General features: G+C 40.4%; 1 protein-coding gene across 1 annotated transcript; it reads left to right on the top strand.

The window, feature by feature from the left end:
* Positions 1–1,552: 1,552 nt before the first annotated feature.
* On the top strand, positions 1,553–38,977 carry LOC148520006 (centrosomal protein of 192 kDa-like; the record flags this gene model as incomplete). Its single annotated transcript, XM_088475943.1, has 16 exons — positions 1,553–1,732; positions 6,841–7,101; positions 7,665–7,771; positions 8,068–8,177; positions 16,327–16,471; positions 21,166–21,335; positions 26,378–26,501; positions 26,579–26,684; positions 27,222–27,423; positions 31,551–31,630; positions 32,562–32,657; positions 32,767–32,886; positions 33,489–33,604; positions 34,376–34,499; positions 36,334–36,392; positions 37,844–38,977. Coding segments are annotated over 16 exons (2,133 nt in total), but the record flags the coding sequence as incomplete, so codon positions are not given.
* Positions 38,978–62,259: the final 23,282 nt, after the last annotated feature.

Here is a 62,259-nt window from a genome sequence, read left to right as displayed (position 1 = left end):
CTCTCGTCAGGGACACAGCGCTTGTTATCATAGATAAAAAGGGGGGGGGGTTGAGCTTTTCCTTTCTGTCTGATGGAAGGGAAATACAATATACGGTCCCGCGCATAATATATTGCATGGATGGGAGAAAAAGAGAGGAATAGAACTAATATAGTGGCAATAGGGGTACCCAACAGGAAACCAGAACAGAAAATCCAAACATCAAACACTCAGGAATAAGAAAAAGGCAACATGAGGGAAGGGTGTACACTGTCCCCATGGAAATTAAAATAAAGCTTTTAACTGTAAGTTATAAAAATCTTGATATAGTTTAGTTGTTTTTTGGGGGGAGAGGGGGGTTATTATTGTGTTGTAAATGTGTTGAACACTAATTGTGTGCCTTTTACTATCGCCAATATGCAGAGGTTTTTCTCCCCTCAGATTAGCTGTTTGATCTTGTTTCTCTACAAAGATCATGGCTGCTCTCTTAAGTGCCAGATATTAGTCTTCCCTTAAATGGATGAATGGTTAATCATGGCAGGATCTCCGTATATTCCCTGGGCCCATACCCATTTGACCACACTGAGCAGAGTATTTTCTGGCTTGAAGACCCAATTTCCTCATTAAACTTAGTGATAAGGTTGTCAAGGCATGCAAGTCCTAGGAAAGATGGTGACACACTTCATGGCGGTTCAGTTTGGCTAGTTCCTCGTTTGGCTAGTTCCTCTCATGGGAGTTTTATATAGATTCTAGCTCATGGGACAAATTACACCTTACAATTACACATCCAGTCAATTAATATGGTTGTGCCCAAAGATGCTTGTGTCTCTCTCCTTTTGGTGGCTTAGTATCAACAATTTCAACAGAGTTAATTTAAAACTAGACAATTATGACAGGTACTCCTTTCATTTTGCTATTTTCACAGTGATAATGGTTTCAAAGTTAATTCTTTTTTCATGATCTCCTAAATCATTTTCAATGAAGGCAAGGTTCACATACTCACAAGTACTCCTTTCAGCCTACTGTAGTGTCTATTGTCCATCTTAACCAGAACATAGATATTCCTAAACTACCACTGGAAAGATCAACAAGTATAGAAGATACCTTTTGTACTTTTACATTTGAATTTAAAAAAATGTATCTTCATAGGATGGCTAATTAACAGAAGACAACCATATAGGAGCATATTCGACCATTATGGTGAGCACCTTGATATGGTCCTCTGCAGAACAGCTGGATTGGGCTTCTACCTGATCTTCTGCTCTACATTCACAAACATCTACTAGTTTTAGTCTAAACATTTTGTGTACTGCAACTTCAGAGTTTTCACGTTCATAGGGGCTTCTTTGAAAACTCCTCTGGTCCCAGTGACCCCAGTGGATGTTCGAGAGAAAGGGATTTTTATATTTCTATTAAATACTTTTTTAAGTCAGTTGGGGACACTGCATGCACACCCAGTTTTAGTTCTAGTTTTATCCTTTATTATCTTAAATTGTCCGTTAGGGGACTATGGTATCTTTTTATCAATCTTTTATGAAAAAATATTACTACTACATTTTATTATTTCATACAGTTGCAAAGTACTTTTGGCCCTGAAGAACGTTTGACCAGCAATCGTGAGCTTACTATTCGTCCAACAGAAGATTCTGTTATTCATTTGATGTTTTCTCCTACACGCATAGGCTGCATGTTGGCCAAGCTGGAAATAAAGCAGTCAGGAATTAAATCTTCACAGCCTGGAACTAAATTCACTGTAAGTTTCAGAGGATATTAAGCACAGTTAAACATCAGTTTATTTTAAAATGTTTGTTTACAATCTAAATACAGAAGAGAAGAACCCCAGGCACTAATAAATATTATAAAGTGTGTTTGTGTATATATACTGTATTGTTATATATGTCTAAGTGTGCATATATATAATATAGTGTGATATTAAAAAAAGATATATATATATGTGTGTGTGTGTGTGTGTGATACAAATGCAAAAGTATGATCTAATAATCCATTGATTACTCTGTGTGTAAATAATCAGACTCACAGCAACCTGTTCCAAACTGGTATCTGTGCAAAAATCCCAAAGGAATAAAACCAAAAAGCAAAATAAAATCTGATTTAACTGCGTTTTGAAAAAAAAAAAAAATTAAAAATGCCACATCTGATAATAAAGATATTAGGAAGGGGGTTTTTTGTTTGAGTTTTACATATGATATAGATACATTCTATTCTTTTAAGTTTGCACACATGTTTATGATACACATGTGTGTTTTGCTTACTGTTTATTTGTATATAACTTTCATATTCTACATTATTAAATGTTTTTCTCATTTATTTTAAAAATATATATTTTATTGATCGAGACACGACATAGGTAACAAACATTCAGTGGCGTATAAAGGTAAACTAGATAATTATACAGAGAAGTAGATATCAGGAAGCATCAGATACATATCCACAACTCTTTGGCAATTAACAGGAGTGAAAATGTACTAGAAACTGCAATCGATACCCAAATTCAAATGAGAAATTTTAACATCACAAATATATTGAAGCCTTAATACAAAACATTTAAGAAATATGTGAAGATGATTATCAGAAAGGTGCGGTACCTTCTTATATAGCTAGATGTTAACTGGAATCTACATTAAGTGCTAGCTTCATGTCAGGGGACAGTGTATGAACATAGGGGAGCCAAATTGAGAAGATTTTCTCAGCCATTTTTTCTATCTCAATAGCCGTAGAGGACCAATCCATATCAAATAAATAAAGTTACCTAAGTAACAGTAAAGTTATTGCTGATGTGGTAGGTTCTATCCACTGAGAGAGGATAGTCTAATGGCTGCAACTACGATTTTAGTCAATAACTATTTTTGTGATCTTGTTAAAATTTGAGTCAGAGAGGGAGTACATTTATTCCAAAATGCCTATTCAGGCGTCATTACAAAATCTATGCCAAGGGAATTTCGAATGCGAGTCTACCTGATCCCAAAATCGTCTGACATTCAGACACGTTTAGAGACTGTGATAACTGTCTGCTTCTAGAGAGCCACATTTATAACAATTAGAGTTATCAGATTGTCCAATCAGAAACTTCAGTTTTGGGGTGTAATAGGCTCTGTGGAGGATTTTATAATTCATTTCTGGATAAGAGGCAGAAATTAAAACTTTATTCATCTGTTTAGTGGCTTGTACTATGTAAGGTAAATCTATACCTGGGGAAAAAAAAAAATATATATATATATATATATATATATATATATATATATGACACACCATCCAGTCTGCATTGTGTATCTGTGTCACTCAGCAACCACAAAGTCCTCTGCAAATAACTCGAAACTTGCAGATATGGAAATAGTGGAATTGATGAATTGGTAAACTTTTGCTGTAGCTGACCAAGCGTATATGGTTGTAGAGACTATCAGCTAATATAGGTATTTCAACCCATGAAGGGACCAGGTACCTCATGCAGAGCCGCTCGCTCTGAATGATGGCAGCCGCTTTTCTTTTGAAAGGCTGTCTCCTGGCTCCTCGCTAAGCTGTGTGTTACCACCCACATCTTTAGCGAGTGACTCGGCGATGGTCGAGACCATCGGGGCTTGTGATGAGACCCTTGGGGTTGGGTCTCGTCTACCGCAAGCCCCAGGCAGCTTCCTGCTCTAACAGCGCAGGAAGCTCCCTACTGACATCACTGGTGATGTCAGTAGGGCTGCCTACAAATGGCAGGCGTTCCTTCAGGAACGCCTCCGTTTGTTTGGCCACCCCCCCTACCACGCCTACAAAATGGGGTAAGCTGTCGATCAACATCGACAGCTGCCCCTTTTGTAGCGAGCCCCGAGCAAGAGAATTTCTCTCTCGCTCAGGGGCTTGCGCACGCACCGTGTGCGCAGTGCCCCACCATCGACCCGCTTGTGAGCGGGTCTGAATGAGGTCCCAGGTCCGCACATGAGCGGATTTTCGACCTCCAGGAAAGATGGGATGGGATTATCAATCAAAGGAAGAAAGAGGGAGTGGGTTTTAGATAATTTCAAAGTGAATCTAAACTGACGGCAAGCACTTCAAGTTGTAGCCAGGAGAAAATTATTTTTAATTTCCATTGGAAGAAAAGTGGAGTGCATGTGAAATAATGCAGCTAAGTGTTCACCAGGGTAAACGCCTGTTCAATCCTGTAATTAGTGTAATTAGTGGCCTCCCCAATCCAATCCATGGCAAACCGATAGTTGGCTGCTAATGTTTAGCTTTTGATGCAGGGCAAGTTACTGTAGCAATGTAAAAAAAGAGATTCTTTGGTGTTAGCCCAAGTAAACCTTTGCATCTCTATATTTTATATGCAAAGGTGTTTCTTCTTAAGTAATAGAGGTAACATTTGAATCGTATATAAAAAAATGAAACTGGGAAAACTGACCATTTTAATGACGCATCTCACAATATAAGATAACAGAAGAGTGCTCCATACTTTAAAATCTGTCACTGTTTGTGCGAGGAGACCACTAGAATTCATGTAATTGAGAGGAGAGAGCAGGTAGCTTAATATCTCGATATAGTAATGCGGAAGTCACCCCTTTAAAGGGAAAATTAGCACCCCTACATTCTTCCGGGAAAGAAGCTAGAACGTCAGTCAGCCATATTAGTTTGGAAACCAGCAATTGATGCAAAAACATGGGTATGGCCTGTTTGGGATTATGAAAATATAATAGGATGTCTGCAAAGGCCAAAACCCTAAGCTCTTTGGGCCTGATTCAGACCCACTCGCGAGCGGCTGTCCGCTCGCAAGTGGGTCGATGTTATGGACTGAGCATGCGCACGACGGAGGGAGCTCCGTCGTGCGCATGCGCCGGACGCGACGAGCGAAGGAAAGTCCTTCGCTCGTTGTGTCCGATCAAAGGGGGCGTGCTGTCAATGTTGATTGACAGCACGCCCCCTTTGGTGGGCGTGCCTCCCTGACGGGGGCGTTCCCACGGGAACGCCTCTCGTCAGAAGCCGGCCCACTGACATCACTAGTGATGTCAGTGGGAGTGATTTTGGCTCTGATAGAGCCAAAATCACTCCGGAGCTTGCGGTTGAAAACCTCAACCGCAGGCTCCGGCTCGCAATTTCGATGGTCGCGATGGTCTCGACCATCGCGGCCATCACAAAGCACGCTCGTATAGCCTGTGGGTGGTGACCCACAGCTATACGAGCGTCCAGGAGGACGCTCCATGAAAATGGAGCCCGGCCCTCATTCAGAGCGTGCGCTCTGCTCAGAGCGTACGGCTCTGAATGAGGGCCTTTGTCTGCTATTGTTGTTCCCTGCCTACCTGGCATGTGTGTGAATTGACTTTATAGGGGATCTATTGCCAGGTCAAACGGTAAAGGGGAAAAAGGGCAGCATTGCCTATTTCCCCTATGCAGAGTGAAATGTCTGGTGTTTAAGGCATTAATAGTTAAAGTTGTCGGAGTTATAAAGTGTTTTGGAAACATATATAAAGTCCGGACCAAAGCATTGAAAAAGAATTTGCCGCAGATGTGACCAATAAACCATGTGAAACTCTTTGTCAGCGTCCTAGCTGACTACCATATTGGGGTTTCTCGCGCTTGATGTGTGTGGGTCAGGCCTGCAATAAGAGTTTGAATATTATGAGTGTCTCCCTTTTTAATCCAGTCTGGGCTGGATGTATTATTTTAGAAAGAATAGGTGGCAAACGCTGGGCTTTCAGTTTATCAAATATTTTTAGGTTTTGATTAAGCAGTGAGATAGGTCGGTAGGAGGTGACTAAAGCCGGGTCGCGTTTAGGTTTAGGGAGAACTATAATTTGTGCCTCATTAAAATTTATGTGGGGCAAAATGTCCAGTCAATGCCGAATTATATAAATCTTTATTTTCTCATTTTTAAATATAGTGTGTCCTAATATCTTTAATATCTGTCATATCAGATATGGACCCCCCTTTATCAATTATCACTTTTGCAATGAGATCAGGGCATGCCAGTAACGCCCATGATCGCATTGCAAAATGCGACCGGACGGATGTATCATCCGGTACTGTACATGCAGGGACACGGGCTCTGAAAGGAGCCAGTCGCTGCGATATCTCCGGAGAGCAGCCGGCCAATGCAGGGTGTGCTGCACATGCACAGCTGCCATAGCCGGGGAGGGTTCCGGCAGATCCCTCCACAGGCTAATTGTGTGCAGTGTAGCCCATAGGCTACAGCGACTAACGTCATATTCAGATGGCATTAGCTAAGGGGGCCAATATCTGGAGTGTATTGCATTCCAGATATTGGTCAATTTGATCGCATCGCATCCCCCATAGAAACCTGTGGAAGAGGCGGCTGCCTGCGGTAATGGAGAGATCACAGCAGGTATCTGAGATACTGCTGCGGTCCCTCCTTAATACATACGGGGGGATAATTAAGATTTGTGGTAAACCCCTGAAAATGGGTGTTTTCGGAGATTATACCTCAAATACATATTGATAAATGGGACCCCTTAGTGTTTTGATTTGTAAAAGCACAATTTCTCATAGGATATTAAGTTTACAAGCTAGGCACATAAAAAAGCTGCTTTTAACCTTTTTAAAGACAAGGAATATGTGTAGCTTATAATAACTTTTTAAACTCAAACAGTAAAATATCATAACATCCTAGTAGTTTAAATAAGTTCAGCCCTCAGCGCTTATACTGAAAGATTGGCACTACTTAATATTAAAGTAAACATTTTTGAATAATAAAAGTAGCAATACAGAATATTTGTTTTCATTCATGTGCCATGACCATTTGTTTTACTTTACTATGTTTAGTTTGATCTGCTGGTTAGGTAGTCTTAGCTTTTATACCTAAACTTTCAACCATGTTTTTGCTAACCAACGTTTTGTTTTTCAATTTAGATACCGCTTTCTGGCTATGGTGGAACAAGTAACATAATACTTGAAGGTGTGAAAAAGCTATCGGATAGCTACATGGTGACACTAAATGGGGTATCGCCTGGTAGAGTGAACAAAATTAGCTTCTCTGTTAGGAATACAGGTTCCAGAGCAGCTTATGTTAAGGCAGTGTGTTTTGCAAACTTTCAAAAAAGTGTCATCATGGATCCAAATTCATGTTGTGTAACGCCTGAGAAGTTTGTACTGAAAGAAGGATCACAAGAGGTAGGTTTTGAACAGTTCTTTGAGAAGTTTAGCATTTGGACAATAACCAGTTCTGTTATTCACATTGAAAAATTCTCAGAGGATTTTATTTCCATTTTATAGTGTTCTGTAACCATAAGTTTGAAAGTAAGTTATCGGAAGACAGCCCCTCATGTTGTGTACATAGTTGCCAACATTTAATTGTTGAGAATATTTGTCTAGGTGGGTCACACACAGTGTAGTCTCAGCAGACTTTGGTGCACTAAACCTCTCTTTATTAAACTTGATAAAAACAATTTTATGCAGCCTATAAACCACTTCAACAAATCTTAACTCTTGAAGCACAGAGAAGAAGAATTTAGGAAGTTAAATTGAGTAATAACATTTGTATTATACAGTTGGTCATTAAAAAATTTAGTATTTACAAGGGTTATAAAACCCTGGAAATGTCCATGACCATAACAAAACAAAAACAAACCCACACAGCCATGAACTGACCCAGGAGATGACACTGATTCAGTAATTTTAAAATTACCTCGATTTCTTCTTTCTTTTTTTTTCTTTTTTTATTTTTTTTAATACAGCTGGTTACAATATTCTGCAATGCAACAAAAGTAGAAGATATTCCTAGCACATTATGTACAGTGTGTTTTTGCTGTGGAGATGAGGTATCCAGGCAGCAGTTTCGCAGGTGAGGTATAAAGTTAAAAGCACTCATAGTTTAAAAAAAATATATTTTAAGCTTGTGGTGAGAACTATAAAGAATTTGTGTTTGAACAAGATGTAAAGCTGTAGCAATCATAGAAACTGAAAATGGAGTAGGAGGCTTTTGGAGTCTTGATACAAATACCATGGTAGCCTACAGAAATTCTTCTACTTACTTTGTCTTTACCTGGGGTAATATCTTTGTTAGCATTAGACATTTGTGAATCTCTTGTAATAATTCTCTAGTTATTTAAAACATACAGTATGTTCCCATTATAACAGGGCATTACTTTACAAGCCTGAATTGGCCCAAAAAACCATTGCCGAAAACACAAATTTAAAAAATACAAGATTTGATGAAGAATTTCCTGGTGAACAGCTGGTGTCTGAAGGTAAGACAAGTGATAAACTTATATTCATGTAGGGTAATAACTATCCTGCTCTATCCATTCTTCCATTACCTCTCAACTACTGCAACTTCCTCATATCTGGAATCCCCTAACCCATCTATTACTGCTTTATTCAGTTCTAAATGCTGCAAAAAGGCTGACCCTCTAGTCTGCATGATGCACATGAAGGGTAGAAAGTAATTGCAGACATGTGCACCCAAATGGATGGAGATTGAAAGAGCGGGCTGTCCCGATTTGTTGACTGATCACACTTTCCATGAAATACACGTTTCCTGGTGGCACCTGTGCAGCGATCATGTAATCGAACAAAACATCTCTATCTCGTGGGCGTGGAGGCCTAATTCCCTCCTCGTTTGGCGTGTGCGGATGGAAATGGGATGCTTTTTTAAATTGACCTTTTGCAACCAGCATGGTGTTAGCTGTAAGTGTCCATACTAATCTTGAGGAGAAAATAGTGAGCGAGTGGGCCATCCACATGAATATAGACAGATAATAAGGATAGAAGCAGTGATCATCACGTTAGCCTTTGGTAGTAAGCAAACTACCACAACCATACAGAAACAAGGCCACAGATGTTTGAGTATGAAGTCCATTATCTACAACTTTCTTCTAACTACAGCATGTTCTGTGCCAGACAGGAGGGATATATCTCAATTAGATGAGCTCTCGCAGGACACAGATCTTCAACCAAGGGCACAAAAGCCCCCCAGATGTGCACAGAGTTCCAGAGATATGCGACAACCTCTCCAGGACTTCTGAGCAGTCAGCTTGTCACAGGCTGATCAGTACACAGGTGTCACCAGATACACACATCAACAGTAATATCACAAGTCTATGGCTCTGCAGTCTTGTAGTTGCACATAGGCGAGGCTGTTTATAACTCAGTGTAGTATGTAATGCTAGGTGCACACTGCATTATATGTCGTTCGTACAGCACACAAATTATATAAAATCTCTACCATCGGCTGGTGTGTACACCAACTATATCTGTGAAGGATGATGATCAAAAATATATCTCTGGGGAGGAAGTGCAGCACAGCAGATCTATATTGCAGATATGTTGTTCACCTTTTCCGATGTGTACTCACCACCAACTGACCAACCCATATGCTGGCCACAGGAAGCTGTTAAAATGACTTCAACACTGCTTCCTCTGGCCAGACATATCAGTCAGCTGATTGGGAAGTGTATACACACACATACATACCATATCTGTTGGTTTGCCGAACAGCTGATCCATCGGCCAAGCATGTACCCCACATTAGCTTACACATATCACTATGTAGCAGTGCTTGGTAGCTACAGTCAGGTGCATAAATATTGGGACATTGACAGAATTTTCATATTTTGGCCTCTATTCACCACCACAATGGCTTTGAAATTAAACAAACAAGATGTGCTTCAACTGCAGACTTTCAGATTTAATTTGAGGGTAATTACATCCAAATCAGGTGAACGGTGTAGGAATTATAACGGTTTCTATATGTGCCTCCCACTTTTTAAGGGGCCAAAAGTAATGGGACTATCAACTCAAAAGCTATTTCATGGACAGGTGTGGGCTATTCCCTCGTTATTTCATTATCAATTAAGCAGGTAAAAGGTCTGGAGTTGATTCTAGGTGTGACATTTGCATTTGGAATCAGTTGCTGTCGACTCTCAATATGAGATCCAAAGAGCTGTCACTATCAGTGAAGCAAGCCATCATTAGACTGAAAAATCAAAACAAACCCATCAGAGAGATAGCAAAAACATTAGGTGTGGCCAAATCAACTGTTTGGAACATTCTTAAAAAGAAAGAATGCATCGGAGAGCTCGGCAACACCAAAAGACTCGGAAGACCACGGAAAACAACTGTGGTGGATGACAGAATAATTATTTCCCTGGAGGAGAAAAACCCCTTAACAACAGTTGGCCAAATCAAGTACACTCTCCAGGAGGTAGATGTATATGTGTCAAAGTCAACAATCAAGAGAAGACTTCACAAGAGTGAATATAGAGGGTTCACCACAAGATGTAAACAATTGGTGAGCCTCAAAAACAGGAAGACCAGATTAGAGTTTGCCAAACAACATCTAAAAAAGCCATTACAGGTCTGGAACAACATCCTATGGACAGATAAGACAAAGATCAACTTGTACTAGAGTGATGGGAAGAGAAGAGTATGGAGAAGGAAAGGAACTGCTCATGATCCAAAACATACCACCTCATCAGTGAAGCATGGTGGAGGTAGTGTCATGGCGTGGGCATGTATGGCTGCCAATGGAACTGGTTCCCTTGTATTTATTGATGATGTGACTGCTGACAAAAGCAGCAGAATGAATTCTGAAGTGTTTCGGGCAATATTATATGCTCATATTCAGTCAAATGCTTCAGAACTCATTGGACGCCGCTTCACAGTGCAGATGGACAATGACCCGAAGCATACTGCAAAAGCAACCAAAGTGTTTTTTAAGGCTAAAAAGTGGAATGTTATGCAATGGCCAAGTCAATCCCCTGACCTGAAGCCGATTGAGCATGCATTTCATTTGATGAAGACAAAACTGAAGGGAAAATGCCCCAAGAACAAGCAGGAACTGAAGACATTTGCAGTAGAGGCCTGGCAGAGCATCACCAGGGATGAAACCCAGCGTCTGGTGATGTCTATGCGTTCCAGACTTCAGGCTGTAATTGCCTGCAAAGGATTTGCCACAAAGTATTAAAAAGTGAAAGTTAGATTTAGGATTGTTTAGTTTGTCCCATTACTTTTGGCCCCTTAAAAAGTGGGAGGCACATATAGAAACCGTTGTAATTCCTACACCGTTCACCTGATTTGGATGTAATTACCCTCAAATTAAATCTGAAAGTCTGCAGTTGAAGCACATCTTGTTTGTTTAATTTCAAAGCCATTGTGGTGGTGAATAGAGGCCAAAATATGAAAATTCTGTCAATGTCCCAATATTTATGCACCTGACTGTATATAAGAGATATTATTTTTGAGTAAAACTAACCAGCCACATAAACCTATAGTACTAGAAGTGATGGCACAGATAGATGAGTAATCAGCAAGAAACAACAAAAAGCATTACATTTTGTAATGCACAATTGCCCGCATTCTCACGCCAATCGGAACAGTCCCAACATAACCTGCACCTATTACCCTGATATTTTCCATTATATATCTGCACTGGTCTCTGATTTATGGGATAAGTGCACAGGATGCCGGCGCTTGGGACCCCGTGCACTGGGATATATAAATAAACAATATATAAATATTTATTATTTATATATTATTTGAGACATTAACTGATTGTGTCAGAGACATTTGTATTGATATATTACACCATTCAAAAGGGTGAGCACTGGGAACATTTCCTTTTTTTAAATATTGATAACCGAACAGGGTGGGTGGATCCCTCTTATTTTTTTCCCTAGCAGCTACCCTAGATCAAGGTTAAGCGCAGCCTTGCATACCCCTATATTTTATAACTATCACTGTGTTTCTCCTCATCTCTCTGATGCATGTGTGTGGGGTTTTTCTTTATACTTCACATTCATTTGTGAAGGTTGTCACATTACATTGCATTGTTACCTTTATAATTTATATGTAAAAAGGTAAAGGGAATCAGGAGGGGGAGGCTACTGTGTTGGTTTCATGTAAAGCCTGTCTAGCGGCCTTGTCCGCTCAGGATTTTATAAAGGATGGTTTGTGTGCTGTCTGTTATAAAGAATCACCTCACCAGTCCAGTATACCAGTTCCTGTACAAGAGCCATCTTGGGTGTCGTCCTTGTCTCCTTGTATGGGGTATCCACAGTGTGCTATATTTGCACCTCCTATGCATCCTTCCTGGATAAATGCTTATGTCCACTCAAGTTAGAGTATAGCTCAGTCAGCTGTTGCAAGCAGACCGGTAGTTACTAAGGCGCCTAAGTGAAAGTTATCTTTTTATCGGCCTGTTCAGCATATGGTTTCAGACACATCAGGGGACTCAGATGATGTGCAGTGTTCTTCTCCAGGGTCTAGCTCGGGAGAGGAGGCTCATCCATCCACAGTGGATGTTCCTTCTTTGGTGAGGGCGGTTAAAGCAATCCTAGATATTCAGGATGATGAACAGGTCCCTAGTAAGAAGGCTACAGTGTTTAAATACCGGAAGGTGGCTAAAACGGAGCTTTATGGAAGAGGCATGGGGTAACCCGGATAAACTGTTATATCCTTTCCCAGCTTCTGAATGTACTAAGTGGGAGGTACTATACCCTACTCTCTATGCTCACGTGACACACTTAGTCAGAAATGCTACATTGCTTATTCCATTAGCATCTTAAGGATTCTACAGATAGGAAAATTTAAACGTGTCTTAAGGCAATATTTTCATAATGGGGAGCTGTTATTCATCCAGCTATGGCTGGAGCCTGGGTAGCCAAAGCTGTTGCAGAATGGACGAGGTCATTGGAAGACTCTACCAGCTGCTACCAGAGAACAGATGGTGTATATCTCCCACATACGGGAAGCGGTTTCCTGTTTGGCAGGAGCTGCAGTAGATGCTGGAATTTTAGCTTCGAAAGCATCATCAGGGTTCTTCGGTTAAGATCCTGGGAAGCTGATACAGGATCAAAGGCGGCTCTGGAAGCCTTTGCTTTCTATGGAAATATACTTTTTGGACCAGAGTTAGATAAGATGATGGCTATTCTGGCGGCTTCAAAGTCTGCAGGTCTGCCATCTACAGGTACAATAAAATCTAGGCAGTTTTCTTTTCGGTCCCTTCATCCTCAGGGACGAGAAAAGTAACCATTTTCCTCCAGGCCGTCTAGTTTTCGCAGGACATCCAGGCGACAAACTAAGACGTCTGGACCGGCCAGACATCCAGCTTCTAAACCGGACGACAAACACTCGGCCTGATGGGGCAGGCTTCCTCTCTGGGGATCCCAGAGTGGGAGGGCGACTTCAGTTTGTGGATTACTGGCATCAAACAGATGCCTGGGTCCGAGAAGTTTTTTTGCACAGATCCTGCTTCAGGAGGCCATTCACTTCCTGCTGCAGGCAAGGGTAATAATCCCGGTTCCTGTGTTGCAACAAGGAAGAGGTTATTATTCCAATCTATTTTTGGTTGAGAAACCAAATGGGTTCATCGCACTATTCTAAATCTAAAAACCCTCAACAGGTTTATTAATTTACCGAAGTTCCGTATGGAAACTCTACAGTCAATTATTTTGGCATTGGAGCCTGGGGATTTGCTTTCCCTGGACATTCAGGATGCGTATCTGCATGTACCTATTACGCCATCCCACCAACAATTTCTACGGTTTGCTGTCCTACAACAACATTACCAAATTCAGGCACTGCCCTTTGGCCTATCAACAGCCCCCCGGGTATTTACCAAGATAATGGCAGTCATGACGGGCTATCTCATGAGTTAGGGAATCCGAATACTACCATATCTGGACGATCTTCTGATATTTGCACAAACTCCAGTTATTTTACAACACCATCTTCATCTGACCATAGCCTGCCTACAAAAGCATGGCTGGATCATCAATTGGAAGAAATCCTCTTTCTCCAACACAGCAGATGATACATCTGGGAGCACTTCTGGATTCTCATATACAAAGGGTGTTTCTACCAGAGGACAAGATTGCGGCCCTATTATTGCGATTACGCAAACTGCTACACAAACGAAGGGTATCCATTCTATCAGCTATACAGGTCCTGGGATCAATGGTATCCACATTCGACATGGTGGGGTATGCTCTGTTTCATTCCAGGCCTCTGCAAAGATTGATTCCTCTCCAGGTGGAACAGACAGTATCAGCTAATAAGGTCCCAGAGGGTCCTTCTCACTCCAGAGGTTCGTCTCTCCCTCCTATGGTGGCTGAAAAAGGATCATCTGGACAAAGGGCGCCCATTCCGAATTCCAAATTCACCACAGACAGCAGTCTTTGTGGACGGGGGGCAGTGACAGGTCATCACACCTTTCAGGGAAGATGGACAAATCGGAAAAGTCATCTGCCAATAAATATTCTGGAACTGCAGCGGTATACAAAGCACTTATCATGGCACAGGGCTTGCTCCAAGGCAAGCCGATCCAGATCCAGTCCGACAATGTGACTACAGTAACCTACCTCAATCATCAGGGAGGCACGCAAAGTCATGCAGCCATGAAAGAAGTGACAAAGGTCCTGATTTGGGCAGAACGTAATCTTCGGCCATCTCTGCAATATTCATTACTAAAGTCCTCAATTGGGAAGCAGACTTCCTAAGTCATCAGGACATACACGCCGAAGAGTGGTCTCTCCACCCGGGAGTGTTTCAGCTCTTGGTGAAGAAATGGGGTCTACCGGATATAGACCTCATAGCGTCACAACCACAAGGTCCCCAGGTACAGGTCCAGAGACCATCAGCAGCATTTGTGGATGCACTGGCAGTAAGATGGGACTTCAAACTGGGGTATCGTTCCTCCAATTTCCCTCCTCCCAAGAGTCCACAGGAGATTCAAGTAGGAAGGCGGAACAGTAATACTAGTGGCTCCAGCTTGGCGTCACTGGTTAACTGACATACAGAATCTATCCATAGACAGTCCATATCCTCTTCCTTTATGGCAGGATCTGTTAATGCAGGGTCCCTGCCTGCATACATATCTACCTCGTCTGGCTTTGAAGGCATGGCTCTTGAATCTGCCATCTTAAGAGCCCAAGGGTTTCTCCAGCTCTGTGATTCAACCGATACTTAGAGCACAGAAGCCGGGATCTATTACAGGGTTTGGCGTTCTTTTGGTCAGTGGTGTCCCCACAGGAAGTATGAACTGAAAGTGTTTTAGGGTTTCCTGGGTACTGGCTTTTCTCCAGGCTGGTTTAGATCTTGGTCTCTGCCTGGCCACTTTGAGAGTGCAGGTTTCTGCATTGTCAGTCTGGTTCAGGGAAAGATTGCTTAGAATTTGTTACAATTTTTTTCAGGGAGTTCAGCCTCCTTATGTCCCAATGGTAGCACTGTGGTATATGTCTTAAGGGGCTCTCTGATTTGGCAGCGCTTTCTTGTTGCTCCCCATTTTTTATTTTTCACCAGGATAGAGCTTTTCTTCGTACAAGGAAGGGTTACCTTCCTAAGGTAGTGTCCCATTTTCATGTAAATAAATAAATTGTAGTTCCAGCTTTTCAGGCTGCAGATTTTTCTTTAGGTGAAGCCTCCCTGGATGTAGTTCATGCTTTCCGTATCTATGTTGAGCGTACAAATTCTGTTAGAAAATCAGATTCTCTTTTTGTATTATATGGCTTTCACAAACGAGGATGGCCAGCTAACAAGCAGACCATGGCTAGATGGTTACATATGACTATCTCTTAGGTGTACACACAGGTTGATCTCCCTGTCCCAAACACTGAGACAGCACATTCTACTCGGTCTGTAGGGCCATCGTGGGCATTTAGTCGTGGTGCCTCTGCTGAACAACACACAAATCACTCACACACACTGCAGACGTCGGAGGGAAGACATCAGTATGCTGGAGAAACAGTGGAGGAGGACAGCGCTGCCTGAAGGTGAGTATTGGACTAAATAAGCTAATTGGAAACATCCAATGCTTAATTAGTCATTAGGAGGGGGGTTGCTACAGTTGTCCAGAAGCAAGACCCACCAGTTTTTCCTTTAAAATAAGGATTTCAGGAAAAATTAGAAACTCTGGAGGTGCTCAAACATTTGAGTGCTCAATATAAAATCAAAAACCTGCGCCCAATTGATAATCAAAAATCTTCAACCTGCAAGAAAAACCCAGCAGATGCAAGATTTTTTTTAGTAAACTTGCACCTAATAGGATATGATCCCTAGGGAAGATTTATTGGTCCCCCTACAATACAGAGCTGTTCACCATGCTAATTTTTATATAGAAATGACATGGAATAATTTATATTCCATTTTATAGCTAACTTTTTGTCTACTGAACGATTCTCTTATAGGCTTACAAGAAGTTTCTTTTGGTAAGCTCCCTAATATTACATTTTAGTGTAGTTTTTATTGAAGATATTAGTAATGTTTCATGGTTTTTTAATTGCCATTCATTAATTTTGGTTTAATGTTGTTGTTTGTTTTTTTTAAGCAATTTACTTTTATCGTTCTAATGGCCAAATGTTTTTTCAAAGGTTTGCTTTTATTTATTTTTTAAATTTGCAGTGTATGATTTGCCGCAAAGACCAAATGATGTCCAACTTTTCTTTGGAAATATGCAAAAAGTGATACTTTCTGTTGTTCGAAGGGATCCAGAAAGAAGCACAAGTGGTGGTTCTGCTCAGCCAAGTTTGAGCACTAATTTGGCAAAGTAAGTTTCATGTTGCCCCTGAAGGATTAAGGTCACTTGGTTTCCAGTATTGTGATAAGGATTAGGGGACGTTTACAGGAACTAAGTACATTAAGTTCATTCAGATAGTATTAGTATATTCCAATATTCTATCACAGAGATTCTTTTCCCAATTTATGTTTATGGCGGGCATTAATTAATTTGAACTTAAATGTTTTTTCTTTCATCCATTTGGAGGTTTGCTAGAACACTGTGGTATATAGGAGTCACACTGGCTCTTTTAAATGTTTTTCCAGAAATGCAGGCTGCTTCCCCCTTTATACTCTTATAGCCTGCAAGGAATTTCAGGGTTTTTTTTAAAAAAAAACTTCCCACCACACACAGCTGATTTTCTCATTGCCGCCATCAGCAGGAATTCTCTATTTATTTTTACATCCTCAATATGCCTGTAAATGACTGATGAGGTACCATGGATGGTACATTCTCCTGCCTGCCTGCATCCACTGAGGGGTAATTCAGTGACCTGGATATGTGTGCCATCCAAAACAATTGAATACTGGTCTGCTTGCCATTGGGATGGGATAACTGGAAGTGTAGCTCCTGCAATCTTTAAGCATGGTCTGCCACTGCTGCTGTGTGGAGTGGGTATCGTGTCCTGTGCCATAACGAGGGCAGCCCCACACTAAGTACTGGAGGCAGAAGAGGCTTCTTCCCCAGGTAAACAATGCACATGCACCCGGCTGTCCACATGATGTAAAACAAAATGCGAACAGGCCACATTCTCCTATTGCTCCATGGTCCAGTTCTGACTCTCACATGCGAATTGTAGGTGGTGACAGCACATGCACTTCGACTGGTCTGCAGCACGCTGCGATGCACTGTGTTCTGACACCTTTCTATCATAACAAGCATTCACTTTTTGCCAGTTTGTGCTGCAATAGCTCTTCTGTGGGATCAACAGGCTAGCCTTTGCTCTCCACACGCATCAATAAGTCTTGGGTGCCCATGACCCTTTTGCCGGTTCACTGGTTGTCCTTCCTTGGACTACTTTTGGTAGGTATTAACCACTGCATACCGGGAACATCCCATAAGTCCTGCTGTTTTGCTCTGACCCAGTCATCTAGCCATCACTGTTTGGCCCTTGTCATAGTGGCTCAGAACCTACAGTGCATCCGGAAAGTATTCACAACGCTTCACTTTTTCCACATTTTATGTTACAGCCTTATTCCAATATGGCATAAATTAATTTTTGTCCTCAAAATTCTACACACAATACATGACAACATGTAGAAAGGTTTTTTTTGAGATTTTTGCAAATTTAATAAAAAAAAAAAAAACCTAAGAAATCACATATACATAAGTATTCACTGCCTTTGCCATGAAGCTCAAAATTGAGCTCAGGTGCACCCTGTTTCCACTGACCATCCTTGAGATGTTCCTACATCTTAATTGGAGTCCACCTGTGGTAAATTCAGTTGTTTGGACATGATTTGTCTGTATAAAGTCCCACACTTGACAGTGCATGTCAGAGCACAAACCAAGCATGAAGTCCAAGGAATTGTGTGCAGACCTCTGAGACAGGATTGTCTTGAGGCACAAATCTGGGGAAGGGTACAGAAAAATATCTGCTGATTTGAAGGTCCCAATGAGCACAGTGGCCTCCATCATCCGTAAATGGAAGAAGTTCGGAACCACCAGGACTCTTCCTAGAGTTGGTCGGCCGTCTAAACTGAGCGATTGGGGGAGAAGGGCCCTAGTCAGGGAAGTGACCAAGAACCCGATGGTCACTCTGTCAGAGCTACAGCATTCCTCTGTGGAGAGAGGAGAACCTTCCAGAAGGACCACCATCTCTTCAACAATCCACCAATCAGTCCTGTATATTAGAGTGGCCTGACAGAAGCCACTCCTTAGTAAAAAGCATATGGCAGCCCACCTGGAGTTTGCCAAAATGCACCTGAAGGACTCTTTGGTCTGATGAGACAAAGATTGAACTCTTTGGTGTGAATGCCAGGCGTTATGTTTGGAGGAAACCAGGCACCGCTCATTACCAGGCCAATGCCATCCCTACAGTGAAGCATGGTGGTGGCAGCATCATGCTGTGGGGATATTTTTCAGCAGCAGGAACTAGGAGACTCGTCAGGATAGAGGGAAAGATGAATGCAGCAATGTACAGACACATCCTGGATGAAAACCTACTCCAGAGCGCTCTTGACCTCAGACTGTGGCGATGGTTCATCTTTCAGCAGGACAACAACCCTAAGCACACAGCCAAGATATCAAAGGAGTGGCTTCAGGACAACTCTGTGAATGTCATTGAGTGGCCCAGCCAGAGCCCCGACTTGAATCCAATTGAACATCTCTGGAGAGATCTGAAAATGGCTGTGCATCGACGCTTCCCATCCAACCTGATGGAGCTTGAGAGGTGCTGCAAAGAGGTGTGGGCAAAATTGCCAAAAGATAGGTGTGCCAAAGGTGCATCAACAAAGTATTGAGCAAAGGCTGTGACTACTTATGTACATATGATTTCTTAGTTTGTTTTTGTTTGTTTTTTTATAAAATTTGCAGAAATCAACAAAAAACTTTTTACACGTTGTCATTATGTGGTATTGTGTGTAGAATTTTGAGGACAAAAAATTATTTATTCCATTTTGGAATAAGGCTGTAACATAACAAAAAATGTGTAAAAAGTGAAGCGTTGTGAATACTTTACGGATGCATTGTATCACTGCAAGTCTTCATCATTGAAATAGCATACCTCAATTAACAGTTCCAGTGTTTCAGTTTATTTAATCAATACACATCTTATTTTATATTTGCTATTTTCAGCTTTGAGACATTAATTATTGTTGTCACTTGTAATAGCTTTGTTAGTTACACACATTCATGTATTTTAATGTGATATTTAAAGAAAAAAAAGTTTTACACATAAAAATATTTGCTTGTATTCAATAACAAAAATAATATAATACATTGCACACATTTTAAAAGGAATAGCTGAATACAGATCAAAATCAAACAAAACAATCCAACAATATAGGATATTGCTAAAATAAACAATTAAAAAACAAAATGCTAATAAATTAAAGCGAAATCGGCAATAAAAAGAAATGATAAAATATACGAAAATATATTGTGTAGCAATGGGCAATCTAAACATAGAAATAAAAAATTAAATAAAGAAGGGAATAAGAGAATGGTGGGGTGCTAGGAGGGGTAATGGCTGTGTCACAGTCCTTGCAGTGAAATATTTCTGCTTAGTTAGAATTATAGAGGTTACCTAGTATGAACATGTAAAACCTTTTTATATTCTTTTTAAAACTGTTACTTTAAGTTTCATATGCACACCACTGGGAGAGAGCATTTGATGAAATGTTATGGAAACATTATTCGGTTCTATTCTGAACTAGCTGGGATACCAGGCATTTTCCCGGGTTGAAGACTGGACTCTGAAGTACACCTGCAGCCTTCATTTTTTTACATTGTCCTCGCCTATAACCTGGATAACTATGCAAATTAGGAGTAAATGACAGTGCAGGCAGGTGTATTCTCATACTGTTTGGAATGGGGTATATCAGGAGCAGACTGACTTACAGAACAGAAATCAGTATTGCTTCCAAAATCACTTGATTTTCAGAAATCCCTGCAGACCAGAGGGAGTGAGTCAGCTGCGGACGGATATGCTATCGTCACTGCTAACATGTTAGCAGCTGTGATAGCTGTAATATGGTAATGCAACAGGAGGCGTCACAGGATCGCCGACCCGTACTGCACATGCGCATAATCTGGAATGTGATGATACCTGTCACTGCATCCCCAGCTGAATCTCCCTTTGAAATCACTCTGCAGACCAACATTGAAGACCATGTATAGCAGGGCTACCATTGGGGGGGATGCCAGTTACACTGTTGCTGCTGCGATCAGTCTCCCCTGCTGTTTGTATTCTCTGTAGTCTAAGCTTTGCCAGGATCAATGATTGTGGATTGATTATGCTGTCTGCCACTATCTAAATGTATTGACAGTGTGTGTATGAAGCCAGCCCCAGAACCTGTCATTTAAGTGTCCCAGTTTTATAGAATTATGTGACAGTGTGTGGCCCTGATAAAGTACAAACCTAGGCAAAAACCTACTCCTGGTCAAACTACACCACCATGAGAAATTTGGTGTCGCTAGGTAAAAAACTGGCCATGCCTAAAGGGCAGACAGACAGAGGGACACACACACTTAGGCTGGGTACACACGTAAAGATTTTTATTCCAACCATCCAACTAGTTGATTGGTTGGAATGAAAATCTGGTAACGTATGGGAGTAACTGATGATCAGCAATTTGCTCCTAAATTCCAGAAAACAGATGAAAATGGTCATCGGACAAGTTTGTTAAATGTTTGATCTAAACAATTTTTTTCCAGCAGTTTTTGTCCATTTTCCCGGAATTTGAACAAAATTGCTGATTGTAATTTGCTTTCATTCCTTACCAGATTTTCATTCCAACCAATCAACTAGTTGGATGGTTGGAGAGAAAATCTTTACATGTGTATGCAGCTTTACTTAATCGCTTATTATATAGATAAGATAAAACAAAACAAAAGACATTTGACTGTTAGATGTTTTAATTGTTACAATAAAGATAATAGATATTTGTGCTTCATCATAGTCTTAAACATGTTGTAAATTTGATCAATTTGGCCATTTTTAGCTTTTTTATGCTTGATTTTAGTATTGTTGAAAATGCAGAAATTCACAGTAGTAATACATCCTTGGATATACTACCTGTAAAAGGCCCACAGGGATCTCTCTTGCCAAATGTACCTGCACAGAATGATGGCATACCTGCACATACATGGAGTGTCCAACCTGAATTTCTAGTGCTCAGAGCTCCTACTACTGGTATGTATTCTTAAACATATGGTCAATAATTACATTAGTAGACTTTTTAAAGGTTCTGATTCATTGACATTAACAGATGTTTCACATCCTTAGTATGGAAGCGCTCAAGGGCAGGGCCCACCTCCATCTTGTATTTCCCTTGTACTATCCATGTCACAAGTGTTCAGCATACGTTGGCTACATGGTCATTGAGAACTGGAACGATCACTACCTGTTTCTTGCCATTGCATACTTCTGCTATCCTAGCCTCTTATCTGTCCTTCCCTTTCTGTGGTACTTATATGGCCAGCCATTGTGTATTGTGCTTATTTTCTAATACTAATAATAACATTTCACAGTAACAATGTTACCCTATATAGCGCTGCAGACGTTTTGTGGAGCCTTATACTTAAGTTAATAATTAACCTAAAGAAAAAAAAAACTTGTTTCTTTTAATTGTATATTAATTGAACACTCTAAGAAACCCTTGATAGCATACAATTTACAGTAATTCATTTTATGTATTCATTTAGTTTTCTCTTAGCTATATCCTTCTATGTGCATTTAAGTTTGCACCTCCAGAGTAAGTGGTAAGTAGGGGAAAATCCTTCTTTTAAGGAAAAAAAATGTTTGGACACCGCACCATACCCCACCCGCTCCTCCCAGTAAATTAATATATTTAGAGGTTGAAAATAATACATTCTGCCAAATTAAGACGACATCTTTTTTTTTTAATGTAATTTTCTGTAAACTGTATATCAAGTAATAAATTCAAGGAGCTGTCAATTATACTATACAGCACATAATAAAAATATATAATACACATACAATAAAAATACAATAGGTAATATGTATCTAAAAGATATAGATGCAAGGATCATTTGAACGTTATACTATTGGTGTAAACTCTGCATTCAGCAGAAAGAATATATACATTCAAAAGGAGTTTCTAAGAAGTCCTCCTAATACATCTTAATATGTCTTGGAGTCAATTGGTAACATCACACACGGAAGTAACAATTAAGTTGTATCAGCCCAAAAAGCGTTTCAAACTTCTTTAGAATTGTAACATTCCGCGTGTGATGTTACTGATTGACTCTAATGCCGGGTACACACTAGACGATATGTTAGACATATCTGGCACATCGGCCAGTGTGTGCCTGCTATGTCGCTGACTATGCGCGTTCCCTGCATCCCTGCATGCAGGTCCTGTAGGCAATATCGCCAGCAGGGGCCATCCTGCCGAATGCAGCATGGTCCCTGCTGTCGCCGCCGTTCTCAGCAAGTGTGCATTATGCACTTGCCGATGCCGGCACACCCGCAGGATTTCGCCGCAAGCGACAGCGTGCTGGGTACACCATTTAGTGTGTGCCCAACATTAGACACATTAAGTTGTATTAGAAGCACTTCTTAGAAACTCCTTTTGAATGGATATATTCTTTCTGCTGAATCCAGCATTTACACCAATAGTATAACGGTCAAGTGATCCTTGCATCTATTAGATACAATAAAAATGCAATAGGTAATATGTATTTGTGTATAGTATATTTTTATTATGTGTTGTGTATTATTAAATGTGTATAATTGACAGCACCTTGAATTTCTTACTTAATACTGTGTATAGTTTATTGGTGGGTTAGTTATATCCCCCACATTGGTTTTTAAGGCTGCAGTCAGAACACAGTATTAAAGTATTCTATTTGGAATATGCATGTTTGGCGTTTTATTGATGGGTAAAAAAAAATTCTTTTTTTTTTAATGTGCACAGGGGATGTGGAAGGTTTTTTGTAATTCAACTTTTTACAAACTTGTCAACACACTTACACATCACTGTAGAGACTTTCTAATGTCCCCCAAAATACTGTAGCCATTGCTTACATTTGCTGAAATACATTTTCTCGCAACCATTCTTCCATTATTTATAAAAGAAAAAAACACTCCTTTGACACTAAATAACTGCCTCCAATACTTTACTTATGGTCACTAACAGCCTTCTACACTGTCCTGCTATCTTATTGCCACTTTTATGGGATGTTTTGTGGTTCAGTATAATTTTCCCAGTCTTTTCTGCACACACAGGTTGCACACCTGCAGAGTTAATGTGCTACATCAGTGCCATGGTGTTGCTAATTCAGTTGCAACTCTTCATGAAAATGTCACTTAATATGTGCTTTATTGTAATGCATAACTTCACACTATGGAACATGCTGCTAATTATAATTTGCCCCTGTGTGTGTAGAATATTTGTACACATGTATTGCTTCTCTTCTATTACAGTCTGGCAGTGTTCTCACAGACCTGTTTAATGTACAATAAGTTTTAGGCAGGTGTGGAAAAAATGCTGGAAAGTAAGAATGCTTTTAAAAATAGAAGTGTTAATAGTTTATTTTTATAAGTTAACAAAATGCAAAGTGAATGGACAGAAGATAAATCTAAATCAAATCAATATTTGATGTGACCACCCTTTGCCTTCAAAACCGCATCAGTTCTTCTAGGTACACTTGCACAATGTCAGGGATTTTGTAGGACTATATTCAGGTGTCTGATTAACCAATCATACCAAACAGGTGATAATGATCATCATTTTCATATGCAGGTCGAAACACAGTCATTAACTGATACAGAAACAGCTGTGTAGGGGGCTTAAAACTGGGTGAGGAACAGTTAAACGCTGCTACAAAGCTGAGGTTGTGGAAGACAGTTTCACGTCACAGGTCATACACCATGGCAAGACTGAGCACAGCAATAAGACACAAGGTAGTTCTACTGCATCAACAAGGTCTCTCCCAGGCAAAGATTTGAAAGCAGTCTGGGGTTTCAAGATGTGCTGTTCAAGCTCTTTTGAAGAAGCACAAAGAAACGGGCAATGTTGAGGACCGTAGACGCAGTGGTCGACCAAGGAAATTTAGTGCATCAGATGAAAGACTCATCATGCTTGCTTCCTTTCGAAATCGGAAGATGTCCAGCAGTGTCATCAGCTCAAAACTGGCAGAAACCGGTGGGACCCACTGGTCTTCACGGAATATTTGCGGCCAAAAATCCATACCTTTGACGTGGAAACAAGCCAACACTATTCAACTATACATGAAAACATAGGAACTGGGGTGCAGGGAAATGTTTGGAACAACCTCCCTGCCGAGTTCCTTCAAAAACTGTGTGCAAGTGTACCTAGAAGAATTGATGGTGTTTTAAAGGCAAAGGGTGGTCACACCAAATATTTATTTGATTTAGATTTCTCTTCTGTTCATTCACTTAGAAGTGGTAATTGCATTTTGTTAAGTGATAAAAATAAAACTATTTTTGAAAGCATTCTTAAGCTGGGTACACACTGACAGATGCATTGGCCGATCAATTGGCCAATGTATCTACTGCCCGTCGGGCAGTGTGTACCCGCGATATCTCGGTGAACGTCAGCGTTTACCGACATATCGCATTGGCTGTGCTGCACAGCAGATGGACAAATACGTCTGCAGACATATCTGTCCATCGGCAGATGTGTACAAGCAGTCTGCACACCACCCGTACACACACCCGTGGGGAGGGGGGGCAGTACACGGCCCCCGCCTGCCGGGACCAGCGGGCAGGCACAGATGGTGGTTGTTCAGTGTGTACGAACAACCATCATTCGCAGATATATCTGCATAGTGTGTACCCACCTTTACTTTGCAAAAGTTTTAGGCAGATATGGAAAAAATGCTGCAGAGTATTGTATGTTAAAAGGAAAGGGCTTCCATTTGCCCAGTGGATCATTAGGTCTACATTGTCTAGGTAGACAATGGAAGATAGACAAGCAATAGATAAACAGGGACTGAAGGTCGACACACTAAAGGTCGACTGGTGACAAGGTCAACCAGTAGTGAAGGTCGACAGGCAATAGGTCGACTGGTACAGAAGGTTGACAGGCAATGGGTCGACTGGGGCTGAAGGTAGACAGGGTCAAAAGGTCGACACACTATAGGTCGACTGGTAAAAAGGTCGACAGGTATAAAGGTGTACACTCATATAGACAGGCAATAGGTCGACGGGTATGAAGGCCGACAGGCAGTAGGTTGAAAGGGACTAGAGGTCGACAGGGTCATAATGTTGACACACTAACGGTCGACTGGTAACAAGTCGACACTCATAGTCAAATGGTCGACACATTTTTTTTTATTACTTTTTTAAGGGTGTCAGGGTTAGGCACTTACTCCGACGGGTCGACTAGTAACAAGGTCGAAAGGCAGTAGGTCGACACTCATGTAGTCAAATGGTCGACACTTTTTTTTTTTTTTCTTAGGGTTAGGCACTTACTCCGACGGTTAGTGTTAGGCACCAGGAGGGAGGGTTAGGGTAAAGATTAGGGTTAAAAAACAAAAACAATGTGTCGACCATTTGCATGTCGACCAAATGAGTGTTGACCTAATGATCATGTAAAACCTTCAGTACATGTCGACCTTGTTACCAGTTGACCTTTAGTGTCGACATTCAGACCCTGTCTACCTTCAGTCCCTGTCGACCTATTGCTTGTCGACCTTCATACCTGTCGACCTTGTTACCAGTCGACCTTTAGTGTGTCAACCTTCAGTCCCTGTCTATCTATTTCCTGTATATCTTCCATTGTCTATCTAAACAATGTAGACCTAATGACCGGGACCCATTTGCCCAGCAACAATTGTGGTATTGCTAATTACTTTTTATTACTGTGCTGAACTCTCTCTCCGGCAATGCCTGGCCCTTGCTCTTGTGGAATACATATACACTAGATAACAATATATCCTGTGAAATTAGCTGCATCTGCAAACTGATTATTGTCAAATATCTCCTGGAGTATAACCGTCTATGCTTCCGGTACATCCTGTTCTCGAATACAGATGATGAGTTTATTGATCCTTATAAGGAGATGTATTGCATAGCTAGCAATGGACTCGTGAAACTGCACCAGAGGTGTTCTACTATGGTATTTTTACGTACTATTACTAGTCTACAATTAGCAGTTCTGTGAGTTATAGCTGTAGACACTTTATTTTGACTATTTAAAAAGCAGTCTGTCTCTTAAAAAAAAATTTAATTCCCTTCTTTCATAGGTGGCTTGGCAGGAACGGGCCAAATACAAATTGTGAACAACTGTACCAGATTATTACATTTTGATCTGTCCTGGCCAGCGCATTGTCTTACTATTACACCACAGCATGGAAGTATTGAGCCACAGTAAGTCTCACACTGCTTTTTAATATTTATAAAATCATGCCATAAAAGCTAAAGCTAAAATACGTTGTCTACTGCAGGAGTCATACAATAATCCTTGTGAGTCCAAATCCATCTCTGTCCACAAAGCAGACCTTGCTGCCATGGCATGGACAGATCTATGTGCATTGTGAAAATGGCCAAAAGGTACTTTTTGCTATGGTGTTAATTATTTGTTACAACTATTAAAATGTATTAATGCCCTAAATATTAAATATATACAAAAAAAATATGATCAAGACACTGATTTGTGGACCACATTGAAAATTTTGATCGAGTCCCACAAACTATAGGGTGTGTGTCTAGCTCCACAAAGGGAACATAACATATATTCACTGTCATACCACTCTAGATCACCAATGGCCCACTCATCTCCTCACTACTGCACTCCTACTCCGATAATAAGGAAACATGAGATAATATAATTCCGGAGTCATATATGGTCATGCACAATGCATTATGCCTTTCGTTAGTGATCACCCCAGTCTTAATGCTATTCTAAATGCTGCAGCACTCTGCCACAAATGGGCATACCTACATTGGTTTCACAAGTAACCGTTGCTACACGCCCTTCTTTCTTTTTTCAAATTAACTAGTTTGAAGTATGTATACTGTAGTTTTACATGTATATTGCTGTTTTACACTCAGGATTTCATACTGATTATATTCCTTACTCTGCAACAGATTGTTAAAGTTCAGATAAGTGATATGGCTCCAACAAGCGTATCTGGAAATGAAGGAAGACCAAAATCTCTGCCTGTTGTCTTTCATCGTCAGGAAACACCAGTTCATGTGGCTAAACCTCTGCCAAAATCTCCCTCAGCTAAGATTGAAATAAAAAAACACACCCTAGTTTTTTCTAAGACCACAGCTGGAGGGAGTTCAGGTAACATTTCAATATTCAAGTAAATGCCTAATTCTTTATTATTTGGAATGCTTTAATGCTATTAGATGTAAAAGAAAACAGATTTTTAGTACTTAATTTCTATGAATCAATCTGGGGGACATAGATATACCTTGGGACATTGTCCTGGAGTAGGTACTTCTCCAAAGTAAGCATGACTGTTGCTGTCTCCTCCCCCTCTACAGCCCTCCAGCATCTTGACTTTCAGGAGGGTATGCTTAGACAAAGTTGCACACAAAAATGGCTGCTAACATGGAGTCGAGTACCAACAGTGGGTCCGTAAACCTTGTAAAATATGAATGGCGGATCAGGGCCTGCCCAGTATAAAAGGTTGACCACGGCACCATAGAAAGCTGCATAGGAAGAGCTCACTGAACAGAAGGTGCAAACCGCAGTCTGAAGCATAGGATCTGCCACCGAATCTCATGTTCATATAAAAGTAGCCCCAAAATAAATCTGGACACAGGACAACCTGAGCATCTGGAACAACTAGACATGGTGACCTACAAGAGAGGCCCCCAATGGCAACTCTATACATACGCGAGGGACACTGCAAAGTTAACTTGACGGTTGTCTTCTTTGCTAAGTCAAGTGACCTGAAGGAATCTGCACTGCCAAAAAAGGCATGAGTAGGACCAGGCCCAGAACAAGTACGATACCTGAACCGCTTTGGTTTTAGCTTTACTGAGTTCGGCATAGGCCCTGGACTGTGTAAATAAGCTGCATAGTTATACCCTTCCAAGGGCCCTTGTTTCCCCTCTGATGGCACATTACTCGCACCCTCGATGGAACCTGCAGTGCCTGGCTGCTGTTTCCTGACACTTGCTGATGTGGCTGAAAGGAATGTAGAAGAAAAAAAGTGGTTGTATATATTAGGCGCACAAGAGCCACATTAAGTAAAACTTCACTTTTAATTGAATGTTTAAAATTGTTGTCCCATTTCCACTGGGTAGGCTAAAGTCAACAGTGAAATATTAACGTTAAAATCGAAGAAAAAACAAATATATATACATATAAATTGTGCTTGAAGAATAAAGATGATGTATAAAACAAGTGTCTGTCTGCTGTGTCTTATTCATAGGTTGGTTTATCAATATGTAGCCATTTGCTGGATATAATTTTCCTTCTTTATTACAATCTGTTCACCTGATCTAGAGTCAAGCTGTGGATATACGTGGAGAATCTTTATTAATGGTAAGTAATGGAGATAAACAATAAGGGAGAAATAGCCTACTGATAGATCTTGAGTATATTTTCATACATCCTTTTTAATTATACCACATTTGTTGAGATATTCAGTTTCACATTGGCCTTAGCTGAAGAAAAAACTGATAGATAATTCATACAATGTGATCCCCCAAATGTTGTGTATTCAGCTTCAGTTGCAAAAATCAATTTAATGGATCATTGGTACCAATGCAATCTCCCAAATTTACAAATCCGGAGTGTAGTGACACACATAATGTATGAGCAGTTTTATTGCCTTATTCTTTACACATCATTACACTGTGGTATAGGATTAGGGAGTCTCTTCATTGCATACAGAGGGTGGTTTAAACAGTATATCAGGAGGTGGGTATATAAGTTTCCCTTAACAGTACGTCAGTAGTTGTAACAAATTGGTTATAATTGAAACAATTGTATCTTTAATACGCATAACATTTTGGGGATCACATTGTATGAATTATCGATCAGTTTTTTTTCTACAGTTAAGGCCAATGTAAAACTGAATATCTCAACAGATGTGGTATAATTAAAAAGGATGTATGAAAATATACTCAAACAATAGGAGAGAAACAGCCTACTGATAGGTCTTATCTCCATTACTTACCATTAATAAAGATTATCCACGTATATTCACAGCTTGACTCTAGATCAGGTGAACAGATTGTAGTAAAGAAGGAAAATTATATCCAGTAAACGGCTACATATTGATAAACCAACCTATGAATAAGAAGCAGTAGACAGACACTTGTTTTATACACGATCTTTATTCTTCAAGCACAATTTATATGTATATATCATTGTTTTTTCTTTGATTTTTTAACCTTAATATTTCACTGTTGACTTTACCCTACCCAGTGGAAATGGGACAACAATTTTGAACATGCAATTAAAGGTGAAGTTTTCTCTCCTCTACATTTCAAGTTTAATCCTGGTTGTGAAGGCCGCACCCTCCCCCCCCCCATCTGTGAGAATACCCGGGGTGGTGATGCAGTGTGTGCTGGTAGTGTAATGTCAGTGCTAGTGGTGATGCAGTATGTGCTGGTAGTGTAATGTCAGTACTAGTGGTGATGCAGTGTGTGCTGATAGTGTAATGTCAGTGCTAGTGGTGATGCAGTGTGTGCTGATAGTGTAATGTCAGTACTAGTGGTGATGCAGTGTGTGCTGGTAGTGTAATGTCAGTGCTAGTGGTGATGCAGTATGTGCTGGTAGTGTAATGTCAGTACTAGTGGTGATGCAGTGTGTGCTGATAGTGTAATGTCAGTGCTAGTGGTGATGCAGTGTGTGCTGATAGTGTAATGTCAGTACTAGTGGTGATGCAGTGTGTGCTGGTAGTGTAATGTCAGTGCTAGTGGTGATGCAGTATGTGCTGGTAGTGTAATGTCAGTACTAGTGGTGATGCAGTGTGTGCGGTTAGTGTAATGTCAGTACTAGTGGTGATGCAGTGTGTGCGGTTAGTGTAATGTCAGTGCTAGTGGTGATGCAGTGTGTGCTGTGATAGTGTAATGTGTGTGCTGGTAGTGTAATGTCAGTGCTAGTGGTGATGCAGTGTGTGCTGGTAGTGTAATGTCAGTGCTAGTGGTGATGCAGTGTGTGCTCTTAGTGTAATGTCAGTGCTAGTGGTGATGCAGTGTGTGCTGGTAGTGTAATGTCAGTGCTAGTGGTGATGCAGTGTGTGCTGATAGTGTAATGTCAGTGCTAGTGGTGATGCAGTGTGTGCTGATAGTGTAATGTCAGTACTAGTGGTGATGCAGTGTGTGCTGGTAGTGTAATGTCAGTGCTAGTGGTGATGCAGTATGTGCTGGTAGTGTAATGTCAGTACTAGTGGTGATGCAGTGTGTGCGGTTAGTGTAATGTCAGTGCTAGTGGTGATGCAGTGTGTGCTGGTAGTGTAATGTTAGTGCTAGTGGTGATGCAGTGTGTGCTGGTAGTGTAATGTCAGTGCTAGTGGTGATGCAGTGTGTGCTGGTAGTGTAATGACCTTCAGATGGGAGTTCCATCTCAGGGTAACTGCAGGCCAGTTCCTAAATCTGTGTGTCTACCATTCATCACTGGAATGACACTGCAGGAAATATCCCCAGCTCATATTTTACTCTCACCAGGTCTGTCCTGAGAACCAAAAGGGAGCAAAGTCCCCTAATAGGGTCCATTAAATCAGTACTCAAATAACCTTGAGAGAGTTTTGTGACTAAGCAGTTGATCTAACAAGTGAGCACTCAATCTGTTAACATGATGTGTATCCTATTGCATGAAATGTGAGCTATTAAGTCGATACCCAATCTATAATCTGGAGAGAGTAGCATAACTGAACATTAAAGAAAAGCAAGCCACAGATAATATACAGGCAGGCAGCCTATCAACAATTATTAGCAACCCCCTCAAGTACCATCTCATTAACAATAAAAAAGAATGAATGACTGATGCCTGAGTGGCAAGAAAAAAGCTCCCTGCTCTATGGGTACTAAGAAAATACTGTAGGCTAAGACGATGAAGGGTGTAGAGGGGCAGGAGACGACAGCAAACAAGTTCCATTTGCAGATGTTCTTTCTCTAGGCACCATCTAAACACAAAGGTATAACAGTGTGTCACAGATTGGCAATGCTTTACTAATTACAATAATAATCAATAAGAATAATAATCTCCCTGTAGATATGTACACTTAAAATTTGACACCACTAGTCACCTGTCTAAACCAGAACATAAACATGCAATGTCAGGTTTGAAGTCTTTAACACTGACTAAATTACAACTGTTTTTCTCCTGACATGTGGGGTATTGAGGCTAGATGTATGAGGACACATCTGTATATGATCTTTCAGAAATCATTAGATGAGCAAACAATGACTTTTTAGCTTTAGTTGAATGTCTATGCTTTAATTCTCTAGAAACCTTTCTGGACATTGAAAATCCAAGTGAACAAGATATGAAATGGATTCTCTCCTCTTTTGCACCTCCTTATGTAAAGGTATTTACTTGTTTAATTAAAATTGTATACTATTCCAATAAAGAATAATTTTACAGGGCACAACTAGATCAGTCAGTTTGACGGATACTAAGACCAGTCATTCTATGTTAAGTGACCCATTGCAATAGCAACAAAGTATTGCCAGAATTCTCTTATGTCTCAGTTAATTTAGGAGAAGTATACATAAATTCCACAATAGTGTGTATCGCATATTAAAGGTTACTCTCCTTTCGAAGTCTCAATTACATTATCTTTTATAAAAAAAAAAAGTATAAGCACTATGTACATTCATTAAAATGTTGGTTTTAAGGTCTCAGACTAGCAGTATGGATATGCTGTATAAATATAGCATATTGTTTTTTTATGGCTATAAGTGTGCTTGTAAAAATTATTTATTAAATTGCAATCAAATTAAAACCAAAATATAACAGAATTTAAGTCAGAACATTTTTAACATTCTTTACATCAAACAAAGTAGTAATAAAAAACAAAGTAAGCCGTGAAAATAATGAAAAAGCTTTGAGGGAAGGGTTAATAAACCAATGGGTGTATTAGAATGAAAAGTAGAAATTCAGCTACATGTTTTGCAGGATGTCCTGCGTCTGCTATTGGGGCAGGATATCCTGCAAAACTCAATCCTAGCTTGATTTAAATTATGTTTTTGTATGCGCACAAAAATGCCTAAATGTTTATTTTTAACATTTTCAAACCCTTTTAAAACAGAAACTAGATGACATTTAAAAATATAAAATAAAATCCAAGATATGCAGGTCACTTTAATGTCCCATTTAGTATAGAGTACAATAAAAAAAATTGGGAAACCTAAGCTAAATCACTTGTTTAATTAAGTGTTTTATAATGGTTATATTAAATGGTTATAGATTAATTTTTAATATCATATGCTAAATTCATGTGAATTGATCTGTTTCAGGGAGTTGATCACAGTGGTGATATGTTTCGTGCTACCTATGCAGCTTTCAGATGTTCTCGTGTGTCTGGCGTTCTTGCAGCCCATGACAAACTAAAGGTATCTGTTCAGAATTGTTTAGGCTGTGCATTATTGTGCAGAGTGACCGTCTATTTTAGTTCTAGTTAATTCAAAAAAATAAAATTAAATATTTTTTTTCTTTATAAAGGTAGCCATTACATTTTTCCCCAGAGAGAGAGGGGATTATACTCAATTTTGGGACCTTGAATGTCATCCAATTTCAGATCCCCATTTGAAGCACAAAGTGAGGTTTCAGCTTTGTGGAGAAGTAAGTATTGTGATTCTGTTTTCAACAGCAGTAGATGTGACCATATGCATTTGTTAGTATTTGGTATGTTAGTAGAAAGTGAAACAGTGTAAAAAATCCTTGAAGTATTCTTCATTTAATATTATGATTTTGGGTTTGTGAACATGATTGCCTTTCATCACTCTAATGGTGATTATCCAGGCATGCTTAATACAATGTGGGGACCTGGCCGCAATGTCCACTAAATACTATGGGCAATGAGTTATACAAAATGAATGACAGTTTATCTACCTTTTTATGCTCATAGCTTTGTATTGTGTTTGCTTTGTATTCCCCCTCATTGTTTAGAATAATTATGCATAGCGCATTTACTGCGCTTTGTAACTTATTGTACGCTTAATTGACAAGACGATAAATTGATTCTGTTTCGTTTTGTTGTTCAGGAAAATATTCAAAATGTACAAAAAAAATTTTCAATGCTTATTTTACCCGCTGTAATTACTTTGGATATACTTTAGGTTAGACTCTTCATGAGTGATAAAGATGCCTCTTTTCTCATTCATCTGTACAACATTCATTTTGTGTTTTTTGGTTTGTTTTTTTGTGTGTTTTTGTCCCTTAAGGGTATCAAGGATGACAATGTATCCATAACAAGTTTAACAAATTCACTAGTAAAGACTGAAGTTCCAGTCATGCCAAGGAGAAGATCTGGATCTGACGCATCTTCTCTTAAGCCTGTGTATGTAAACATTTTACTTTATGGGCTAGTTACCATGCTTGTAGCCTGTTACACTTGTGTTAGGCTGGGTCTCTGACTAAAACTAAAGGTATGATTACTGTGCTTAGTACAGCGGTTCCCCAACTTGATCCTCATGGCACTCTTAACTGACTGAAGTACTAATTGTCACCTGTACTTAAGCATGGATATCCTTAAAACCTGCCCTGTTTGATTATACCATATGTACACAAACATGTATAGCCTTTAAAACCTGGATTAGGTTTTAAAGGCTATACATCAGTCCTTGAGAACTGAGTTTGTGAAACCCTGGCTTAGGCCATTGCCATTGCCGGACATGGACTGTCCGTGAGTACCTTAGTTCCTGCCCCTGTAGAGAGGCTCAGTTCTGATCACTGTGACTTTTTAAACTTGTATCCAGTGTTACCTGGGCAATAATAAAAACATGTTTGAGCTGTTACTAGATTCAAATTTTACAGACTGACGGTGAAAGATCTAGTCCCAATTGGTCTCAAAGTGAAAAAAGACAACCCTACTGCATGTGTATAAGTCTGGTCCACTGTGAAGCCCCATCTTATGACTGAGATTGCATGGGAGCAAGGGATGAATAGGAATCTATGTGGCTGTAACTTGTTTTTTAAAAATATAACCACTCTCTGTAATTGGAATTTTTTTGGGCAGCAGCTGAATATAGCTAAAAACATGTAGAAGCTGTGTACGTATAACCTGATACTTAGTTTTATGCTTTTTATCTTTCTGCATTTAATCTCACAGGCAAGACGAAACGGTCAGGGGAGTATTTGCCTCAGAAAAGATGTATACCTTTCCCCCCACATTGGTTGGAGAATTTAGTGCCCTGAAAGTAAATTTACAAAACAACTCTTTCACAACATATTTGGTAAGCTTTTATCTGCCCATCTATCCCCCCTTCCCCATTAATAACTTTTTTGCAAACATGTAGAGATGTGGTAGCTGTGGTATAAATAATAATTGTCTATTTACTAAACAATACAACAGTTGTTGTTGTTCAGACCATAGATTGAGTATTTAGGTTGTTTTCTTCCCTTTTGAGCCTATTTTAATTACTTTCATGCTGCACTATCAGCTATGGAAGAGCAGACTCTTTTTTTTTTTTTTTTTTTTTTTTTTAGACCAGGATTGGGTAATGTTTGAGAGGGGGCGTGAGTGGGAGGCACAATAGGAACCTGCAGTCATAAATAGTATGCCTTTTGTAATTGGTCCTATCACTCACACCCCCTGCCGTCCCCTCATTCTGCAGCCATTTTAAAGTCATTAATAGAAATGTTCACCATGGTAGCATGATGATTTTGTGAACAAATATTTACATTCAGCTGCCCCATAACTTCCCTGGCCAACAACAATAATTAGCAAGTAAATGCTTCTAATAATGCAATTAATACATATAATATAAAGCAAAAGACACAAAAGAATAGGTGAATATATAAGAGTGCTGGGTTAGGACTATGAATGCATTCTAATGAATGAAATGACGATATCTGTGATGATCACAGTTTAGATATAGTTTTAATAAGTATAAAACAGACATACAACATAGAATAACAATACATAAATGGACTGAATAGGAACCACCTATACACTCCCTGGTGATCGCTGGGCAAAAGTCCTGGCTCACATGGAGCGATGAAAAACAATGTTCTCACCCTTGGTGGTGGTGGCGGTGGGCTAGCTTCCTTAGCTGTAGGTCCCAGGCTTTGATGCACGGCACCACCGCAACAAGCAAACACGGGGGAGCCCAGATGGGAATGATGGTGTATCCAAAGCAGTCCTGCTAGCAGAGGTCGTCCGCGGTGGTGCCGTGCGTCAAAGCCCGGGACCTACAGCTAAGGAAGCTAGCCCACCGCAACCACCACCAAGGGTGAGAACATTGTTTTTCATTGCTCCATGTGAGCCAGGACATTTGCCCAGCGATCACCAGGGAGTGTATAGGTGGTTCCTATTCAGTCCATTAATGTATTGTTATTCTATGTTGTATGTCTGTTTTATACTTATTAAAACCATATCTTTACTGTGATCATCACAGATATCGTCATTTCATTCATTAGAATGCATTCATAGTCCTAACCCAGCACTCTTATATATTCACCTATTCTTTTGTGTCTTTTGCTTTAGTATATAGGGAGTTTTATGTGTTACTCCCCAGGTACATTTTGAGCTGCAGGTTGTTTAGGTTCATTGCGCAAGAACAGGTCTTGCCTTCACCACATATAATATAAAAGCACAAGACAATGTATACCACTTACACTAGGGGTGGAGCAAATTAATGTAGTGTACAGGTGTTGTTTAGACAATCCTAGGAATCTGCAAGCTGAGGAGCCAGAGAGGAAGTTGTTGTCTTTCTTCTGACATTTGTCACTCCCTGACTTACAGTAAACTAGTCTGTTGATCTGCTTAACAATGTGTATATAGTTGATACTAGGGATGTGCAGGCTCGGATAGGTTCGAGTTTGCACGCCGAGTTCGGATTTTTCCCTGCAAAAAAACGGAACTCAGAAAGAGGCAAAACGTCATCTTGCATGGACAATCATCATCATTCCTGGACAACTCGGCGTGCAAACTCGAACCTGTCCGAGCCTGCACATCCCTAGTTGATACCAATATTTTTATGCATGCAATTTGCATGATTTGTGTTATTACTAAGAAAATAATCTGCATGTGTGTGTATTTAAAAAGCATCTTGTATTGACTTGCAGCTGAAATTTGTTAGTCCCAAAGAGCCATTTCACATGAAGTATTCCAAGTTTTCCCTCAGGTAAGGGTGCAAATATGTACTTACCTCAAGTGCTATATTGTGTAATAAATCAATGATAATTAATGGTATCTGGCATGGTGTGATTGATTGCTATTTTTATTTTAGATTTCTGCAAATTACATTTGAGATTATTTTAATAATTTTGTACTTGCAAAATAAATGTAACGAAATAGCAAAGTTTGTTTTATAATTTAAGGAGAGTTCACCATGTTTCCAAGTTATTAGGTGTAGATTATGGTATAAATATTATAAGACAACCTGACACTTGGTTCAAAATGTTAGCTGTAAGTGTAAAGGTAATTTTTCAGCAAGCGGGGGAGTGCTTGCTATCCAAACACATATGTACTCTTATGTGGATAAATTGAAGCAGCCAGTGCCTGGAAATCCAGTGCACCCAATAAAAAATCTGTAACACTTTATTATCGTATAAATTAATGGAAACAGTTGTTCGAAATGTGGTTACTGGTTCAAACAAAATGTGTATAGATCACTGCTTGTTTCTATAATAATAATAGGAGTAGTGCCAGGCACACCTATAATTCTCCTAAAAAAATGTATAAAGGAAGTTTGTCCATAGGAGTGAAGTAAAAGCTCCACAAACAATGCGATGAAAAATCATAGGTAGCCCGGTATCTAAGGTGGAAAGTTAATTACCATTGCACCAGCTTCTGGAGATTGCCACATCAATGAATCCCAGTGGCTTCTGAACCTATCTGCCGGCAATTGAGTTCTGTGCGACTCAGAGCGTAGACTGTTACGTGCGGCTAGGATTATTTGTCTGACGGCTGACTACTGACACCTAGAGCGGCTCAGTGATTTATCACTACCTGTGGCTGATTTACTGTAGGTAAGAACTATTAATGCCGGTTCATCAACACTGGTAATTGTCCAATCCGTGGAGGTTTTCTATTGCCTTGTGAACCAGGATGGGAGCTGGAAATTTAACCCATCGATACTCAGATTTCTGCCACATTCACTTATAATATTCGGGTTAATTTACAAGTTGCAGCAGCCGGGATAACATATTAATTATTCCAGAAGCGGTACTGGAGTTTCTCCATTTTCAATCAGACACAGACCTCACAATCTCTACCTTAAGGATATTGGACGAGTTAGTATTCCACTCTACTGGTGGCCAGCGCATCCCTCCTAGGCAACTATCAGAATGTGGCAATCTGTCGTTACAGGACATGTGAAATCACAAATGATGACAATAACTGCGTTGTTCTTAAAACCAGTCTTTGTTTAAGTGAGATGTTATATTTGGAGTTACTTATACTTTATTACACACAAACTTGCAATAGAATGTAAATTATGATGGAATATATATATATTTTTGTTTTCAGTCAGGTTTATTGTGTTATGTTGATCTGTAAAAGGCTCTAACAAAAACCTAATACTGTATATGTAGCCATTTTAAATTTCATTAATTTCCTGTAATTTTTCCATAGAGCCCACCACTACATCAAACTGCCAGTGAAATTCAAACCATCCACCGCTGGCAGATTCGAAAGCCTTCTGGTTGTCCAGACAGAAGACGGAGATATTTATATTCAACTTGTTGGTGAAGCACTGGCCAAGTAAAGTGCTGATGTGATGGTGTCTCGCATTCTGTGCTGCTGTCATTTAGCATGACTAAAATAACCGTAATGTCAAAGTATTTTACACTAAATATCTGTACAGTTCAGTCTTCATGTTCAATATAAAAGTATTTCACATTTGTGGCTTCTTATCATTACATACGTTGATCTCCGGGATAGGTGTCTAGTTTTCTTTTTAATTGTTTTAAGTTTATAATAAAGATGCCTTAGACCATACATTAAGCAATGGATAAATCTGAAATACAAAATCCAGCATACATTCTAAATCTGTGATTTATCTTTATTTTACACTTCTCTTTCATTTTGCAATGCTGTACCATTAAGTAGCCCAAAAAAAACATTTGTTGGACTGTTGTCTCTAGCCATAGCAATTTTTACAAAAATGTTGTGCCTTACTGTAGCAGTTTTAGTCTGTAATTAAAAATGAATCACTAATTTATCTTTTACCTCTCATGCAGTTAAAGGCTCCATAGCGCCAAAGTCTTGAATTTTATGTTTCTGCCAGCCATGTCTGCAGTGCAGACCTAGAGTATGGTATCCAGTTCCACAACATCGATGCGGTGTGCTGTTCCGTAACAGTACATAGCATCCAACGGCATTACAATTTTTACCGCGCACCTCTGTGAGATTTTGGCACTACCATGATTGGACAATATCATTGAATTCTCCAAATACAATATTTAATCAAGTTTTTTTTTTTTTTTTTCGCAAATGTAAATTTGGATTCAAATCTTTCTAACAATGGTTTCCGTTCCATGAACTGTTCAGTAGAGACAATAACTGCAACGTCCAAGCTCTCTCCTTTTTCGAGTGGGGTATGTGTGTGTATTTAATGTGTGCAATAATTGCTAGTCCGAAGACTTGCTTTAATGTGCCTTTGACTAATGCTGTATTTTCAATTTTTAAGAAGTGTAAAGCATTCTTTGTTTGTATATAGCATGTAATGAAGTAAGTTAAATAAAATTAGCAATACATTTTTTCCTATTTTTTGTGTACTTTTTAGATGAATAATCTCATCAACATATTATTCTTAACGATATGTCTTTATTACATCAGATCCTTAGCCTGTATAATCAAATGGAATGTAGTTGGGAGTTTACACAACCTATCTTTTACAATCTAATAGCATAAATATTGCAGTTTACAAAAAGTATCTTCTAGCCGCGCACTTAAAACTTTCATTTACGCTGAGCTCTCTAGTACAAACCTAAATGCCCCTTAAGGCAAGCATGTATATCCTCAGTCAAAGCAATAAGTGATTGCAAATGTCTTCTGAAAGGTGCACTCTGCTGTGTACATGAATAAGCAGCAGGTTTTAGAGCATCGTAAAAAATCTAACCGCTTTTCTTCATGTGTCAGCAGAAAGCAGCCTTCCTTCCTCACCTTACTATAGTGAGAATCAGATCTTCCCTTTTAGCTGTAGATACACAGAGGGCCTTAATTCAGCAGTGCACTGCTGAACGCAGATTCCCGATGTTTGGGAATCTGTGCAGCCGCCAGACCCGTTCCGCGCATGTGCAGAAAGGGTCTGCGAGTCCGCAAGTAAGCTGGCAGCAGACTGTCAGTGATAGTCTGCTGCTGTTTGGGGGCGGCGAGGGCCTCAGTTTCCTGAAACTGAGGCATGTCGCCGCCGTTGGGAGGAAGGGAAGAGGCCAGGATCTCCGTGGGCTGACAGAGATTTCCTGGCCTCTTCCTTGCAGTTGTGACGGCCGGTTGCATGACCCCAGGCGTCACCTTAGCCGGACGATGGTCCGCAAAGTATCCGATGCTGCGTTGGACAACTCAGCTCGGATACGTAACGCAGCAGGAGGGGTGATGCCTCCTGCTGCATTACCATATCAGCACAGACTGAATAGCTAAGCTGCTTGCGAGCAGCTTAGTGCCTGATTCAGCTTCAGACTGAAGCTGAGTTTTCTATCCCTGAGATTAGACAGACCACTGGGAAAAACAAATAAATAAGAACTCCACCCTGTAACTCCCACAATTCCCTATCCAGTCCCCTGCAATTTACACCTTTGCTTAACCCATTGCCATAATCCAGGTGAATGTTGCAGTTGCTTTTTTTTTGGTTGTCATTGGAATCACTCACTCTTATCCCTGGTCTTAGCCAGGATCTAGTTACTCTTTTGACACCCTTCTGAATAGTCAAGCACTTATCTGGATGTCCCCTCTCGTGAGCATGTTGTTCTTGTGGTTATGAATCCCAAAGCTTGCTCCATGTGAACCCTCTAGAAACCAGGCTAGTGAGGTCTTCTGCCACTAACAGCCACCCGTTGTTCCCTTAGATCTATAAACGATCACCGGTACTTAGGTGGCCGCCTGGTCTTAATACTCGGGGTAGTAGTGGTTCACACGAATGTACTATGGGATCCAATGGTGAGTGGAACAGCAAGAATTGATAGTCAGTGTTTCGGCTTGGGAGCTGATGATGTGACTTGAGAGTCGATGGTGCAGCCGAGAGCCGGTGTACTGGCTTCTATCACGTCATTGTCTATAAAATCAATGGTTCTCCTCTCCAGCCCTTACATACAAGTAGTTCTCGATCTCAATGCCAACAGGTCATGTTTTTTTTGGATTTCTTTAATCATGCACAGGTGAGTTTCTCTATTTTTGCTAGGTCATTAATTAACCCATCTGCTTCCACAGACAGAATTTTTTTTAAAACTTGGTCTGTTGAGGTTGAGAACCACTGGTCTATATAGAACTTAAACAAATTTTTGTGTACTGCAGAGATGGGCAACCTGTGGTACTACAGCTACTGTGGAACTACACATTCCAGTATGCCCTGCCACAGTTTTGATTACTTTACAATTGACCCATATTTTGATGGATTTTTATCTGCAAATTACCCTCCAGCAAGGGGCACAATACTGTACCCTTTGGGTAGTCATTGAATTTTATTCTCCTTTCGGGCTTGCCTTCTTCCTCATTTACTGCTCTGTTCAGTAATTAAATATTTGGTCTGTATGGATTTCCAGGTCTCTGATTGAGGTGTACAATTTGTATTTAATTTCTGGAGGCCACTGTGTAAATTCTTAAACACCCAGCTCAATTTCACTACAGATGATCTTCTGCAGTCAAATGGGCAGCCTGGGAAAGTTTATTAGTAAGGTAATGAGAACAGTGCTACAGTCCATAAATCACAAACAAAATTAACATAAATAAAAAATATAAATATAGAAGTATGGTAATGGAGGACCAGACCCATATTATGTAAAATATAGATTTTTATTCATACACTGAAAATGTATTCCTATCAGTGTTGTAAGCCATAACCGCAAAAAAAAAATTGTAAAACAATAAAAAAAAAAAAACTTATCTTCCATACAGTATATAAATGATCATAATTTAAGAGGTACACATTTATATTCAGTAGCAGCATTAGAATTTAGCGATGTGTAGGTATTTTACAAGTCTCCATAATGCTTGGGGTTCTAATTAGTCTTTGCAATGATGTTTAATTTTTCCAAAATGGATGAGCAATCTCTTTTGACTGGAGTCCTAGTAATCAAAAGTCCCCATAGTATTGTTGGTCCTTGTGATCCCAAAGTGTTTTGTTGTATATGGCACAACTTCATCAGAGAAATAAACAGTCTATGTGGCTCTACATACTAATTTGGTGATCTATTAATAAACGCCTGAGTTAGGTTTTGATTATGCAGACCATTCTTGTGCACCTATCAATAAAATAATGATCGAACATAGGAGGCAGCCCCTAGATAAAATGTACATATAGTATAATACATTAATATGCTAAAGACTGTTTCAACTAGACCAGCCTGTCTCTGTATTTCTGCTCTATCTTCTCGATCATGTGAGATATGCAAAGTCAAATGTAATAAACTGTTTTTTTTTAAATGTAATCTTATTAGATTCTTCTTTAACTGACAGGTGCACATCCAGGAAATAATGAAAATCCCTGTTCAAACCTTTTCAACATTTCTGATATGTTATCACCTCCCCATGGAGGAGATGTATTATAGCTGCACTTAACGTGCCGCTATAATGCTTCCTGCTACGCCTCTTTACCGACGTGCAGCAGGAAGCACTAACTATGAGCTGTATTAGCATCTCATCGGCCGCAGAGGGGGAGCGTTAACTCCCCCTGCGGCGATCCCTGCTTGAGGACATAGCGCATCAGCCTAGTGCCAGTGTCTCAGTCCCAGCCAGCTCCACTGCAGCCGGCCGCAGCTGGGACAGTGCTGTCCCTGCTGTGGGGATAGGGCATCGCCAGGCTGTAGCTGTCAATAGCTACAGCGGGTGGAACGGTCAGACGTTCTGACCGTTCATACTTACCCTTCCGAATGGCGCTGCTGTCTTGTAGATAGCAGCGCTGATAATGACAGAGGGCGCATAGCCCCCCTGTCATTTACCGCGCAGCCCCCTGATCATACATCGGGGAGAAGCGGTATCAGCGCACATAATGTGCACTGATACCGCTTCTGTGCTTCTTGCATCTCCCCTCATGTTCCATAAATCACTGAATTAATCTCTTGGTCATCCCATTATAACCAGCATTCTCTTACATACCATCTTTATTTATTTATGTTTATCTTTTTCTACAGCCTTATCTATGTGGTACTAAACATCCAGAGTAAGAAGGAATATGAACATCTCCACACTACTTGTAAAATGTAAATGCTCTTTAAACCAACATACCACATCAATGAAGCCTTCAGACGATACGTCGGTGCCTCACACTGCTTAATGACCTTAGAAAGAATATTTGTGAGTTAAAGTGAAAAACAAAAATACAAAACTCATCTCTTCTGACACCTTTTACCTTACACATGATTGTGATGGCCATGAGTACTTGATTTGTGCTGATACTTTGGTGTTTGAAGCTCAGCATGTTTGGGTAGCCAGATTTGGTGTGACTCTGGCCCTCTATGGCCTTTATTTTTTAGCTATATAAATATAATATCTCAATAACCTTAAACAATTTTGTCTTATATATAAATAAAAATAATATTGCCCTATATGATGATAATTAATGTTATCAGTCTCCTTATTCTATACATAATAATTGCCCTTGTTATAAATATATTGTGATTCCTCACCTTGTGATTGACCAGCTATATCAAACCAATATAGCAAATATATATTCAGATGTACACACTCTACATTCATACAAGTGTGATAATTATCTGTTACTATCCTGCTGAAATAATTCGCTCTCCTTCCTAAAGTGACACTGTAAATGCTGCATCCATAGTAAAATATATAAAATGTAGTGATCGTTACAATTCGTAATGTAGAATTTAAGTATGTCTTGGGTGAAATAAAGTATCATCGATGAGTATAGGGCACAGGTTCCTCAACCGTTCAGGTTTTAGAGATATCTATGGTTGAGCACAGATGACTTAATACCTCATAGAAAAATTGAATTTGATCCCGCACAGGGTAATTACTGCCACATAAATTAATCAACATTTAATCAAGATATAAACCAACTATTAAGTCAATGATCCATAATTGGAAATAATTATGTGTGTTGGTGGTGCTCCCCAAAGTAATTATAATGTATACTCCTATTGAAAAAAAATTATCTAGACTAGAGCTAGATCAGAAACTTCTTTGTGGGGGCACACTTATGTTCTTTCAAAATATATATTAAATGAATTGTTGAAAATATTAAAAATTAACCTTTATTATTGCATATAAAAATATTGAATGCAATCCTAGATATAATATCTTGAAAGATTGTTTATGTATGTAAAAATATGTTTTTAAACAATTACATATGCATGGGTGACAATGCACTGGTGAAAAATAACAATTTAATGTCTGCACCTTAAATAATATAATCTTTGATAATCACAATGACTGGCTTATTAGCCTAATGAGTGCTATGGCATAGATACCGGAAAAGGAAAAAGAGAGTTATCAGAAAGTCTCTAATAGAGGGTCTATGTATAATTCCAAACAGACCCAAATAGGTCTATTGCCTCAATCTAATAGGGATTCTGCATATGTGTGTACCACAAAAATTAGTGATACACTTCACTGCTCAATGTATCCTGTTTGATACACATGGTATATGGTGCTCAGACAACACAGACACATGTTGCTGAAATTACATATGTGCATGTGTCTGTCTTGTAGCACCAAATAGTTCGAAGTACATACAGTTGTATCCTTTTGCTTTAAATTTAACAGGTAATGTTTCAAATGCACTTAAGGAGTCAACGGGATAATCCTGTAGAGATTATTCTAAAAATGTACGGCACTATCTTCTCTTGCCTCAGGAAGAAAATTATCAGATAGTATTTACTTCCCTATATCGACAGTATATGCAATTTACAGGGTAATCCTGAAGAAATAATTCTAAGTGCACACAATTGTGTTATTTAAAAAAAAACAAAAAAAAAACATTTTAGACCTCCGGTGGGCGGACCTTGCAGATGGCCGCATTTTAGAGAGCTCTCGCTCCCTTCACATACTGGCGCGGATAAAACACCTCGCCTCTTTCAGACCCGCCAACTTTTTTTGGGGTTCAAAGAAAAAACACAAAATGGTAGAACTGTATCATTTTGGTGTATATATGATTGGTTAAATGTAGTGATGATGGGATTGAGAAACCATGCATTTATGATAACAATGGCGTCCCTACTCGCTGGGACATGGGATGCTATGTTTAAAGAATTTCAACAAATTGGTATCTTCATGAAACAAGGTATTGGTTGATAACTTGAATTCCTTGGATACACCTGTTAATTATAAAGATCGTATAAAATTCCTCACTTGGAATGTAGAGGGTCTTAACACACCACTCAAACGGCGGAAGGTATTACAACACCTACAGAGGCTCAAACCAGATGTGGCTGTGCTTCAGTAAACGCACTGGAGGGAGGGGGATCCAAATACGTTATGGAGCAATTGGTTGAATGAACACATAGCGGCTTCATATACATCCAAACGAAGTTCTTCTTCTACGCAAGTCCCTCAACTACACTATACTTGATAAATTGTGTGACCCTGAGGGTAGATTTCTATTTGTTAAAATACAGTTGGAAGGGGTTTTTGAATTATGTCAACGATAATAATCAACATATTGAAGATATCAATTTATTTTGGGCAGCATCCAAGCCAGTTTTGCGTGGCTCGATCATAGCTTATGTTGCCGGAAAACGTAAGAAACTCTCTCAAAAATTTCAAGATATTAGTACAGCTCTTTCTACATCTTATACAAACTTATTAAGGTTTAATACACCAGAAACTCGTCAGATTTATATTGACACTAAAAATTTATATGACACACTATGTACAGAAAAAGCCCAATGTTCTTTAGATCACCAGAAACATCGTTACTTTAAGTGGGGAAACAGGGCAGGGAAACTGTTGGCCAATGTGGTTAGAAATCAGCGTCCTCAGGTTAACATTTCAAAAATTGTCTCGGAATCTCATGTTCTTACCTCCACTTCTGATATAACAAATTCCTTTTTGGAATACTTTAGAAAGTTATACACTGCACCACCAGATAACCAGATTTTAGGTATGGAATTTTTAAATGTCGGCAGGTTCCCCTATATTAACTGAGGAGGAGCAGGAGATACTGACTGATTTAATTTCTGAGCAAGAAATCTTGGCGGCTATTGGACATTCAGCAATTGGTAAAGCTCCGGGCCCTGATGGGCTTAGTGCAGAATATTATAAATTATTATCTCCATCTCTTACTCCACATTTATTAAAATTGTTTAATTCTATTCTCTCCGGCACAGCTGCTCCATTTTCTTGTAATGAAGCCCGTATAATAATGTTACCTAAGCCGGGCAAAGATCCAACATTAGTACAGTCTTACCGTCCCATATCTTCATTAAATAAGGATTTAAAGTTATTATCCTCCATTATGGCACAAAGATTACAGATGCTTTTACCCAAGTTACTCCATACATCACAATCTGGCTTTGTAAAGAATAGATCTTCAGTACATTACATTCGTCAGGTAATAGCAGCCATAACGCAATCGCTAAAAACTCAGAGGATACATCTCTTTTGGTCAGTTGTGATGCTGATAAAGCATTTGACCGTGTGTCCTGGCCACATTTGTTACGCGTCTTTCATTTTAAAAATTTTGGTCCAAGTTTTATACGATTTTTTAAGTCACTATATAATACCCCCACAGCATTTCTAACCATTAATGGTTTAAATACGGAGAACTTTAAATTATATTGCGGTACAAGACAAGGGTGCCCATTATCTCCCCTACTTTTTATTTTAGCGTTGGATCCCTTTATCTGACATTTTTATTTGCAGACTGAATGGAAAGGGATTCGAATTGGAAGCCAAATATTAAAAGTGTCAGCATACGCTGATGACTTGCTATTGTATTTTGCTAATCCACAAGCTGCTTTCCCAGGTTTTATGCAACTTCTACATGATTTTGAAATTATGTCAGGATTTGTGATAAATAAGTCTAAGACAGGGCCGAAACTAGGATATCTGTCACCCGATGCAAGGCAACAATTTTGCGCCCCCTACCTTCCCATACCTGGATTTTGTCCTTGCTCCTCCATAAGGCAGTGCACTAGTCAAATGTCCCTGGTATACTAACTTACATTATTCCACATACCATAATACCCATTACACATTATGCCACACACTGTAATGCCTATTACCAAAGTGCCACTTATATATTTGCCCGACACCATTTTATGCCCCACAGTAAGGCATAAAATAATTAATTTAATTACTTTAAAATGACCTGCCCGTTGTCAGGGGTTCCATGCTTGTTGCTATGGGGTTTATGCTCGTTGCCAGGGGTTACATGCTCGTTGCCATGGGGTTTATGCTTGTTGCCAGGGGGTTTCATGCTCCTTGTCTGGGATTTCATGCTCGTTGCCAGGGGGTTTCATGCTCATTGCCAGGAGGTTTCATGCTCATTTCTATGGGGTTTATGCTCATTGCCATGGGGGTTTATGCTCATTGCCATGGGGTTTATGCTCGTTGCCAGGGGATTTCATGCTCCTTTCCAGGGGGTTTCATGCTAGTTGCCAGGGGGTTTCATGCTCATTTCTATGGGGTTTATGCTCGTTACCAGGGGTTACATGCTTGTTGACATGGGGTTTATGCTCGTAGCCAGGGGGTTTTATGCTCCTTGTCTGGGCTTTCATGCTCGTTGCCAGGGGGTTTCATGCTCATTGCCAGGGGGGTTATGCTCATTGCCAGGGGGTTTCACGGGAGAAGATGCAGCTTTCAGCATCTTCTCCTGGCACTTGCACTGGCCTAACAGACACTAGAGGTCCAGTAGGACCTCTAGTGTCTGTCTCCTCCTCGGCGGCGGTCATTTTTGGATGGCCGTTTTCAGCAAAGTCGATGTGGACGGCTAGTCCGCATGGAATCTGCTGTAAATGGCCATCCAAAAAAATGGCCGCCACCAAGGAGGAGACAAGACACTAGAGGTCCAGTAAGGACCTCTAGCATCTGTCTCCTCTTAGGTGGCGGCCATTTTTGGATGGCTGTTTTCTCAATCTGCAGCCACCGTGAGTCAGGTCAGCCCTTTTTCACCCCCTGCATTCCGGCACCCGGTGCATGTGCATCTCTAGCCCCCCCCTAGTTGCGGCCCTGTCTAAGACAGAAGCTTTAGCCTTACACGATGGTGCCCAGGCTGCCTGTAATGGTTCTTTTCCTTTCAGATGGGCGAATGCCTCATTGACTTATTTAGGTTTACATATACCTGTCAATCCCTCTGATCTCTACATGGCTAATTTTCCTGCTGTAATATCCCGTATTATTGCTGACTTTCAAGCCTGGAAACACTTACCACTGTCTTACATAGGTAGATGCCACTTGATAAAAATGATCTTTTTTCCTAGGTTGCTATACCCAATACAAATGTTACCCTTACTTTTAAAAGATTCAGATCTAAAGTTATTGAATAAAGCTATGAGCAAGTTTATTTGGGCGGATAAAAAACCAAGAAAATCCTTATTCAAATTAAGTCAATCCACACAATTGGGAGGTATTAACCTTCCCTGTATAAAAAGCCATAATCTAGCTGCAAACTATCGTTATGCAGTTGATTGGTTACAGAATGAATTCTGAAGAGTTCGCTAATACTGGCTTGGAACAAGCCTTTTGTCCTGACATTACACTCTCTAGCCTATTACATATGAGACCCACAGATTTTCCTTTCTCGGTTACTAATAATTTGTTGTTAACCACTACGTGTACAGCCTGGCGTCTATCTAGACGCAAGATGGGTATATCAACATATAACACTATTTTTTTACCCATATATCATAATACAAGGTCTCAAGGATTCTCTGCTTTACATCATACTTTAGTGCGTTTTTGGGGTTCAGGGGGTCCGAGACTGATTTATCAAGTTTTGGATGGACAGACACTTAAAATTCTTACATATGAAAAATTACAAGAAATATTTCCTCAGATAAATATTCCTTTATTTGCATATTACCAACTTAGGAGTTATGTGACTAACATTCTCTCCAAACTAACAGATTCTGACAAGACACATACATTAGATAGAGTGTTGAGTAGTTGCTCAGGAAGAAGTTGGTCTACCTCATATTTGTATTCTCAAATTAAACGATCTATAGATTTGGAAAAATTACAGTCTGGTATTGTTAAATGGAAGATTGATTTTCCTGACATTCCACTTAATGATGTTCTTCAAGCTTTTATTCTAAAAGTCTAAATAAAATACTTATTTCCGCTTCTTACACAGAAATGCATTATAAACTGCTACATCGTGCTTACTACACACCCAGGTTGCGCTTTTTGATGGGGGCCTCCAATGATTCTAAGAAGTTTCAAATGTCAAGCTTTAGAAGCAGATCTTTATCACTGTATGTGGAATTGTCCTGAAGTTAAAAAATTGTGGCTTATAATTCAAACTTATATTAAGGATGTTTTAGGTAGAACTATTAATATCTCTCCCGAATGGGCCCTATGGGACATATACCTTGATCAAAACTTACCTAAACCACCACTTGGTCAACGATTTTTGTTAGCTAAAATTGCAGCAGCAAGAAAGAAGACCATCCTGTCTCAGTGGATATCCACAGATACTTTGACGTTACCTTTGTTAATACCTCGTATTGCCTATTTGTTCCATATGGATTGGCTTGAAATGTCAATTAACAAGGAAAAAAAGGTCAAAAAGTCTTTCGAGACATGGTTACCATATGTTTGTACGTTACTTGCTGAGACAAAAGATAATTTACGCCAAGCTGTGAGGTTAACTACTTTGTACAACCTAGAAGTTGTTTCAACATCAGGCTCACCCTTCTAAAGTAGTAATTTGGTTGACCCATAATGTTTATTAGTGATACGTGCGGTTCTCTCAATCCATTTATTTCTGACAACTTGTTATATATATGTGTATTATGGTAAATACAAAATGTATCTGTTTATACATTTGTTTGTGATGCATTATATATTATATGTGTTTTATTAATGTATACAGTTTACCAATAAAATATTTTGAAAAAAAACCCAAACAATTTTAACAGGTATTGCTTTAAGTACATTTACATACATATTATTCAATATATTGCATCTGGTATTTAGAACAAAACAGACATATATTCCTAAAATTAAATAGGTGCCTGTATTAGTTCTATGGCAATCTGAATACTTTCCTAATGAAAAACAATGGGATAATCGACAGGATAATCCTGGACTTAATACCTCAGTCAATTGACCACCTCTGCTCAACCATGGATATCTCTAACACCTGAACTGTTGGGGAGCCTTGAGATCCGTTGAGGAGCATTTGGGAACCTCTGGTCTAGGGAAAGAGCTGTGACAGTTGACTTGATTTTAGAATTACACAATTTCCATATTCTATTTTGAACCCAGTATGAATACCATATCATTAAGACTGAGCACATTTTGCACACGCCTTGCCCCCTTATACTATAAGAAATATATACAAAATACGCCAACCATACCAGCTGTTTCTAATATTGCACTTATTCCAATATACGAAATCTGAAGGTGTTATGTGACAGTGATGAGCGCTTTGTGAGCACTAAATATCATTTTCTATATCCATTTTTTTTTAATTTACATCTTTTTTTTTCTTTGAGTGGTAAAAGTAAACCATACAGACAGACTGTGCAGAAAGCGCATAAATCAGTGACCCACATACAAATAAAGATCACAGACAGTTAAGTGACACATAAAAACATCCAGGTACAACTGGGGAAATAAAAATAACAAAAGTAGGTACAGTTGGTATAAATATGTGCAGAAGTAGAAATGAAAAAGGAATTTGTGGGTCACAATAAAAAAATGTAAAAAATTCAGTGAGAAACACAAAAAACATGATAGAATTAAACAAAAGTAGAATAAAACCTAAAGTGATGTCTTCCGGGTTATCAGCAATGTAATACACAAATAAAAAACAAAGTATACTTCTGTTCCCATTCTCATGTCCACCTCTGCTATCCCTCAGATATATTGGGGGATGTAGGAAAGATAGATAAACACTTATTGCAGTGTTTCCCAATCTTGGTCCTCAAAGCACAGTAACAGTCCAGGTTTTAATGATATCCATGCTTGAGCACAGATGGTTACATCACAATAACCGATGTACTAATTAAGACACTTGTGCTCAAGGATAGCTATCCTTAAAACCTGGACTGTTAGAGTGCCTTGAGGATCATGGTTGGGAACCCCTGATCCTTGGTGCAAGTTGTCTATAGCAGTGGTTCTCAAACTCAGTCCTCAGGACCCAAAACAGTTCATGTTTCCCAGATCACCTATTAGGTGCACAGATGTATTTATTACTCATTGACTCATTTTAACCACTTAACTGACAAAAATTTTTTCCAAAAACCGCTCCGAAATTGTCGTTTTTTTATGATTTAATTAGGTCAAGAACATCTTTTTAAAACTATTTCAACTCATTTTTTTTTTTAAACACCATATACCATAAAAATGTACATTTTTATGGTATACTGTAGTTCTGGTCATTGACAGCTGTACCATCGACGGCCGATTGGTTCAGCCATCGATAGAAACAATCGATTGTTTGACATCGGTTGGGGGGCTCCACACACACACTGCGCGCATACACACACATATATATATATATATATATATATACACTGTATATACACAGTATATGTATATATCCATGTGTGTAGATCACACGTGTGTGTGTGTGTAATATATATATATATATATATATATATACACACACACATATATACTGCACGCATACACATACACAGCTGATAGCGCTGTCCTTCTCTGCCCGGCGGCTGCTCTGTCTAGTTTGCTCTGCTCAGCCATCAGCCACCGGGCTGCTGCTAGCTCCGGAGGAGGGAGAGCAGGACAGCGCTATCAGCGCTGCCTTCTCTGCCCTGTCAGCAGCTGCCGGACTGCTGCTGGCTCTGGAGGAGGGAGAGAAGGACAGCGCTCTCAGCACTGCCTTCTGTTCCCTGTCAGCGGCTGTCCTCTGGAGAGAGAGGGAGAGAAGGACAGCGCTATCAGCGCTGCCTTCTCTGCCCTGTCAGCAGCCGCCGGGCTGCTGTCAGGGGTGGGTGTGCCGGCGCTGGGCTGTCCGATCACTGCTAGAAGTGATCGGCCGGCCCACGGGGAGGGACAGTGTGCAGAAGGACGAGGAGGTCCCTCTGTGATTGGCAGCTGCTAGAAACTTATTTTCAAGCAGCCGCCCACAGAGCTTTCCTGATTGGTCGTATCATACACGACCATGTCAGGGAAAGCCCAGTCTGGTATGGTTGTATCTGATACGACCATGCCAGGCAAGTGGTCAACAGATCCACAGGTGGAGCAAATTATTTTACTTGTGATTCTGGGAAGAGACCTGGAAAACATGCACTGTTTGGGGTCCTGAAGACCGAGTTTGAGAACTTGTGGTCTATAGATACCATTTTGCTGTTTCATACTGCTTCATGATACCAGATTTAGTAATCATTCAGAGTTTTGACATAAATACCCCCCCCCCTTATTTATTTTTTATAAAAGCAGACTACCTTTCTCAATATCTGCTAGGGTAGCCCAATGGTCAAAATAAAGGACCTGGAATAGTATGGATCTCACAGTGCCCAGAATTTGGGGAAAGGCCAGGTCTTAAAAAGGCCAAGTGAGCAATGGAAACAGATTTACTGGTGGAACCCAAATCCCAGTCCTGAAGTTACAGCAAAGTATAGCTAAAGTATCACGGGAAATAATTACATTTGTAATTACATTAATGAATGATATAACTTTATATCAAAATTTGCAAATCTTCCTACATTCCGACTTCTAATGAAAGAAATCAGTTCTGGGATGGTGACACTTCAAACAGGACCAGTGTTTCCACTTCTGTTTTCATTTCCTGGCTTTCTTGGTTTGCAGCAGCCTGTTTGCAAGGAAATCTGCAATGTTAAGGTAAAGTGTTTCCATCAGGCTTTCGGATAGTCCCTCTAGTAGAGAGGCCTATACGTATCTCCTCTTTGTAAATTGGACAATAAACCTTTACATTTATTGTCCATCTATAGAAGTTAGTTTATGTGGGCATTGTGTTTCTCAGCTGACTCAGTGAGTCGAATTGCACTTTTTTTTTTTTTTTTTTTTTTTTTTAGGTATTCTGATTTAAAAAGTGGGTTAGGGGAGGAATTGCATGCTTGATAAGCTACCGTCATGGCCTCCTGAGTAGATTTATAATGCAAAAATACTTGTCTATTATGTTGCTACACGTAGGAGATAATTTCACCAATGAGTATCGCCTTCAACTTCTGCCAAAGGAGGAGTGGATAGGAAATGCTGTATGTTCCTGGCTAGTTATAATAAAGGAGTCCCATGCAGACTCAAGCATTCTACAAAACTGCAGAGAATTTGACAAATAAGCTGGAAAATGCCATAATCTGCAAATACCCGGAGCGTTGGCCAGTAACTTAATCCAAATAAGGGCATGGTCTGACAAACAAATAGGCTCAATGTCCGCTGCCAAAACATTAGGTAAAAGAGCATCAGATACAAGTATTTAGTCGATCCATAACTAGGAGGCATGTGAAGCTGATAAACAAGTATATTCTTTATCTATAGAGTGCAAGATCAGCTAAATGTAATTGTTAAACAAAAAACGTGCTCCCTACTTGATATGTTCTGATATGCAGCACCCTAGTTTTTCCTCTAAATTTTTTTTTATCAGAAACATATTGAAATATCCACTGATGGGTATTAGAGTGTACAGTATATACAACTTAGAGAGCAGACTTTGACAGAATGTGTTATTGTAAACATTTGGGGCATACATGTTGGAAAAAAAAACATACCGAGATCCCTTAACTACAGTATGACATCTATTATAATGAAGCACTCATCAGGTTGTATCACATTCGAGTGTACATGACACTGCAATGATTTCCATATAAATATTAAGTCTCCCCCCCATGCTTTGGAGTTGTAGGTGGCAGCTGATACCTTAAATCTTGACATATCCGATAATAATTAAGTTTATTAATTTTGTCAAGTTGAAGGGAAATTATTTTCCATTGCAGGGGAAGCAAGTCATGGCACATACGGGAGTTTAGCTGACATCAAAAAAGATCCAAGTATATCTACATCGTAGCAGGGGACAATGCCAAAAGTAGAGGGCAGGGCGGGGCTTGGCAGCCAACTGGAGAGGATGTGCTTTGCTGGAGCTCCATCCTGGGCATTCAAAATATAATTATACATGACTGCAGAGGACCCCTCCTTTACTCCCCCACCTTCTTTGAAGCCTGTCCATGCCGGGGGGGGGTAAGGTCCACAGAGCTGGGGGATTCCTCCTACATCCTGCCTCGATTTTGGACACAATCCGTCCGGATCACTACATCGGGAATCTGTAATACCGCCGGCCGCATGGCCGGCAGTTCGAATTTCGGCAGCGTCAGGCCGACAGAGGAACAGATCCCGGCAGCCCGACAGTGCTGGAAATCCTGATCGTCCCCAGGTAAGTACTAACTAACCTAACCTACCCCCCTAAACCTCCCTTAGGGGTGCCTAACCCTAACCCCCCCTTCCCTGCTGCCTAAACCTAAGTCCCCCGGGGTGGTGCCTAACCCTCCCCCTAGCCTAACCCTAACCTCCCGGGGGGGTGCCTAACCCTGTCCCCCCCGGGAGCTCTATACCTAACCCTCCCGGCGGCTGTCCACTCGCGGCACCCAGCATCCCTTCTATCGGGATGCCGGGCGCCGGTCTCCCGGCGTCAGTGAAATGAGCGGCGTCTACACCTAGATGCCGGTCATTTCACCCTCGCCGGGATATGACAGTCAAGAAGCCGGCTGTCGGTATAATGTCAGCCGGCTTCCCGATTGCGACCCCTACATCGCGGCGGGGGTCCGGAGCTGCATTTCCTGCACAGACTATTTGCTGCCCGCTGACCTGCTCTGCTTCCCTGGTGGCTACGGTGACCCGCAGTGAGTGGCGCTCGCCATTGGGCTTGGTGGTTGTCTGGGGCATCTCTTCCCGAGACTGGCGTCCAGCTGTGCTGGGAGTGTGCCTGCTGATCCCTCCTGCTGCTGTTGGGACCTTGTGCTGCAGTCGGGCGGCCTTCCGTCACACTGACCCTCTCTTGCCTCTGCCTGGAACCGGGACTGGTCTTGTGCACTCCCCAGTGTACTAGGGATGAGTCCCTGAAGTACTACAGGCTGGCAGTGTTGCTCCTATCCCTGTTCATGTTTCCTCCCCCTATATAAAATAGTTTAATCATAATGCTGGGTTGACTATAATTTTTGCCTCAATTGTTTCAATTATATAATTACCATAGTGGGCATATTACATATTGTATAATTTATATATTTTTTTATCTGTACTTTACTCTCCACTGCTTGTGTTGGGGCTTAGATTCACAAACCTGTAGGCTCATTCCTAGGGTTGCATCTCTCTCTTGTGACCAGCCTTTATAATCACAGCTACTCCTAATTATACCTACAACTACTAATTACTGCTGCCATGGTCTCTTAAGTTGTTGAGATACATTTGATCACCTCAAGATGCTGTTATCTCCTATGCTCTAATGCTAACCAGGATTATGGCTGATTAGGTCAATTTTTCTGGGGAATGTGACCAGACTACACCTAAAGTCTACACTGCAATATGATTGCTCAGTTCTCTCTCCACGTTGACAGCCTTTTTATTGTCACTGTTTTTCGTGGGCAAGTACAAGAAGGGCTCCTTAAAAGGTGGACACTCCCAAACAGGAGAGATCCTCTCTTCATCCTGATTTGCGTAATTTTCTACGGACTCCTGTTGAATCCTCAAATGCTATGGAGGCCTTATCTCAACCTTCCTCACCATATACACCTCCTTTGCCGTCTCCTTCCAAAACGGGAAATTCTACAAGTACTGCTCTACGGGAGACACCTGACCTCTCAGCCATAATGCAACTCCTTAAATCCCTACCAACCAAACAAGAACTTCCATCTAAACTCCAAGAGACAGTCTGCAAAGAAGTGGCAGTTCTCCAAGCTGATATGTCTCAATTGACAACCAGATTGGTGACTCTGGAAGAGAGTAGGGAGACCATGGTTGAGGATTTCCAAATCTACGGGATACTGTCCATGCTCAAGCCAAAGGTTTGCTCCTTCTGCAACATAAAGTATATGAACTAGATAACAGAGGACGTAGAAACAACCTTCGGGTTCAGGGTATTCCTGAAGATTCCAACGCAGGGTTTAATAGATGTATTGACCAAAATTTTTAATAAAATAACTCACTTATTACTTTCAATAGGACACATAGAGCTTTAAAACCACAAGGTGATTACAACGATAAACCAAGGGATATTATCTGTTGGCTACACGATTATACCCAGAAGAAGGAGATCATGAGGAAAATGCGTAATGTGGAAAGAGTGAACTTTAATGGCCACTGCGTCCATATTTTTTAGGATCTTTCTTGGCACACTCTCCAGCAACAGCATCTGCTACAGCCGCTAACTGAAGCTTTGCATTCTAATTACAGGAAATATAAATGGCTTTTCCCTTTTGGCCTTCAATTGTTGCATAATGGCAAGTCCACTGTGTTCCAGGACCCATCTGATCTTGACACCTTCTGCTCTGTTCTGGACTTAACGGCTCCTGTACTGCCAGATTGGCCTTAAATCTACCTCGTTCCCCAGCCCCCGAAGGACTCTCCTCTGGATAGGGCTTTTCAACTGGTGGGCAGCTCCAGATGACAACACAGGCGACGGCAGTCGGTAGCTATGCTTGATGTCACTTGATGTATTTATCTCATATAGATTTTCCGTGCAAAGTTTAGTTATCTATTGGCCTTCTATATCTTACAATGTTTTCCTTTACATCCTGCGACCTTGTTATACTGCTAGCCCTTCTAGGAATCTCCTGAAGTTTCTAGTCTAACTTTCATTGAGTCATCCTATTGAATATTTACACTGATCTTTTGATAACTACTGTTCTGTCTATTAGACTGTTTAGGTTATGTAATGTTTTGCACTGATACTTATTCTCTGTTTTACATTTACCAATGTTTATATTGTTTGTGATAAGTAATGTTTTCTATCTACTGCATGCTACTAATAATAATGGCGCTGTTTCCCCAGTGCCCCTATACCGCCAATGTTTTTCCTAATACTGGGAAGACTTTTTCTTTCCATTTTTATTAGGAGCGGTATTCAATTTGTTTATTTTCTACTTATTTCACTTGTTAATTTTTATATTGAATGCTGTATTTTTGTTTTCTTCTCCATTTACTTTTTTCTCTGGTTCTCCCTTACTCATTGTTCCTTTGCTTCTTCCTGTCCCTCCACCGGGACCTAGTATCGGTGACCAAATTTTGTACTAGGTGACCTCCACCGGGACCTAGTACATCTGACCAAATTTTGTGTGTTATTGTTTCTATATGCTTTCTTACTGTTGTGGTTTCTTGTGAGAGCTCTCCTCTCTGTCTGCCTTGATGACTCTTAAACTTAATCTAGTTTCCATAAATGCCAAGGGATTGAATATTCCTGAGAAGAGGTCCAGACTTCTCAGAGAGCTCCGGGCAGACAGAGTGGATGTGGCCTTTATTCAGGAGGCTCATTTTAAAGAAGGTAAGACTCCACAGCTTTGCAACCGTGACTATCCTCATTCTTATTTAGTAGTAATAGTTTGGGTAAGACGGTAGAGTTGGTGAATCTTTTTTCTCGTCATCTTCCACTCTCTAATATTGACCTACATGTTCTCAATGAAGGTAGAGGCCTACTGCTTAACTGCAAGATTCATGCTCAGATTTTTACATTTGTTAACATTTATGCTCCGAACCTACACCTGCCTTCTTTGAATAGTTGTTTGTCCAGGTACATACTCTTAAAACAGCGATCTTGATGGTGGGGGGAGACCTTAATTGGACACTTCACCCTTTAGTGGATTCATCCTCTAAATCCTCCAACCGTCCTGACCAACAGCACCACAGAATGTGATGTCTAATACGTACACCAACTAGTTGACACATGGAGGTTACATCACCCCACAGACCATGACTAAACCTTTTAATCCCACCCACACAATGTCTATTCCTGAATAGACTACTTGTTTCTAGAACACAAACATTTGCACATGATCCGCGATGCGAGGATTGGTTCCTTAGCATGGTCTGATCATGTACCTGTTTCCCTTACGGTTTCAATTTGCCACTCTCCCCCTTCTGTTCGTTCATGGAGACTCAATTGACTTCTTCTACAAGACTCCTATTGTGGGGACCAGCTGAAGCAGTGTATTGATGACTAGATCTCTATTAATGACAGCCCTGATATATCTAAAATCTCTCTTTGGAAGGCGCATAAATGTGTAATTAGAGGTAAGCTGATTTAGCTTGGCTCCTACAAGAAAAAACAGAGGAAGGGACAGAAGATGAATTTGTTACAGCAGATTCAGGAGCTGGAGATGACCCATAAATCTTCCCTATCTGGGGAGGTCTTAATGAAGTTTACAGATGCCAGTCAGTCCTTGAACAAGCTCACGTCGGATAAACTTAAGTTGGACTACCGTAAATGTTGAAGCCGTTTTTTCAATAGTTGAATAAATCTAGTAGGCTGTTGGCCAGGGCTTTGCGGGCACAAAGAGCCTTCATGCATATCCAGTCAATAGTAGATACCTCGAGCCGGGAAAGTCGATTAACATCAGAGATTGCTGAAGCGTTCCACTCATATTATTCTGGGCTTTATAATTTGGCTGAAGGCTCCTCACAGACAGCTAATGGGGAGGTGTCCAAAAAGATACAGGCCTGTCTTTCAAACATTAACTTCCCCACCCTGTCTGTAGATTATGCTCTTACTCTGGATAGCCCTTTAACATTAGGAAAACTTGGCGAGGCAATCAAGTCATCTCCATCTGGGAAAAGTCCTGGTCAGGATGGGTTCCAGATTTCATATCATTAAAACCTTCCAAGACACTCTAATGCCTATGATGGTCCAAGCATTTAATGCAGTATCTGTTGAATATAATTTTTCAGCTCAATCTTTAGAGACCCATATCACCATCACCCCCAAGGAGGGGAAGGATCCTTCCCGTTGCCCTAGTTATAGACCTATATCCCTCTTAAACATGGATTTGAAACTTTATGCAAAGCTAATTGCGAATAGATAAGAATTACTCTTACCTTCAGTGATCCATGCGGACCAGGTCAGTTTTGTCTTGGGTCGTGAGACAACACAAACAAAATGCTTAACTTAATCTACTTAGTGACCCGGTCACCAGCGGCTTTGATGCTCTTATCCACTGATGCCGAGAAGGCTTTCGACTGCATTAGTTGGACATTTATGCAGGGTCTGTTAAAATATATGGGATTTAACCCAACATCACTGTACAGAATAGAGGACAGAGGACCTTCCACCAGAATGAAAATAAATGGAGATGTTTCTAACTGGGTCCAGATATCTAATGGGACGCGGCAAGGGCGCCCGCTGTCTCCGATTATGTTTGTGTTATGCCTTTGCATGGGCCGTAAGAACAAATCCAAATATTTTGGGTTTATGGGTGGGGCACTCGGATTATAAATTAGGCCTTTTTGCTGATGATCTGCTAGCAATCATTACAAACCCTATGATCTCCCTTCCTAATTTGATGAAAGAATTAAAAAAATGTTAGCGAACTTTCCTTTTTTAAAAATCAATTATTCCAAATCAGTTGCTATGAATCTCACTGTTAATACTTCGGTTCTTTCTAGTCTGCAACAGGCCTTTTCCTATCAATGGCATCCCTCACACTTAAAATATTTAGGAGTCCTTCTCCCCAGGGACCTCTCTAAGGTTCACACACTCAATTTTTCCTCTATACTTGCGAAAATCCGACAGGTGCTTACCACTTGGACACGTAAGGGTATCTTGTGGATTGGGAGGATTAATGTAAGAAAAATTAATATTCTACCTCGGGTTCTCTATCTCTTACAAATTTGCCGGTACTTTTTCCTCCTGGTTGGTTTATGGATCTTTGGAAAATTTTGTGTGGGGTGGGAGGACCCCTTCGGTTCAAACATGACGTCCTATGTAGACGAAGGCACTTAGGAGGGCTTCAGCTCCCGCATTTCAGTACTTATCATGACGCTGTTATGCTTAGTAGAATACTTGACTGGTCCAGGGTAAATTCTGTTAAACAGTGGGTGTCTATAGAGGGCTCCTTTTTGCAGTTGCCCCTGAATGCTGTGCCCTGGTTGTCATGCTTACCTAACATTTCACATCCAACCATAGGACCTACATTAGGGACTTGGAAAAGGCTTAGGGACTTAGAGGAGAGGGAACTGTGGAGATACAGTCTAACTCCTATATTTGACAATCCAGCATTTCCCCCTGGAGTTTCCAACCTGGCTTTCAGATGTTGGTCACAGGTAGGATAGGTAAATTGTTGGAAGCCTCCGGAGTACTGTCTTTTCAGGATATTCAAGCTCAGTGGCAGTTACCCAACAACAAGATCTGGCAATACCTCCAGGTTAAACATTTTCTCCAATCACGAAATCTCCTCTCTTCAGGGACTCGTAATCCTTTGTAATTGGGTCTGTCTTCAACTCTTGCCTCCCATGTTGTTTCCACTATATATACACTTCTGATTGAAAATCACTTTTCCTCATTGCCAAATTTTACTATCAAGTGGGAGAGAGATCTTTGTTTAGAAATTAGTGATACTCAATGGGCATCTATTTTTTAAAAAATCCTGGAGTAGCTTTACAACCATATTAACTATTGAGACCCATTTTAAAGTAATCTCTCGGTACCACTGTCCATCAGTCTTGTCTAAAATGTACCATGGGGTGTCGGCGTGTTGTTGGAGATAAAGACTTGGGTAATATGGTGGTTATGTCCAGTTCTTGGGCCTTTTTGGGATGGGGTGGTTTTGGATGCATGAGAAATTGTGGGCTCGGATCTTCCAGATGAGCGTGAATTTTGTCTCTTGAATTTACTTATCATGTATTTATCTGTTTTAAAAAAAATCCCTTGGACTTCTGGTGGGTGGACTAAATGAACTGGCCACACTTTTAATGGGCTCCCAGAGCATCTCTCCACAGCCACACTGCACCACAGCCGGAGTGCTGGTCACCCTGAGGTCTCCGGGATACTGCAGGTAAGAGCGGAGCATGCCCTGACCCCCCACATTGCCTTAGCACTGAAGTACAGCTGCACAGAGAAAGCAGCGCTGTCCGCGGCCACCATCTTGGATCGTGGCCAGGCATATCTCTACCTCTCTCCCTCCACCAATGTCTGCTGGGTCACTCACCTGTTCCGAGAAGCCATCGGGATGCCCGGTCACCTCCTCTGGGTTGAACCATTGCTGAACAGCCCCCTCCTTGCACCATGTCCTCCACGGCTGCCATTTTGAGGTCCAGTCTGCTTCATCTGGTGCTCACCTCTCCCTGAGGTCTCCTCTCCTTGAGTGGCTGTATCTTCACACTCAGGGCTCCCTTTGTCTCTTCCCAGGGTGTGGGGCTTCATAGATCCCACATTACTCCTATTTGGGATACCCGGAGTTCCACCTAGTGGCCAATATACCATGGAGAAATTTCTGGCCAGACCACAGTGTGTGTTTTTCCCCTTAGCCGTTTGACCTTTATGCAAAGCTACAGCTCCATTCTCATCTCCTGGCTCTCCTACTACACCTCCCACCGATAACATTCTGGATGGATTCTCTAACTCGACTCAATTTAGCACTGCTTCGGTAGCTAAAGCTCAAGAAATCTCAGAGCTTCTCTCCCCCTTGTTAGACAAAAAACTGGCTGGCATCAAAGAAGCTATAGAATCTGCAGACTCGCAACTCAAGGAGCATGGCCGATGCTTCACAGAGGCAGAACAACGTATCTCCAATGTAGAAGGCAAGTTAACAGATGCACAAAGTATAATCCACACACAGGAATCAGCAATCTCTGCCATGCAAGATAAACTTGAAGACTTGGAGAATCTAAATCGCCGCAACAACCTGCGCCTTATAGGCCTACCGGAATCTGTGAAACAAAAAGATCTCATGGATTTAGTTTCTAATTGGTTACCCTCTGCACTCAATTGCTTCTCTCCCTCCACCACTCTCATCATAGAATGAGTTCACCATATAGGTCCTGACCATGCCTCTGATCAGCGACGACCTTGACCCGTCATAATGAAGATGCTGAACTACCTGGATAAGACCCACATTCTCGATGCCTATCGTAAATCAGAGGGACTTGTGTACCAGGGACATAAATTATTGCTGTTTCAAGACTTCTCATATCAGGTGGCAATGAGAAGAAGGGAGTTTTCTTCCATCTGCAAAGCGTTATTTGATTTAGGTCTGAGATTTGCATTTTTGTATCCTGTGAAATTGATCAGCACTTTTTTGATTCCCCAACATCTGCGGAGGTCTTTCTAGACTTCTATCTTATGCTACTATTCCTCCCACTGATGCTAAGAAGTTACATCCTGTTTACTACATCCATTCTACGTCATAAATATGCAGAATTTACTCCTAGGCGTATACACTTCATGGCTGTGTTCAGGTTTGTTATTTTTCTTGCCAATTGTTGGATGCATATGGCAGAAATTTCAGGCTACCCCCTTGGTTCATTACTTTTCTCCTTTCTTCTTTCCCACCCACCCCTCCTTCCCCCGACTCATTCTTTCCCTCTCCCCTAATTCCCTTCTCCATTTCTCGATACTTCTACATTCTAAAGGGTTTAAATAGAACCTCATTCTTTGGTTCTTAAAATGTTTAAAAATTGTAAGACTGCACTATGTTTATTATTTTTTATATATTACTGCCGGTCAAGTTTTTGTTTTATAAGCCTTTCTACGGTAGTAACTTTAATGATTTGTCGTACACGCTCTCTGCTTGCTGGGACCGAGGATGTCA

This window comes from Taudactylus pleione, unplaced genomic scaffold (genome assembly GCF_031769625.1).
Source record: "Taudactylus pleione unplaced genomic scaffold, aTauple2 ptg000179l, whole genome shotgun sequence".
Classification (NCBI taxonomy): Eukaryota; Metazoa; Chordata; class Amphibia; order Anura; family Myobatrachidae; genus Taudactylus; species Taudactylus pleione.
This window is presented reverse-complemented; position numbering and strand designations above follow the sequence as displayed.